The following is a 72,089-nucleotide window of genomic DNA, read 5'->3' as shown; positions in this document are numbered from 1 at the left end:
CATCACCTCCTACTACTGCACGCATCAACACTGCACCAAGTTCGTCTGCACTGCCAACCAACGACGATAACCCTGCTGCTTCACCTACTCATAAGGACGAGTAGATGCTCTATGTCTTCAAACCTTTTTGGTCCTTACTGACGAAAGGGGGAGAAGCGTATGAGTTGATAGTCTTCAAGCAGGTTCATATGGGTGGTTGCATTATATTTTGCCTCGTGCTTACAACTCTTGCTTTTTAAAAACTTTTGGTTCTTTGAGTTGTAACACCTAAACTTGATGGTCGTCTGCTACTTATTTGCTTTACTGTGATGCGATGATAAATTCCGCATGTGCGATGATAACTTCCGCACTTAGATCATCCTGCAGACGTCCATTTTTCATTATGCATGTCATCCTATTTGCTATATCATTTCATGCATGATGAATTATCTTCATAAGTTGAAGTGGATCTCCACAAGTACAACCTGCCATGTGCATTTGCATTCCAAAAGCAAAATTACTTATATGCACATCTTCAGGGGGAGCCCTTGCTACTTATGAAGACAATTTCCTACCCTTTAAAATTTCACATACTTTATCCCCGTTGAAAACTTCAACCAGTTTGTCATCAATCACCAAAAAGGGGGAGATTGTAAGTGCATCTAGTGCCACCCCTAGTTGGTTTTGGAGTATTGACGACAAAGTTGGTTGAGGGACTAATGCGTTTGTGAGAATTGCAGGATAACGCAGGTAGTGTCCCTCATTGATTCGGTTTACCTACCGGAGATGACCCCTAAAAATGTATGAAGACATTGAAGACAATGGTGGTATGAGAAGATATTCATATTGAAGACTATGACATGAGAAGACATTGCGTGAAGACTATGGAGCGCGAAGACCGTGTGGTTTGTTGTTTCCTTTTCTTCTTTTTTGAGTCATAGGAACCACCGTACTGTTAAGTGGGGTCCAAGTGAACTAAGTCAGAGTGACTGAAGTGATGCTCAACCCAAATCCTATGTCTTCGAGCGAAGACAATAAGAGAAAATCTTATCCAGAGCTGGATGAGTCAGCTTTGCTTGTAGCTCAAGTAAAGTTGCCGCGTGTGTTTGAAATCTGACCGTTGGAACACGTGTCAGTTCCTTAGTGACCCAGGGTCATTTCGGACAAATCAGGTCGGGTTGCCTTGTGGCTATAAATAGCCCACCCCCTACACCATAAATTGGTGGCTGCTCAGAGTTAGTGCACGGCTTTTGTCGTCTGAGAGCAACCCACCTCGAAGCATTTGAGAGAGAGAAATCCTTGCAAGGACAAAGCCCAAACACCCAGAGCCAAAGAGTGTTAGGCATCACTGAAGTCTTTCTGTCTGTGTGACCTGAAGACTTATTACACTTGAGGACTGTGAATCCTCCAGCCGGTTAGGCGTCGTGTTCTGAGCATCCAAGAGTCATTGTGGATTGCCGGTGAACGAAGTCTGTGAAGGTTTGGAAGTCTACCTTGAAGACTTACCAGAGTGATTGGGCGAGGACTGGGTGTCCTTAGCTCAAGGGGAATAAGGTGAAGACACGGTCTTCTGAGTTAAATCTCAGCCTCCCTAACCAGATGTACAGTTGTCACAGCAACTGGAACTGGTCCAACAAATCATGTGTCTTCAACAAGCGACTGGTTCTATCCCTTTCCATCCTTTACTTAAGTTTGTCTTCGTGAAGTCACTGCCTATCTGTGTATCAGTTTGACTTCATTGCTTGACTACTACTGTTGATTGGCTTCACACTATCTTCCATCCTGATCCTTACTACTTAGCTGCTATTAGTCCTGTACTTTCACATCATTGCATACTTGACTATGGCTTGCTTATGGTAGTTTATCTTCCGCTGCATATCAACTAGTCTTTTCTGTTGTTTGTCTTTGAAACTTCCAAGTTTCGAAGACTTTCATAAAAATCGCCTATTCACCCCCCCCCCCTCTAGTCGATACTAGCACTTTCAGAGAGCACCGAGACCAACCTCACCAGCCCAGACATTCGGCCTGCAAGCCCGGACATCCGGCTCCCCGCGAACGGCCGGACATCCGGCACCCAGCCGGACATCCGACGCCTGCCTGCGTGCATGGTTAGGGATCGAGGCCCATGTATCTTCCTTTCCCACCTACCCCTTCGTGGCTTGGACTATATATAGACCACCCCCTCCTCCTAGTTAGGGTTAGCAAAGTGATAGCTCATTTGTATGTGAGCTTTGCTCCTACCACTCCTCCTCTTGAGAGAGAGAGAGACCACTACTCCATTGGAGGCCAAGACCTCCATCTTGGAGAAGATCCTGCGGGATATCATCAAGACCCCCTCATGGGTGGACCCCCCCATCAAGACCTCCTCATGGAGATGAACTCTACCTTGTATCTTTCCTTTTGTTGTTCATGTACCCTTGTGGATCTTGTGTGTTTGATTGTCTAGTGGATGTGTGATTGGACTTGTTCTTGAGTGTTTCCCCTTCTGATTTCTCCCCATTCTTCCCCGTGTTCTTCGTGTTCTTCGAGGGATCCCACTCCAAATGTGAAAGATCGGCCTACACCGGGTTAGCCCCGTATCAAATACCCTCTTCGTCAAGAAAGGTGTCCACATTTGCATTCCTAAACTCTGTTCCATCGTCTCTCTGAACTTTCTTGATCTTCACCTCGAATTGATTTTGGGCGTTTCTAGCAAAGGCCTTGAAGATCTTTTGTACCTGAAAATTGTCATGGAGAAAGAACACCCACGTAAATCTGGAAAAATCATCAACTATGACCAAACCGAAAGAGTTACCACCAAGACTCTTGTATGCATTGAGACCAAAAAGATTGATGTGAAGTAACTCAGCTAGTCTTCTCGTGGTCATGATGTTCATCACAGGATGACTTCCTCCAAATTGTTTTCCTACTTGACAAACACTACAAAGTCTATCTTTTGTCAATGATAACATCTCTAACACCAAGAATATGATCTCCTTTGACAAACTTATCAAGATGTCGCATATCCACATGTCATAGCCTTCTATGCAGTAGCCAACCTTTGGAAGGTTTAGCAATATAACATGTACGAGGTCAAGCTCTTTTAATGAAGTCAACAATATATATCACCTCTACGAATGCCGGTAAAGACCATATTATGATGAGATTTCTATTTTCGTGCCTCTGGTTCCTTAGTTGTGCTCAGTATTGTCGAAGCCAACTGATGAGGACATGACTACCTTGGATAAAACCAAAAATATTGCATACATGCATATTTGTCAGGTGATTTCTAGTACAAACTATTCAATAATCTATTTATGTTATCTAGAACAAAAATACTTCACACACTTTTGTGTTTTGTCTAATTGCAGGTGTATGAGACATTTCTACAATCCACATATGAAGATAAGGCAAAAGGAGAAGTTTGAGTTCTGTTCAAAAAGTCCTCTCGAGTCACTTTTGGGCCAAGAAAAGATAGAGTCCAAGTCTCTCACGTTCTGGATTCAGATTCGAACTGCACAGACATACCTGACTCAAAACGCCAACAACTTTTTCATACAGACTCCGAATTGGGTGATTCTTTTTTTGTTGGAAACTATATTTCGTGCTCTTTCCAACCCGTTTGGATTCACCTTCAAATACGTCCGGATCATTGAGATATCGATGAAACAATCTAACGCTACAGCAGAATCCGAGTCAAACAACAAGTCCAAAGGTGTTGCATCACCTTCACTTGGGCCCATGAGCCTTGTACGACCTAGGGTTGGTTTTAGGCTGCCTTGGAACATTCTCCCACCTCCTTGGCCGCCACCCCTTGCTCCTATATAAGTAGATCCATATAGTAGCTTTTTCCTTGGGATTTGTTTAGTTAAAAGTTAGCAATTGCAACTTCGTGTACTTCGTTAGTGTCCAACGACCAGACCAAGACCGCTTACGGATCCCCACATTTATCAATACTTCATCTATATTCACAATATTCAGATTGATTTATCATATTCTTGCTTGTTCTTTGATTGCTTGCAGGAATAGACCTTCGTGGTCAGGTTGATTGTGCTTCGGCGTGGTCAATAACCTCTGGGAGTTGGTTTAGCGATTGCTAAGGCGCAACGTCGTGCATGTTTGTAGTCGGACCGTCAAAGTCGTCTCCACCAAATCGATAGTTATCATCTCATCGAAAGATTGGGACACCTACGACTCTATCAAGTGGTATCAGTTTTCAGGTTGCTCGGTGAGAATTTCCAGTTTTCCCTAGATTAGATTTATTTTCTTACCTATTGTACAAGAAAAAACCACAAAAAAAAGTTAGATCTATTCATCCTTTGTCCAAGCCAGTCCGAGCCTATGCAATTTTCTTTTCATTGTTTGCATTATTGAATTATCGGTTGCATCGTCGTGTCGAGTTGCTGGTCTTAGTGTCTAGTTCGTTTAGAGTTTCGAGTTCTGTTCACATTAGTCACGCCGCCGCTGCATCGTTATCCCTTCCACTGTCCACCACCCATCCATCAAATTCCACCATGTGCTACCCACCGTTCATTGTCATAATCATAGTTGAGATCGTTCACATCTTTGCTTGATCCAATCTGCATCTTATCTAGTTTGTTTTGGAAAGAGAGAGAGACAAAAAAAAGACGGAAAAAAAAGAGAGAAAAAAAAGTAAAAAAAAGTTAGAAAAAAAGAGAAAGAAAAGGAAAAAAAGTGTGAGAAAAAAAACAAAATTCGGATCTATCTAGACTCAATCTCGTTGTTGAATTCGGACTAGAATCTGTTTTGTGCACTGTTCAGTAAAAAAGGCATAACTTCCTCATACGAACTCCGTTTTGGCTCCACAAGTACTCAAATTAAGGCTAGCGACTAGACGCATCTGAATAGTTGCAAAATCTTGTTCAATATTTGGCGTCTCAAAATCAGCTTCTAATAAGTCTTTTTGCCCTCCGAAGTTCGCGCATACAGTTTGTTCCAGTTTTTCATGCCAGTTTTAGAATTCTTTGACTCCTCATATCAATTCGGAATTGAGTGATTCTTTTTTGCATTGGAAAGCTTGAGTTAGTAGCAAACTTTTCAAGAGGAAAGTTGGAGAGAGAGTTGTTATATATCCTGCTTGGCAGTTGTTATTCATCATTATCTTTACTGCCGTTGTGATCTTCACTTATATTTTGCTGTCCAGAGCTACTTATCCTTCATTGATGCTAGTTGTGCTATGCCGTGACCTCATTAGTGTTCTAGGCTCGCGTCTCTAGTCCGGTCTAGCCTAGGACCAGCACAGTACCGTCGTTGAGCGTTTATTCAACATTGCATCTTTGAATTGATTATTGCTAATCTTTTGCTACCATATATAGCCAACCCAGCTCCACATATTTCTACACCGTGTATACGTATATTCCCCTGGCAATCACTTTACACAATCTTTGGAGTTATTTGACACCGCTGGTTGCCTGTCACCACCTGTCGCATGGTAAGAACTTGTAAGATATTGATATTTGCTTTACTGTGAGCACGTTACAACCACATACTAGTAATTCATAGGAACATCATTCTTGAATTTTGTTTCTTGTTTCTACTAATCATGACGGGTTCTGGAGAAAGAAGTTCTTGGACAACGAACACATCTTCACCATCACGAGAGTTGGGACAACACACACAAGCACATGGCCAGGTTATCTCTTTTCCATCATTTGAGGTTAGATTTAATCCTGCTATTTATCTAGCTTGGGAGCTTCAAGTAGAACAAGTTTTTAGTTACCATGACTTTTCTGAACTTGAGCGAGTACGAGCTACCACTAGAGCATTTACTGGTTTTGCTTCTGTTTGATGGAGTGTGCATTGTAAGAAAAACATTGATAACCAACCCACAACTTGGAAAGATTTGAAACATGTAATGAGATAACAATTTTTCCCTCGTTACTATCGTCGTGAATTGCTTCACAAATTTGAACAATTTAAACAAGGCAATAACATTGTTCATGCTTACTACCAAGAGTTCAAATCTTATATGCATCATTGTGACATAGAAGAATCTGAGGATGATAGAATGAATAGATTTTTTGGTGGTTTGAACCATGATATTCAGGCAAGATTTAGGTATCTTCCTCGTTGCATTACTGGTATGTATGTTCGTGCTTGTACCTTTAAGAGACAGTTACAGGAGGATGCATTGGGTGACTACAACAACTACTATTCCAATTCATGCTCACTACCATCGGTTGATTCCTCCACCGTTGCACCTACTAGACTAGCCACACCTAAGATTGTCAGTGCGACATCATCTCAAGTGTATGGTACATTGTCATTGTCCATACCGACATCAGCTACGTCTTTGCGACAAGGTAATAGTAAAGGTATTGATGATATAACTTCACATGAGAATGATGCATCCCTAATTAACTTAAATACATCATGTATTGAGTTACCTGTTGATTTGAGCACGCCACCTATTTTAGAGAATCATGTTCTATCATGAATGCATTATGTGATCAAACAACTGAAATACCAACAATTTTGAGTGCACCCATTGAATTAACTGTTGATGTCAAAGAAACCATGTGAATCAGGAAATAAATTAGATTTGGATCAAATAGATTTTAAAATAATTGTGCCAATGTTTAATCATTTTGATATTACCTCTAATCTTGGTGATCATTCTGTGTCAAATGACTTGTTGCATGTTTTACTATTTAAGCATGTTGTAGCATGTAAATTTGATGCACGTAAGGTTTATTCACCAATGTTGGGATGGTTTAATGATGAATATTGTCAATCTTTTGATATGAATAAGAGCTTCACTTATATCTGCAAACTGAGTTGCAATATTTTCATGCCTTCTACTGATGATAATATTTTGTCTTTATATTTTATAATCTATGAAGATTCCTCCTGTATACATGTGTCATATGTGCAAAAATCAAGCGAAGTAAAAATGGATGACATATACATATACAACATGTACACCTTGTCTCTTTTCTTAGCCACATTTCAGATTAAGCAACGCCGAGGACGGCTTTGTTTTCAAGAAGAGGAGGATGATGAGGACAAGTCTACCTTGGATAAAACCAAAATATTGCATACATGCATATTTGTCAGGTGATTTCTAGTACAAATTATTCAATAATCTATTTATGTTATCCAGAACAAAAATACTTCACACACTTTTGTGTTTTGTCTAATTGCAGGTGTATGAGACATTTCTACAATCCACATATGAAGATAAGGCAAAAGGAGAAGTTTGGGTTCTGTTCAAAAAGTCCTTTCACGTCACTTTTGGGCCAAGAAAAGATAGAGTCCAAGTCTCTCACGTTCTGGATTCAGATTCGGAATGCGCAGACATACCTGACTCAAAACGCCAACAACTTTTTCATACGGACTCTGAATTGGGTGATTCTTTTTTTGTTGGAAACTAGATTTCGTGCTCTTTCCAACCCATTTGGATTCACCTTCAAATACGTCCGGAGCATTGAGATATCAACGAAACAATCTGACGCTGTAGCAGAATCCGAGTCAAACAACAAGTCCAAAGGTGTTGCATCACCTCCACTTGGGCCCATGAGCCTTGTACGACCTAGGGTTGGTTTTAGGCTGCCTTGGAACGTTCTCCCACCTCCTTGGCCGCCACCCCTTGCTCCTATATAAGTAGATCCATCTAGTAGCTTTTTCCTTGGGATTTGTTTAGTTAAAAGTTAGCCATTGCAACTTCGTGTACTTCGTTTGTGTCCAACGACCAGACCAAGACCGCTTACGGATCCCCACCTTTATCAATACTTCATCTATATTTGCAATATTCGGATTGCTTTATCATATTCTTGCTTGTTCTTCGATTGCTTGCAGGAATAGACCTTCGTGGTCAGGTTGATTGTGCTTCGGCGTGGTCAATAACCTCTCGGAGTTGGTTTAGCGATTGCTAAGGCGCAACGTCGTGCACGTTTATAGTCGGATTGTCAAAGTCGTCTCCACCAAATCGATAGTTATCATCTCATCGAAAGATCAGGACACCTCCGACTCTATCACCAACTAACTTTGCTCACTAAAAATGTCCATTGATCGTTAGATGGACGAGTTCATGACGAATGGGACCACTAAAAATGTTGACGTTATGGGCCGCTTAAAATGTTGACATGTCAACGGGCCCTTGCTAAAAAACAAACCCACTCTTCTCTCCGAATATCCCTTTTTTAGCCCAGGCTCATCTGCACTCGGTGAGGAGAAAATTCAAAACAAATACTAAAAAAATATTTTTTGCATGGAAGATAATTTAGTGCATGAGGCGCGCTCCAAATTTCAGATCATTTGGACACATGAGTTGATCTAAGAAAAAAAGACAAATTCGGTCAAAAAAATTCATGAACAGTGAACTTTTTTGCACACTCCAAATTTGTCTTTTTTTGTTGAGAGCTACTTGCATGTCCAAATGATTTGAAATTTGGTGCGCTCCTCACGCACCAAATAGTCTTCCATGTAAAAAATGGAATTTTTTGAATTTTTATACTATTTTCAATGAATTTTTTGCTCATCGCAGGTGCAATTGAGCTTGGGCACCGAATCACCTTGTCAGACTCCAAATTTGTCTTTTTTGCCGAGAGCTACTGACATGTCCAAATGATCTGAAATTTTGAGCGCACCTCACGCAGCAAATTATCTTCCATGCAAAAAATCAGAATTTAGAATTATTCTACTATCTTTTATGATTTTTCCGCTCATCATGGGTGCAACTGAGCTTGGGCACTAAATTACCTCGTCCTCCTCTCTCTCTCTCTCTCTCTCGCTCTCCCTGTATTACATGTGGGACCAATAGAGCAAATGGAAATAGGAAGAAATAAAGCTCCCTAGCTCTCTGGCCATGCCGGCGGCCATTAGACACGGCGGAGGTGGCTTCGTGGCTGGAGGCAGCCTGCAGACTCCCACAGCAAGGATGCCATCCTCGCTCTTCTCTCTCTCACCCTCGCTCGCACACTCCCTCTCCCTCTCTGCTATCTCCTCCCGGTGGAAACCTAGCACCTGCTTGGTCGGAGTCGCGGGCTCGTCTCAGACCACCCCAACAAATTGAGAGCACCTCCGAGACCACCTCACCATCCTCTTCCACCCCCGTGAGTCGTATGTGCTTTGATGTAGTGTAACAACCGAATCGACTGCTTTGTCCCCGACTTCGGTTGCCACAATCTAAAATAAGATTGAAAATTGAAATTTTGCAAATTTCACATGAAATGGACCATATCCATGTCATATTTCCGTATAAGGTGATGATATCTGGCACAAACATGGGGCTTGCCATGCCAAACATGATTGCCAAAGGGAGATTCCAAAATTTTGTTATAAAAGTAAATAAATCATTTTTCAAGTGCCAAAAATGTTTTTTTGTGAAGCAAGTACCACAGAAAGATTGAAAATTGGACTTTTGCAATTTTCACATGAAATGGACCATATTGGAGGCTTACTACTGAAATATTTTGAGCTTTTGAGCTTTTTTCCTATATTACATTGATTAAATAAATTTATGAACATTTACCGAAAGTAATTCAAAATTGAACTACAAGTGTGTCATAGTTTGGTTACAAAAGGTGGAAAAGTCATTTTAAGGTAGATAGGATTATATGAAGTATTCACAAAAAAAATTGAGAGGTTCAACCCCTTTCTATGAATACCATGCTGACAATGTTGACCCCAGTTTTGCAAAAAGTGAAAGAAAATGAAAAAAGATTAAAAAATGCAATCCTTTTACATAGAGTCCTTTTATGTGTACTACTTTTCAGGAAAAAATATAAACTAGGAATACAATGATTATTTAAAAAATGTTCACAAAATGGAGTACCATCTAAGAAGGTTCATGGCTTTTAAGCCAAATGACCAAGTTCATGGCTATATCCATGTCAATATAAAAGAAAGAAAAAAAATCATTTTTCAAGTGCCAAAAATGGTTGTTTTTTTCTGAAGCAAGTACCACAAATAAGATTGAAAATAGAAATTTTGCAATTTTCACATGAAATGGACCAGATTGGAGGCCTACTACCAAAATATATTGAGTTTTTGAGCTTTTTTGCTATATTCTATTGATTATAATTCTGGACATTTACCAAAAGTAATTCAAAACTGAACTACAAGTGTGTCATATTTTGGTTACAAAAAGTGGGGAAAATCATTTTAAGGTACTTAGGTAGGATTATATGCAGTATTCACAAAAAAGTTGAAAGGTTCAACACCTTTCTATGAATAGACATGCTGACAATGTTGACCCCATTTTGCAAAAAGTGAATGAAAATGAAAACAAATTCAAAAAATGCAATCCTTTTGCATGGATTTCTTTTATGTGTACTACTTTCCAGGAAAAATGATAAACTAGGGCATTTTTTTTTAATTTTATTTTTGTTTTTCAAGTGCCAAAAGAGATTTTTCTTATGTGTGACGCAAGTAGCACAAATAAGATGCAAAAATTCACTTATCCAATTTTCACACAAAGTGGACCATATTGCCAGAAGATTTTGAATTTTTGAGCTTTTTTGCTATATTCCATTGTTTATATGAATTTGATGACATTTGAAGAAAATAATTCAAGATTGTACTACAAGTGTGTATCATTTGGCCCAAACAATTGGCAAAAAGCATTTTAGATACTCAAGTACGATTGTATGTAGTATCCACAACATATTTGAAAGATTCAGAGAGCGGCAATTCGGTGCTCAGGCTCATCTACACTCACGCTGAAGAAAAATTCAAATAAAATTCTAGAAAAATTGAAAAAAATTCAATTTTTGGCATGGTAGATAATTTGGTGTGTGAGGGTTCGCTCCAAATTTCATATCATTTGGACATCTGAGTGGCTCTCAAAAAAGACAAATTTGGGTTCTGTAAAAAAGTTTAGTGTTCGTGTAGTGCTTTGACTTAATTTGTCCTTTTTGCTGAGAGCTACTCATATGTTCAAATGATTTGAAATTTGGAGCGCACTTCACGCATCAATTTTTCTACCATGCAAAAAACTTTGTATTTTTTTGTATTTTTTGTGAATTTTTTCTTGACCGGGTGCAGATGAGCCTAGGTCAGAAATGGATATTCAAAACATTCAACTTAGGAACTTGAATAAATTGAAATAGATTTAAAATTAATATTTTATGAATTTCTTAAGTTGATTGGAAATTCAAAAAAGGTGTTGACATTGTTTGCACTTAAAACCCCCACAGAGCACGCCGACCCAATTACTTAAAACCCACACTGAGCAGCGCCAAGGTGTCCAGGTGGGCCCACTCGTTGAGCTGTCATCCAAGGCAACTCCTCTGGAACCCACCCAGGTAACGGTCAAAACTAGTTTGACCCAACGAAAAGGCTTCGTTTGGTCATTTGTGAGGCTGGGGTGAATACGGGAGGGGAAAAGTGAGGCATGTTTAGGAAGCGTGACAAAACCGAGTAGTACTAAGGAAACAAGGGCACGAAAATAGAATTCCATATTATGATTATCTTGACGAAACACTTGGCAATCTACTTTGGTAAATCTTACATTGAAACCAAAGTCGGCAAGTCTAGATACAGAAAGAAGATTGCAACCAAGAGATTCAACGAGCATGACATTTTTAATGGAGCTATCATTGGATGTGGCCACCTTACCAAGGCCAAGTATCTTACCCTTGGAGTTATCTCCAAAATTCACATACTTGCATGGACCATCATTGTTTTTAAGCTCAGGAAACATGTCTCTATCTCCGGTCATGTGATCGGTGTATCCGCTATCAAGAATCCACTCTTTTCCTCCGGATATGTAATCACAAAATTTTGCCATGAGACTAAGATTCTTCATAGTCTTCTCATATTCGAAGTCGAACTCTTCGTCTTCATCATAATAGCCATGTTCAACATTGTCATCATCACCTAGGGCAATAAGTTCATTAGTTTCATGACCATGTGTTGGGATTATGAATTCGAATAGCTTCTATGATGATATTACTAATAATTCCAACATCGCCTTTAGCACGCATGAGGTCACAAAGCTCAAATAAGCAATTATCAAAGTTAGGATCACTAGGTTTCATCTTGTGAAAAACAATAGTCTTATGAAGAATCTCATCAAGATTCTTTAAAGAGTAGTCGGGATATCGCTTTTCCAAGTCATTCCACAAGGTAATCCTCTAATGATAAGATTGTTGGTTTTAAGATTATGAAGCATGTCAATTTCTTCCTCATGAACACAAGCGTAGGTGGTTCTCATGGTTGGATTGAAATGCCTTGATTTCAACACAAGCGTAGGTGGTTCTCTCTCAGAACATGAATATGGGAAGTGTAGTTTCGTCCTGGTTGCTCTCTCTGAGAGTAGGTGGTGGTGGAGGGGTATATATGGCCTTCACCAAAAATCCAACTGCTACAAACTTTTAGGCACAACTTTGTGACACCAAAATGAAATCTAGTGAGATCGACCAGTGTAAAAGATTTGAACGTTAGGCTTTTTGGTGGGACCAGATAAATCCACTAGGTGAGACCGATTCATGATGACCTAAGCAGATTCTTTGTTTCGGTAATTCGATCAGTTCATCTCTGTAATTTTGAAATGAGTTCGATCGGGTACAGAAACTTGGTCACTGCACTTTGGTGGGGCCAAATGCCATCTCGGTTGTATTGGGATTCTAGGGTTTGGCTTGTGGCTCTGTCTTGGTTGGCTTGGTGGGTCCGGATGTATGTGTTTCGGTGGGACCAAGTTTGACTTAGGGTTTTGGACAGATGGAATGTGGGAAAGTGGTTGAGGGTTGCTACCTCTTGAGCATGCATTGGTTTTCCCTTGAAGAGGAAAGGGTGATGCAGCAAAGTAGCGTAAGTATTTCCCTCAGTTTTTGAGAACCAAGGTATCAATCCAGTAGGAGGCTACACGCAAATCCCTCGTACCTACACAAACAAATAAGAACCTTGCAACCAACGCGATAAAGGGGTTGTCAATCCCTTCACGGCCACTTGCAAAAGTGAGATCTAATAGAGATAATAAGATAAATATTTTTGGTATTTTTATGATATAGATTGAAAAGTAAAGATTGCAAAATAAAATAGACCGGAAACTTATATGATGGAAAATAGACCCGGGGGCCATAGGTTTCAATAGTGGCTTCTCTCAAGATAGCATAAGTATTACGGTGGGTGAACAAATTACTGTAGAGCAATTGATAGAAAAGTGCATAGTTATTAGGATATCTAGGCATGATCATGTATATAGGCATCACGTCCGCGACAAGTAGATCGAAACGATTCTGCATCCACTACTATTACTCCACACATCGACCGCTATCCATCATGCATCTAGAGTATTAAGTTCATAAGAACAGAGTAACACATTAGGCAAGATGACATGATGTACAGGGATAAACTCAAGCAATATGATATAAACCCCATCTTTTTATCCTCGATGGCAACAATACAATGCGTGCCTTGTAGCCCCTACTGTCACTGGGAAAGGACACCGCAAGATTGAACCCAAATCTAAGCACTTCTTCCATTGCAAGAAAGATCAATCTAGTAGGCCAAACCAAACTGATAATTCGAAGAGACTTGCAAAGATAACCAATCATACATAAAAGAATTCAGAGGAGATTCAAATATTCTTCATAATAATCTTGATCATAAACCCACAATTTGTCGGATCTCGACAAACACACCGCAAAAAGAATTACATCGAATAGATCTCCAAGAAGATCGAGGAGAACTCTGTATTGAGATCCAAAGAGAGAGAAGAAGCCATCTAGCTAATAACTATGGACCCGAAGGTCTGTGGTAAACTACTCACACTTCATCAGAGAGGCTATGGTGTTGATGTAGAAGCCCTCCATGATCGATTCCCCCTTCGACAGAGCGCCGGAAAAGGCCCCAAGATGGGATCTCACGGGTACAGAAGGTTGCGGCGGTGGAAATAAGGTTTCGTGGTGCTCCTGGATATTTTCAGGGTATATGAGTATATATATAGGCGAAGGAAGTCGGTCAGGGGAGCCACGAGGGGCCCACGAGGGTGGGGGGCATGCCTACCCCCTGGGCACGCCCTCCTGCCTCGTGGCCACCTCGTTTCTTTCTTGACGTCCACTCCAAGTCTCCTGGATTGCGTTTGTTCCAAAAATATCTCTCCTTAAGGTTTCATTCCGTTTGGACTCTGTTTGATATTCCTTTTCTGCGAAACACTGAAATAGGCAAAAAAATAGCAATTTGGGTTGGGCCTCCGGTTAATAGGTTAGTCCCAATAATAATAAAAAGTGTATAGTAAAGCCCATTAAACATCCAAAATGGGTAATATAATAGCATGGAGCAATCAAAAATTATAGATACGTTGGAGACGCATCAAGCATCCTCAAGCTTAATTCCTGCCCGTCCTCAAGTAGGTAAATGATAAAAACAGAATTTTTTATGTGGAATGCTACCTAGCATATTTCTTAATGTAATTTTCTTTATTGTGGCATGAATGTTCAGATCCAAAAGATTCAAGATAAAAGTTTAATATTGACATGAAAATAGTAATACTTCAAGCATACTAACAAAGTAATCATGTCTTATCAAAATAACATAGCCAAAGAAAGCTTATCCCTACAAAATCATATAGTTAGGCCATGCTTCATTTTCGTCACACAAAATACTCCCATGATGCACAACCCCGGTTTCAGCCAAGCAATTGGTTCATACTTTTTAACGCGCTTCAGCCTTTTCAACTGTCACGCAATACATGAGCGTAAGCCATGGATATTGCACTATGGGTGGAGTAGAGTATGATGATAGGGATTGTGTGAGAGAAGAAAAAAGGAGAAAGTCTCATATTGACGCGGAAAACCAACGGGCTATGGAGATGCCCATCAATTGATGTCAATACGAGGAGTAGGGATTGCCATGCAATGGATGCACTAGAGCTATAAATGTATGAAAGCTCATTGAAAGAAACTAAGTGGGTGTGCATCCAACTTGCTTGCTCACGAAGACCTAGGGCATTTTGAGGAAGCCCATCATTGGAATATACAAGCCAAGTTCTATAATGAAAAATTCCCACTAGTATATGAAATTGACAACATAGGATACTCTCTATCATGTAGATCATGGTGCTACTTTGAAGCACAAGTGTGGAAAAAGGATAGTAACATTGTCCCTTCTCTCTTTTTCTCTTATTTTTTTTCTTTTTTTATTTGGGCTTCTTTGGCCTCTTTTATTTTTCATAAAGTCCGGAGACTCATCCCGACTTGTGGGGGAATCATTGCTTCCATCATACTTTCCTCACATGGGATAATGCTCTAATAATGAAGATCATCACACTTTTATTTATCTACAACTCAATACTTAGAACAAAATATGACTCTATGTGAATGCCTCCGGCGGTGTACCGGGATATGCAATGAATCAAGAGCGACATGTATGAAAGAATTATAAAGGTGGCCTTGCCACAAATACGATGTCAACTACATGATCATGCAAAAGCAATATGACAATGATGGAGCGTGTCATAATAAACGGAACGGTGGAAAGTTGCATGGAATTATATCTCAGAATGGCTATGGAAATGCCATAGTAGGTAGGTATGGTGGTTGTTTTGAAGAAGATATAAGGAGGTTTATGTGTGATAGAGCGTATCGTATCACGGGGTTTGGATGCACCAGCGAAGTTTGCACCAACTCTCAAGGTGAGAAAGGGCAATGCACGGTACCATAGAGGCTAGCAATGATGGAAGGGTAAGAGTGCGTACAATCCATGAACTCACATTAGTCATAAAGAACTCATATATTTATTGCAAAATTTTATTAGCCCTTGAAGCAAAGTACTACTACGCATGCTCCTAGGGGAAGGGTTGGTAGGAGTTAACAATCGCGCGATCCCGACCTCCACTCATAAGGAAGGCAATCAAATAACACCCCATGCTTCAAATTTGTCACACAACATTCACCATACGTGCATGCTACGGGACTTGCCAACTTTAACACAAGTATTTCTCAATTTCATAATTACCCAACTAGCATGACTCTAATATTACCACCTTTATATCTCAAAACAATTATCAAGTATCAAATTTCTCATAGTATTCAATGAACTTTATATGATAGTTTTTATTATACCTATCTTGGATGCTCATCATTTTAAGACTAAAATTTTCACCAAAGCAAATTACCATGCTGTTCTAAAATACTCTCAAAATAATATAAGTGAACCATGAGAGATCAATAATTTCTATAAAATAAAACCACTGTCGTGCTCTAAAAAGATATAAGTGAAGTACCAGAGCAAAATTATCTAGCTCAAAAGATATAAGTGAAGCACATAGAGTATTCTAATAAATTCCAATTCATGTGTGTCTCTCCAAAAGGTGCGTACAGCAAGGATGATTGTGGCAAACTAAAAAGCAAAGACTCAAATCATGCAAGACGCTCCAAGCAAAACACATATCATGCGGTGAATAAAAATATAGCATCAAGTAAAGTTACCGATGGACGAAGACGAAAGAGGGGATGATTGTCCTTGAATTTTACCTTGGGGTGCCTTGGGCATCCCCAAGCTTAGGCTTTTGCCACTCCTTATTCCATAATCCATCAAATCTTTGCCCAAAACTTGAAAGCTTCACAACACAAAACTCAACAGAAAACTCGTAAGCTCCGTTAGTACAAGAAAACAAACTACCAACTTAAGTACTGTAATGAACTCATTCTTTATTTATATTGGTGTTAAACCTATTGTATTCCAACTTCTCTATGGTTCATACCCCCCGATACTATCCATAGATTCATCAAAATAAGCAAACAACACACGAAAAACAGAATCTGTCAAAAATAGAACAGTCTGTAGTAATCTGTAACTTTCGAATACTTCTGGAACCCCAAAATTCTACCAAAACGGGAAGTCCTATGAAATTTGTCTATTAATCTTCTACAAAAAGAATCAACTGAAAATCAGGTTTCTGTGATTTATTAAAATTATTCTCGTGCGCGCAAAAGTTTCTGTTTTGAGCAAGATCAAATTAATTTTCACCCAAGATGATCCTATAGGTTCTACTTGGCACAAACACTAATTAAAACATAAAACCACACCTAACCAGAGGCTAGATGAATTATTTAATACTAACAAGGAACAAAAAGTAAATAACAAAAATAAAATTGGGTTGCCTCCCAGCAAGCGCTATCGTTTAACGCCCCTAGCTAGGCATAAAAGCGAGAATAGATCTAAGTATTGCCATCTTTGGTATTCAATTCATAGGTGGCTCTCATAATAGATTCATAAGGTAATTTTATTTTCTTCCTAGGAAAGTGTTCCATGCCTTTACTTAATGGAAATTGGAATATAATATTTGCTTCGTTCATATCGATAATTGCACCAATCGTTCTAAGGAAAGGTCTACCAAGAATAATCGGACATGAAAGATTGCAATCTATATCAAGAACAATAAAATCTACGGGCACATAATTCCTATTTTCAACAAAAAGAAACCCATAGGTTTCTTAATGGTGGAATCCGCAAGGTGCAAGTTCAAAGAGCAATCATCAAATTCACGGAAACCTAACACATCACACAAACTTTTTGGAATCGTGGAAACACCAGCACCCAAATCACACAAAGTATAACATTCATGATCTTTAATTTTAATTTTAATACTAGGTTCCCACTCATCACAAAGTTTTCTAGGGATAGAAACTTCTAATTCAAGTTTTTATTCATAAGATTGCATTAGAGCATCAACGATATGTTTAGTAAAAGCTTTATTTTGACTATAAGCATGAGGAGAATTTAACATGGATTGCAACAAAGAAATACAATCTATTAAAGAACAATTATCATAATTAAATTCCTTGATATCCAAAATAGTGGGTTCATTGCTATGTAAAGTATTGACCTCTTCAATCCCACTTTTACCAATTTTTGCATCAAGATCTAAAAACTCTGAATCATTGGGACGCCTTTTAACTAAAGTTGACTCATCTCCAATCCCATTATTACCAAGATTCATATTGAAAAATGAAGATTTAATAGGGGACACATCAATCACTTTTAGTCTTCATCCATATTGTCATGAAAACTAGAAGAACACACTTTTATAAAGCAATCTTTCTTGCCACGCATCCTAGAGGTTCTTTCCTTGCACTCATCAATGGAAATTCTCATAGATTTGAGAGACTCATTTATATCATGCTTAGGTGGAATAGATCTAAGTTTCAAAGAATCAACATCAAGTGAAATTCTATCCACGTTCCTAGCCAACTCATCAATCTTAGGCAATTTTTCTTCAAGCAAAGCATTGAAATTCTTTTGGGAAATCATAAATTCTTTAACACTAATCTCAAAATCAGAGGGAATCTTATTAAAATTTCCATAAGAGTTGTTGTAGGAATTACCATAATTATTAGAGGAATCACTAGGAAACGGCCTAGGATTAAAGTTTCCTCTATAAGCGTTGTTATCAAAATTATTCCTACCAACAAAATTCACATCCATAGATTCATTATTATTCTCAATCAAAGTAGACAAAGGCACGTCATTAGGATCAATAGGAGCACTCTTATTAGCAAACAATTTCATAAGTTCATCCATCTTTCCACTCAAAACATTAATCTCTTCTATCGCATGAACCTTTTTACTAGTAGATCTTTTGGTGTGCCATTGAGAATAATTAACCATAATATTATCTAGGAGTTTGGTAGCTTCTCCTAAAGTGATTTCCATAAAAGTGCCTCCCGCGGTCGAATCTAGAAAATTTCTAGAACAGCTTCTCCTAAAGTGATTTCCATAAAAGTGCCAACCGCGGCCGAATCTAGAAGATTTCTAGAAGCAAAATTCAATCTGGCATAAATTTTTTGTATGATCATCCATAAATGTAATCCATGTATAGGGCAATTGAGAATCATTAATTTCATCCTCTCCCAATATTGTGCAACATGCTCATGATCAAGTTGCTTGAAATTCATAATATCGTTTCTAAGAGAGATGATCTTAGCGGGAGGAAAATACTTAGAGATAAAAGCATCTTTGCACTCATTCCATGAATCAATACTATTTTTAGGCAAAGACCAAAACCAAGTTTTAGCACGATCTCTAAGTGAAAACGCAAATAGCTTCAATTTAGCAATATCATTATCCACATCTTTCTTCTTTTGCATATCACACAAATCAACAAAGTTGTTTAGATGAGTAGTGGCATCTTCACTAGGAAGGCCAGAGAATTGATCTTTCATGACAAGATTCAACAAAGCATCATTAATTTCACAAGATTCAGCATCGGTAAGAGGAGCAATTGGAGTGCTAAGAAAATCATTATTATTGGTATTAGAAAAGTCACACAATTTAGTATTATCTTGAGGCATCGTGACAAACAATCCAACACACAAGCACACAAGAGGCAAGCGAAAAAGAGATGAACGGGAAAAAGAGGGCAAGTAAAACGACAAGGGTGAAGTGGGGGAGAGGAAAACGAGAGGCAAATGGCAAATAATATAATGCAAGGGATATGAGTTTGTGATGGGTACTTGGTATGTCTTGACTTGTGCGTAGATCTCCCCGGCAACGGCGCCAGAAATCCTTCTTGCTACCTCTTGAGCATGCGTTGGTTTTCCCTTGAAGAGGAAAGGGTGATGCAACAAAGTAGCGTAAGTATTTCCCTCGGTTTTTGAGAACCAAGGTATCAATCTAGTAGGAGGCTACACGCAAATCCCTCGTACCTACACAAACAAATAAGAACCTTGCAACCAACACGATAAAGGGGTTGTCAATCCCTTCACGGCCACTTGCAAAAGTGAGATCTAATAGAGATAATAAGATAAATATTTTTGGTATTTTTATGATATAGATTGAAAAGTAAAGATTGCAAAATAAAATAGATTGGAAACTTATATGATGGAAAATAGACCCGGGGGCCATAGATTTCAATAGTGGCTTCTCTCAAGATAGCATAAGTATTACGGTGGGTGAACAAATTACTGTCAAGCAATTGATAGAAAAGTGCATAGTTATGATAATATCTAGGCATGATCATGTATATAGGTATCACGTCCGCGACAAGTAGATCGAACGATTCTGCATCTACTACTATTAATCCACACATCGACTGCTATCCAGCATGCATCTAGAGTATTAAGTTCATAAGAACAGAGTAACGCATTAGGCAAGATGACATGATGTAGAGGGACAAACTCAAGCAATATGATATAAACCCCATCTTTTTATCCTCGATGGCAACAACACAATACGTGCCTGTTGCCCCTGCTGTCACTGGGAAAGGACACCGCAAGATTGAACCCAAAGCTAAGCACTTCTTCCATTGTAAGAAAGATCAATATAGTAGGCCAAACCAAACTGATAATTTGAAGAGACTTGCAAAGATAACCAATCATAGATAAAAGAATTCAGAGGAGATTCAAATATTCTTCATAGATAATCTTGATCATAAACCCACAATTCATCGGATCTCGACAAACACACCGCAAAAAGAATTACATCGAATAGATCTCCAAGAAGATCAAGGAGAACTTTGTATTGAGATCCAAAGAAAGAGAAGAAGCCATCTAGCTAATAACTATGGACCCGAAGGTCTGTGGTAAACTACTCACACTTCATTGGAGAGGCTATGGTGTTGATGTAGAAGCCCTCCGTGGTCAATTCCCCCTCTGGCGGAGCACCGGAAAAGGCCCCAAGATGGGATCTCACACGTACAGAAGGTTGCGGCGGTGAAAATAGGGTTTCGTGGTGCTCCTAGATCTTTTCAGGGTATATGAGTATATATATAGGCGAAGGAAGTTGGCCAGGGGAGCCACGAGGGGCCCACGAGGGTGGGGGCGCGCCTACCCCCCTGGGTGCGCCCTCCTGCCTCGTGGCCGCCTCGTTTATTTCTTGACGTCCACTTCAAGTCTCCTGGATTGCGTTTGTTACAAAAATAACTCTCCCGAAGGTTTCATTCCGTTTGGACTCCGTTTGATATTCCTTTTCGGCGAAACACTGAAATAGGCAAAAAAAAAACAGCAATTTGGGCTGGGCCTCCGGTTAATAGGTTAGTCCCAAAAATAATAAAAAGTGTATAGTAAAGCCCATTAAACATCCAAAACGGGTAATATAATAGCATGGAACAATCAAAAATTATAGATACGTTGGAGACGTATGAAGGGTTTTTGGAGCAATATCTTTAAGCACTTTGAGCGAATGATGCGTTATCAAAACCTCACCTTTTAATAGTATTGGCTTTCCTATGGACTCAATGTGATCACTGATCACTTAACTTGTAGAGTCTTGAATGATGAGGACATGGCTACCGCAGTTACACCCATATCCCATGTTGGAACAATTGCTAGAGCTCGCATACGCCAATTAAATTATCAGGTACTTTCGTTTCCTGGTAATGTTTCTAGTGTTTATGAGAATATGATGCTGCCTAACTTAGATACATTTGTGTTGCTTGCGATTGAAGGGCCTAGCACGGACAAGAAGGATGAACATTGGAGCATGGTCAAGCACAGAGATGAAGGTGCGTGCGAAGAGAACAAGAATGGAGGTTCAAATGGAGATTTTCGAACTTTGAAGCCACCATGATGACATACAAGAAGATGGACGAAATATACAAGATGGCCTTTCATAAATTTCGGCCATAGCTTATTATTGGTGTTGCGCCACCTTATTTTGGGCCAGGCCCATGTAATCTATTTTTAGAGTCCACATTGTAGGGGAAACGACTTAGGAGGTGTTTTAGTCCCACCTTGCCAAGGGTGGATGAAATCCCCTCTCTTTTCCCTATAAATACAACCCTTAAGGCATCGTTTAGACTTGGGTTTTATTTAGTTAAAAGTTAGCCATCGCTGCAACTTCGTGTACTTCGTTTGTGTCCAACGACCAGACCAAGACCACTTATGAAACCCCACTCTTATCAATACTTCATACATATTCACAATATTCAGATTGCTTAATCATATTCTTGCTTGTTCTTCGATCGCTTGCAGGAATAGACCTTCGTGGTCAGGTTGATCGTGCTTCGGCGTGGTCAATAACCTCTCGGAGTTGGTTTAGCGATTGCTAAGGCGCAACGTCGTGCACGTTTGTAGTCGGATCGTCAAAGTCGTCTCCACCAAATCGATAGTTATCATCTCATCAAAAGATCAGGACACCCCCGCCTCTACCAAGTGGTATCAGTTTTCAGGTTGCTCGATGAGATTTTCCAGTTTTCCATAGTCTAGATCGCATTTATCCTTCATACTAAGAGTCCAAGAAAAAGCCACAAAAAAAGTTAGATTAGTTCATCCATGTCCGAGACAGTCTGAGCCTTTCGCTATTATCACTTAGTTTTTGCATTGTTGAATTCTCAGTTGCATCGTGTGTTGAGTTGCTGGTTTTAGTGTCTAAACTTTTAGAGTTTCGAGTTCTAGTCATGTTTTGTTCACGCCGCATCCGCATCCATATACACCATCATCCACTTCATTGACATCTTTCGCCGCCGCATATATTATTGACGGCCATCACCATCATCCATCCGCCATTGTCATATGCCGCCATAAGCATTCGTTCGCTGGAGCTTGATTCTTCTTGAAGTGAGAAAAAAATAATTGAAAGAAGAGAGAAGAAATTCATTGTGTTGCTTTGGCTGTTGGTTGCCACGTTGGACTTTGAGTAGAAAATAAAGGAGCAGATGTTTGGATAGTGCTGATATTTTTGGTCCGGTTGGAGAGTGAACTTTGAGAAAAAAACAAACACATGACTAGTAGTACTACTACTTGAAAGTTGTGAGGCAAAAAAAAGGGGAGACAAAGAAAAAGGTTACGTGATTTTCTAGCACTACTTGTTTGACTATCCTCTTTTGATCTAGCGGTTAGTATTTTCACTTTGGTTCCGCCCATGAATTCGTCTTTGTCTTAGGCTCGCGTCTCTAGCACGGTCTAGTCCTAGGACCAGCACTCGACCACTTTAAATGTATTTTCAGCTTGCATTAATTAACGTGGTTGTAGCATTTTTTTCCACATATATAAAGCCAACCCAGGTCCACATATTTCTACATCGTGCATACATACGTTCACCTGGCAATCGCTTTACCAAACTTTTAGAGTTATTTGACACCGCTGGTTGCCGGTCACCACCTGCTGCATGGTAAGAACTTGTAAGACTTTGATTTTTGCTCTATTGTAAGCCTTTTACCACCACATCCCAGTAGTTCATAGGAACATTATTTTTGGATTTTGTTTCTTGTTTCTACTAATCATGGCAGGTTCCAGAGTCAGCTGGGCTTCATCGATCGTGGGAGACGTGTCATCACCTCAAAAAATACAACCGCCATCACAAGAGGTACAAAGACATCAGAATGCACACGATCAGGTTCTTGTTTCCATGTCACCTTTTAATTGTCGTTTTAAGCCTGATTTATACGTTGAATGGGAGTTTGAAATAAATGCTATATTTGCTTCGCATAATTTTTTTGAGCATAAAAAAGTTAAGCTCGCGGTTGGTACATTCACTCGTTTTGCTATTGTTTAGTGGAGTGAACATTGTCGGTTATACCCTGAATATGTACCTAATACTTGGGATGATTTAAAACTTGTCATGAGAGATATATTTGTAGATGTATATTATACTCGTGGCATGATTAAAAAACTACAACATTTAAAACAAGGTAGTGACACCGTAACAAAATATTATGATGATTTACAAACTACCTTGTTGCACTCCTTTTTAGAGGAAACTGAAGATGATTTTATGGATAGATTTTGGGGAGGGTTATACCATGATATTCAGGAGATACTAATGCATGAAGAGTGTTATCCTATGGACCGTTTGTTCCATCTTGCTTGCAAAGCTGAACAGGAAATAAAACAACGTGTTGGCCACAAGGAAAACAATCGCAAGGTGCACATTCCAAGAGTTGATACAGTTGTCCCTTCAACTACTAGGCATACTACGACAACCACATCCGTTGTTGTGAGGACTACATCCCCTCCACCATGTGACACATCACCATCGAGAGTGCCTACATCATCTGAGTTGATCATAAGAGGTAATGACAAAGATACTGATCTTCCACCTCCACATCAGTATGATGAATGTCTTGCCAATTTAGATGCACCATGCGATGAGCTACCTACTACTTTGATCACACCAGCTATTTTAGAGGAATATGTTGATGATTTGACTTTGCCATGTGATCAAACAATTTTGAGTGACCCCATTGAATTAACTGTTGATGCAAAAGAATCATGTGAATCAGGGAATAAATCAGATTTGGGTCAAATGAATTTGAAAATAATTATGCCAATGTTTAATCATTTTGATATGACCTCTAATCTTGGTGATGGTTCATCAATGTTGGTATGGTTTAATGATATGAATTGTCAAACTTTTGATATTAATAAGAGCTTCACTTATATGTGCAAACTGAGTTGCAATATTTTCATGCCTTTGACTTCTCGTGATAATATATTGGCTTTATATTTCACGACTTTTGAAGGGTGTTCTTGCATAACCAATACCTATCCTTTGTAGCTTGAGGGGTCCACTTATGAATCCATTCATAAGCCAATGTTGAACTATTCCTGAAATATACTAGATGAAGATATTAGTCCACAAAATGTATGTTGACATAATTACCAAAACCACCAAGGGAGCAAATGTGCTTTCAGGACCGTACACGCTGACCCCCAAAACCTCACAAGATGTCGTCAAGGCTCAGCTCCTAGCAGCGGATGGGTGCTACAGATGATTTTAAGGGGTTTGTGCATAGACCAGAGACATGACCAAAATCTGTCAGAATCTGTAGAGGATGGCAATTTTATCCATGGGTACGGTACCCACGGGTACCATACCCGCATGGGCAGGGTATGGGCACAATTTTATACCCACGGGTACAACCCATACCCTACCCGCTAAGTCATGGGTAGGGCATGGGTATAGCCTTTTACCCATGGATATACCCATACCCTACCCATTTATAATGAATTGTGAAACGTATTCATGATTCACAAGTGTACATATGTTAAAACTGTGAGCTATTGAATCTATGATAAAGTTGTCACCAATTGTAAATTTGAATTGAGATAATTGCCATGTACTCGTGTATCTATTATTGAGTTGAGATCGGTGTTCTTTTGTAAAATGTGTTATAGATGAATGTACCGTGAATAACTTGTGTACTATTTGATCTACCATTGGGTACCCAATGGGCACGGGTACCCATCGGTATGGGTATGGGTAAAGTTTCATACCCATGGGTACGAGTATGGGTAAAATTTGTTACCCATTAACTACATGGGAATGGGTATGGTATTGCTCTACCCGCCCCATACCCTACCCATTGCCATCCTTAGCAGCAATGTGTCGATCTTTGTCTTCACTCGGTTGGAGAAGACAATTGCCTCATCAGCATAGAGGTTGACCCACGGATTAGGCCCCCTCCCAGGCAGACGAGAGAGCTTGCCACGCTCAACGGCGAGAGGATTTGTTATAGGGGGCTGATCACCAGGATAAAAAGGAACTGTGATAGTGGGCCCCTCGCCTAAGGCCCCTCCGGTGCGCAATCAAGGTGCCATCAAGACCATTAAGGCTGATAGCGGAAGATACGGTGCATAACATGGTAACAACCCAGTTTCCCAACGCTGACTGGAACTTATGGCCCGAAGCAGCTTGAGCAAGTACTCCCAAGACACCGCGTCAAAAGCACGGGCAATATCCATTTGGATAGCAGTAGTGGCTTCCTCTTGCAATGCATGGCTCAGACGACATTTCAGACATGAAGGTAATTGTCATGGATGCTCCTGGATAGAAAGCACTCATAGCGCAAGAGATTAACTCGTTCATCTTGTCAGAAAGGCGCATCGATAGAATTTTAGAGATGAGTTGCAACAGAGTGCACCAAGCTTATTGGTTTGAAGTGCCCGATTTCATCCGGGTTTTCTTTCTTTGGAAGCAGAAACAACCTTGCCATGTTGAGCTCCACGAAACCAACATCATTCATGTGGAAGAACTTGTCCATGGCGCGCATAATGTCGCCTTGATCGTGCCCCAACAACATCTGAAAAACTCCCCTGTGAAGGGCTTGACCAGCCGACAAACTTCATCTTCAGTGAAGGGCAGGTCCAGAGATTCACCGTCCACTTGCGGCAGGTCCAGCTCATTCGAGTTGACGGCACAAAAACGAGTCGATCATCGTCTCAGGACCTCCAAGAAGTGGCCATGAACAACATCCTCTTCATCATGACAAGAAGTTGCAACTACACTATTCTTTGTAATGATGTACATTATCCGAGAAGTGTATCTTTTTTAAAAGCGAAGAGTATATATTTGTACCATATGCAACGTATGTGGATTCAGTTGGATGCATATTGCTCCCAAAACACTATTCTCCATTTCGCACTAATTGGAGCAATTAAATAGCCCTTCTTTATTACTTGCAAACTAACGAAAAAAAAAAATTTGAACACAAGGAAGGCGCCATCAAGCGCCACAATTTCATTCAACTCATAGACAATGTACAACATGAATTACATAGCCCTGAACTTGAAAATTGAGAAGGGACTGCAGAAAAGGGCAAGGTACATTGGCATGAGAGGAACGTGAACAACTAAAGACAGGTTCTACTCTCGAGTTGAGAACCTGATGAGCACAATTGTGAGCAATTCCATTGGTATTCCTAGAGATGTGATAAACAGCATTAAGAGAAAGGGAGATTTGAAAGAACTCGCTAATTGGTTGTCTGCACCTCCAGCTGATGTTGGTGTTATTGATATCTCTTGAAGCAGCCATCTTTGCTAATGAAAGATTGTCAGTGAGAAAAGAACCTTGCTGAAGTTGAAGCCTGCAAGAGATTTTAGCAGCAAATAGAAGTGCATAAACTTCAGCAATAAGAGGTGAACAAACATCATGAGTAGAGGCTTGAATCATTATTCTTGAATCAGAACCCTCTTCAGGGAAAAGGATGTGAACACCAATACCAGTAGCCGGATTACCACCATACCCAGGCACATTCTTCTTATGCCAAGAAGCGTCTGAATATATTTTGGTACCTGAAATAGCCAAGTCAGATTTGAGGGTGGAGCCTTGCTGTACTTGTTCTTGCCCTTGAGAGAGTATGGTTGTAGATTGCTTCTCCTTCGATGAAGGCAGCTCCCTATTTAGGTGTTCTTGGGGATCTTGTATATCTTGGACAGAGGCGATGGCTAGAGCAGCTTGGTGAACCTGATGGGGATGTGATTCTTTCCTACAAAAAAGAACATCGTTTCTTGCTTTCCACAAACACCACAAGAAGGTAAATATATTAGGAATAGATGATTGCGGATGGTTCATGTTAATTAGAACCTGAATAATATCAAGAACAGAATTATGATTGAGAGCAAGAATATCAGATCTAATATACCAGGGGTGTCCGAACCAAGAGGCTCTAGCAAAGTTGCAAAGAAAGAAAAGATGCATTTCATCTTCATCTGAATCACATCTAGAGCATGTAGAAGAAATATGAGAGGAAAACCTGCCAGCTCTAAGACCAGTTGGGAGAGCATGCCTAAGTAAGCGCCACGCAAAAGTTTTAACCCTTGGAGCCATGAATTTGTGCTTCCAGACTTGCTGCAAAATATCTTTGGTTGATTGGTTCACCTGTCTTGGTTGATTTACCTGCAAATTATGAATTTGTTGTAAACACAACTTATATGTACTCTTAGAATTGCACTTACCAGAAGGAGTGGGCTTCCAACAAAGGATATCCCTACTATCATCAAGAACTATAGGAGTTGCAATAATAGCCGAAGCAGTCGGTTCCTGAAAAAGGTTAGTAATGAACTCAGAATTCCAAAGTTTTTGGCCTGGAAGCCAAAGATCAGAGACCTTAGCCGGGTAAATAAAAGCACTATGTTGGACAATAAGGTGATCGTATATGTTCTCCCAAGTGGTACACCAAGGTGAGCTCCAAATAGAAATGTTGCCTTGGGTGATCTGATAAAAAGAATGCTCCTTGAGCATCGGCAAGACCTTGAGAATAGAAGTCCAGAAAGCAGATTTCGGAGTATTCGGAGTAGCTCTCCAAATGGAAGAATCAGGAAAATACTTAGCACGGAGAACTTGATAGACTTGGCTTTCTGGATTTTCAGCAAGTCTCCAGGCAGCCGCAAGAAGGAGACCTTGATTCATAGCCAACATGTTTTTGATTCCCAATCCACCTTCTTTTTTAGGAGTACAAATATCTTTCCAAGCCCTAAGACATAAAGCTCTTGCACTAGCTTCCTCTCTAACACCAACCCACCAAAAATTACGAATGATTGCCGTGAGCTTCGCAAGGAATTTTTTTGGAAAGAGGATATTGGACATATAGTAAACAGGTATGGAAGCGAACACCGAATTGATAAGCTCAAGTCTAGCAGCATGGGATAATTTATCAGCTTTGTAAGTGGGAAGCTTATTCTTGAATTTATCATAAACAAAGTTGTAAGCCGAAGCACGGTCCTTTGCAGGAAGGATGAGAGGGTGGCCAAGGTGAGTTGATGTACTATCAATAAGGGTAACTGGGAAAATATTATTAATATGTTGGGCTAGAGACTGGGAGACAGTAGCACTAAAAAGAATAGAAGATTTGTGCCAATTTGGAGTCTGACCTGATTGGGAACAGAAGTGGTTGATGAGATGAGCCATTTGGGCAGCTTCCTGAACTGTGGCATTACCACAAACTAACAAGTCATCAGCAAAAAGCATTGAATGAATAGGTGGACAGTTTGGACCAAGAGAAATGCCAGACAGTTGATTTTGTATCATAGCATCATGCAGGCTTAAAGAAAGCTCATTAATAGCAAGAACAAACAGATAAGGCGATAAGGGACAACCTTGTCTTAAACCTCTATTGCTACGAAAATTTGCAAAAGGCTGGCCATTAATAATGACTGAGAACCTTGGGGAAGAGATGCAAGCATACACCAAATTTATGAAATGACCGTGCAACCCCTTTCGCGAAAGAGCCGAAACGATGAAATTCCATTCAAGTCGATCGAAAGCCTTAGCCAAATCAATTTTAAGCAAGAAAGCTTGTTGTTTCCAAGATTTAAGAGCAAACGAATGAGTTATCTCCTGAGCCAAGATGATATTGTTAGATATGCGTCTACCCTCAATGAAAGCTTGTTGAGAATGATCAATATAATCAGGGAGATGAGGTTTGAGTCTATTGGCCGAGGTTTTGGAAATGATTTTGTAAATGACATTACAAAGACTTATAGGCCGATAATCTGAAGGAATTCGAGGAACTAACTTCTTAGGAATAAGAGCAATGTGAGTATCACTAATGTGCGAAGGCATTATACCTGTTTGGTAAAAGTTCCTTACCATAGTCGTAACATCATCACCAATCCAGCTCCAAGTGGCAATATAGAATTCTACATTGAATCCATCGAGTCCAGGAGAGGCGTTTATCTTCATATCCTTGAGAGTATTAAGGATCTCCTCCTTATCTGGTATGCTATACGTGTAGTCATGGCTGTTAGAAATGATCCTGGATGCTAGAAAAGGTCTGCCCACATTCACATTAGGAGAAGCAAAAATATATCTGAAGTAGCTAACAAAAGTATTTGCAATGGCCTGAGGATTGAAGTGAATGTTATCATTCTCATCTTTTATTGAAACTATAGTGTTCTTCTTTCTTCTTTTAAGCACCGCATGATGAAAAATTTTTGTGTTCCTGTCCCCTTTTGTTGCAAAATTCTTCTTAGCCCTTTGTCTATAGAAATCAGTAAGCTTCGACATATTTTGTTCATACCTGACAATGAGTGCTGATTCCAGTTGATGGTCCTGCATGGATAGAGGCTGCATTTGAATACGGTTGATTTGTTCTTCTAGGCTGGAGAGTTCCTGCTGTAAAGGTTTCTTCTTTTTGCACCACACTTTCAGAGCACCTGCAAGATTGTTAGTACGAGCAGAAAAATTTCTGTTTGTACTAGAGGCCCAAGCATTCTTTGCAAAAGATTGAAAATCATTTTCTTTCAGCCACCAATTATCAAATTTGAAAGTTTGCTTAGGTTTTTTGTATTGACCTTCAGTGGTAATAAAGATAGGAGCATGATCGCTAAGAATAATAGGAAGATTCAGAACTTTAGTATGGGGAAACTCATCACACCAATCAGGATTAACTAATCCTCTATCAAGCCTTTCATAAGTAGGATTGGAAGAAAATCTTCTATTTGTCCAAGTATAAGCAGGCCCCGAAAATCCCAAATCAAAAAAACCACAGTTCTTAATCAAAGCACGAAAGGCATGCAAGCGACGATGATTCACATTAACATTACTTTTATCCATATCATACAAAAGCTCGTTAAGGTCTCCCATACATAATACAGGCTTGCCAGGATTATCATACACAAAATTAGAAATTTGATCCCAAATCACATCAGTTTGTCTATGATATGGATCACCATAGATACAAACAAGCCCAAAATCCCTACCCGTAGCAATATGTACAACGTTTGCTAATATAACATAGAAGGAAGCCGTATGCACATGAACTTGAAGCTCATCATTCCACATCAGCCAAAGACCACCAGAGGATCCTCTTGAAGGAACTACAATGCTATCACGCATGTCAAAACGATTATTAAGATCTCGAGCTTTAACTTTGGAAGATTTAATTTCAGAAACAAATGTTACCTGAGCTTTTGTGGAGTGAATGAGCTTAGCGAGGTACGTCATTCTTTCATTGCCGAGGCCTCGCCCCATCCCTCGGCAATTCCATGCAATTAGTCTCATGTTGACCGAGGCGCGTTAGGGCCATGCGCCGCTGCCCAGTCATAGTCCATAGACTCTCCCAATTGAACTTCCTCAATATCCATTCTGTTACTACCTCGAACAGTAGTAGGATCATCTTGATCTTGAACTGGAGTTGAGACTCCGGAAAGATTGCCAGGACGATCATCACCCATACCCACCTGGATATGGTGATCAAACACATCTGCACTAAGAGATGGCGAAGGCGATCGAAGCCTGGAATGGTCATATGAAGCCCGAGGAGAAGTAGAGTGCTGTCCACGGATCCAAACGCGGCGACTCCCCTGTATATTGGCTTGGAAACTTGACGATCCACCTCCAGGAGGGATATCCCAGCGGCTGCCTCTTAATTTTGGCCTGCAACCAAGAACAGATGGAGGCCTCTCTGCAGCATGCACTTCCTGGTCCATTGGGAGGACATCAGAGGAGAGGGAGCTTCTATCTTGAGCATTCTGTCGGGGAAAGCGTTTCTTTGGTGGTGGCGGAGGCGGGCCTAGAATGGAGGAGCATGGACGCTTAGAACTAGGATACAACTGAGGAGAACCATATAATTCAGAAGGATTTGGATTGGATTGGTGGCTATGGTTCTGGACAGAAATAGTAGGTGAATGTTGAGCGTTGGAAATCGGCAAGGCAGTAGTCGCAAAGGCCTGAGTGATTTGAGTTGCAGTTATGCCTTGCACACTGGGATTTTCAGGCAACAAAGCTGGAATAGAATGATCATGCTGAGAGGCAGCTGCGGATCCTGTATCCTGTTTGTACCTATCATGTTGCTGGCCTAAGTGTGACCCAAACTTTTGGAGAATATTTGATTCTTCTCTAGGAGTGTAAGGTACCATATCCAAGGTCTGAGAGGGCTGGTATGATTGTCGTTCATGTACTGAAGCGTTCTCTGCATGTTGAGTGTTGATAGTTTGTCCTGAATCTATTTGCTGTTCAAACTGACTGGCCGCCATATTGATGTTTTGAGCCCCTTCAACATCCACTAGTTGAATCGTGTCAGGATGGTTTCCATTAGATCCCCCCACAACCAGACCACATTGAGTCTGATCTCTGTCGTAAACATCAATTGGTATCTGGCTGCCACCATGGTAAATGTTATGTGACTCCTTTATAGTTGAAGTTTTAGTGTGTGAAGTTGAACCTTTCTGATGGTAGTTTCTGGCTAACTTCTCATTATCTTTTTCGTTGCTGAATTCTGTTGGGCAAGCAACCGAAGTCGAGTTTTTTCTTTTTGACTCCTCGGCAAATAAACGTTGGAATCTAGTAAGTTGAGGATTCTGATGTGAACTGAAAACTGGATTGAAAGAACTTCTATTTGCTGTATCAAACTGAGAAATGAGCTCTAGAGTATTGATCCATTCTCCAAATCTCTTTGATGGAACATCTGTAGTAGAAATTCCTCTTTTTTGCCTGTTTAAGATAATCTGATTCCTGAGAGGACATCCCTGAACATTGTGGAACATAATTCCACAGAAAGTGCAGATTCTCCCAATTTTCTCATAGAACAGATAAGCTAAGCCAGATGATTCATTTGGAAAGTTGACCATAATCCTATCCTTAATTGGACTATTAATCTGCAACCTAGCAGTACCCCACATATACTCTGCTTTAGCATATAACATACCCTGATGAAGTGGATGAAATTCAGATGGCTCTCCCACCTGTTCCAGAATACTTCTAAGCAATTGAATTGATCTGAAACTTCTTGGAACCCCGTAAATCCTGATGGTGACGTATATAGTGTCAAACCGATAGTCCTCCTTTTCTTTTGCCTCATCAGAAGGATCGAGCCACTCCAACAACAGATTATCAGAACCCATAATACAAGGCTGTCTTGTGATAACAAACATCATAGCTTCTAATGTTCTAAAATGAGCCATGAACATCGACCTTGATACCTGAGATATCCCATGATAATTACTTCTCCAAGCTTTGGCCATTGCCTGTTGCAGAGTTTGCAAATTTAGTACTCTAGCTGGACTCATTCCAGTGGCTGCGAGAATGATGAGCATGTTGAACTTCGCATCTGCTCCAAGCTCCATTGTTTCTTGGGCTGCTTGAACAGAGGCAATTTCTGGATCTTGCAGATTGAGTGCCTGCAAATCCAAAGAAAGCATGGCCTCTATGGGGGCTTGAACCGAAGAGGATCCAGGCGGAGGTAAACTAGGATCTCCATGACCTCGCAGCAGTAGTGGATTGGATTCCGGCCTCGGATTCGTCCGGTCCATGATCAAAGAAGGGGGAATGGCTTCCTCCGACGGATCTAGAGGAATTTGGGGCTCCGGCTGGGAAGTAAACGAAGCATAATGGAGATGGGAAATCAGAGACGGAGGATTGAGGATTGGATGCATGGAAAGAAAGATTGAGGGAGAAGGATTTGGATAAATCTAGAAAGAGGAGGAGGAGTCCAGAACGGCATAGAGCCAGGCGCCTAAGCGGCAAGTCGGTCCTCCCCACATCGTGGCTTGAGGAGGGGCCCAAACTAACCAAATTAGGATAGTAGTAACACGCTGGGTCAGAGAAAATGATTTCTTTCTTTCTTTTGCTATAATCAATCTATATCTATATCTATATCTGTATCTGTACCAATATAAAAAGAACCAAAGAGGCAGATTCAATTAATCTCGGCCATCAAATCATGTCAATCCAATGACTTAGACTGCTTCAATATCGAGCGCTCAACACATTTATTGTGCCGTTAATTTCATGCCAAATATAGTGCTAATAATATCCTACTACTTAATATCAGCATGCATTTAATATACTTCTAAATTAACGTGCATTGCACGTACACGTTAACTATTCACATAATCACAGAAATTATAACACAGATAATATCATACTTAATATCCGCGTGCAAATAATATATTGTCTAAATATTAATGTGCGTTGCTTACTAGGTAGTCAAATAGAAGCACGGAAAATGCGAACAGCGGCCGTGCACCAGGCAGGCCTGTATCTAGGCCGTGCAAACGCCATGTGGATTCCCCCTCGCCGCGTATCCCTCGCGTATTTCATTTATTTTTGGCCTGTATTGGATGAGCCAGGTCCCACACATGCAAAAGTCTATAGGCTTCTGTCTCGCAGCTGACATGTACGACCAGAACTCTGGGCAGCTGTACTTGTTCGACCGGGGGACGGCGGAGACATGTGCGAAGTGCATTTCCCCTGTGGAGCAACGTTGCTGATTCACAGCCACAATTTTCTTCAATCGGGACGACGTGGCATTCTGACGACCAGCTAACACGCAAGTTGGTTTCCTTTAGGTACAATTCGCCGTACTGAACCAAACAAGTTGTTTTGTTTCACTAATTTTCAGGTACTGCCCATGATATTGACAAGTGTGTGGGTTAGTAAGATGTGCCCCGTGCGTGCAGTACATTTGCCATGATGCATGTCATGTGATGATTGTTAACTAACACAAGTTAAACACTTGGTTGGAACATTGCAAGTAGACGACGCGTTCAGGTTTTAGGTGTGACGGCCGCTAATAACCATAGAGATATCATTAGCCAGTTCAGTTATTATGCGTGATGCCCGCTGCGCAGCATCAACTTTTCGCCGCGCATCCTGGTTCTCTTTTTAGGGTCATGTATCTCATTGGAATTTACTACGCCGTCACCTCACCCAAAGTTGTCTCCATCTACCCCTGCCCTCGGCATTCATCTCTCCATCCCCCGCTGTTCTTCCCCTGCTTTTCTTCTGAAGGAGCCAGCCGGAGCACCGACTCCCTCGCCCCCCAGGCGTCCAGGCGACGACGAGGTTGATTCTTGGCCAGCGGTGTGCGGCGTACGGCAGCAGAGTTCTCCCGAAAGGTACCCACCCTCGCCCCCTCCTATTTTGTTGGCGTTGTGGTGTCGTATCCTTCTCTGTTCGTGGTGTCTTGCTCATCCCTAGCTCGCTTCTGTTCGCGTAGGCAGAAGTTTTTTGCTCTGAGGCAATTAGAGAAGTGAGGATGACAGATTTATTTAGTGGGATACAAGCTGCTATGGTGATTAATCGTGTAGAAAACAGTGACCAATCCCCGGAAGATTGGGTTAGCGACGAGGATGGTTCAGGTGGTTCCACTGGATTGCCAGGGACACCATGTTTTACTTCCAGGCTTTCATTGCTCAAAGTTGGTTCGGTTGTTGCCAAGTTCAGTGATTTCAAGCGGCAACTAGTTATGGAGACTGGTTTTGGGGGGGTTCTAGATGTGAAGGCATGGCAGAAGATTAATCTGAAGTATAGCACTTTTCTAATGGACCGAGTGCATGTAGAATCCAGCACAATCAACCTTGATGAACAGGGCGTGCTTGAACTGTTCGAACAGAAGCTTAATTATGTTTTTGGCATCCCCTCCGGTGAATTCGATATAAACGGCGAAGGTGTCGAGCCATCAGAAGCCTGGATCGAGTACACCCGAATGGCAGTAACATTCAGCGACAAAGGCACACATAGCCTAAAAGCAGCTGAAAATGTTTTGCTTGGAGCTATATCAGAAGCGTCCTCCCAAGTACAGTAGGACTGTTTCAAGATTGCATTTGTTATTTTTATAATCGGTCATGTGCTGGCTCCAACCTCCAAACATGATTATATATCCATAGATTTCTGGGCTGCACTTAATGACATTAGCAAGATCAAGAGTTGGAACTGGGGAGGGTATGTACTGAAAAACTTGTTTCAAGCCGTCAGAAAGTACGGGCAACGTATGGAGTTTTTTTACCAGTGATGTTCTTTTCTCCTGGAAGCTTTCTTCAGATTGCCGGTCAAATTGAAGCTTCTCAAATTGCTTGAGGAACAGATGCATTGGACACCCTGGAGGCACGTACCCCTTCAGAAGGTGATTTGCGCTCTCACTCCTTTGGGTGCTGGTCATTTTAGCACAGAAGACACCCATAAAATATGGTTTAGCCCATTTATGCCGGACTTCGTATATCTGTGTCAGAAACGGATGTTTCTTGAGTGAGTACTTGTCCAACATCTGCTGCCACCCTTGCTCAAATTCCTCTTCCGTGGTCATGTGATGAACAAGCTTGTGAAACTCCATTTTGAATTCACTGTTCTTGCTCCAAAGCACACCCATTGACTCTTTCGCTTTTTTCAGGACATGCCACTTGCACCAATGATGTACTGTGTTTGGCATTTCTGCCTCGATTGCAATTTCCATAGAGCGCACTTGATCTGTAAGTATAGTTTGTGGATGCTTCCCACCAACCATACGTATGAACTCTCGGAACACCCACTTGAAAGATTCTTCTTTCTCATCTCTCATCATGACCCCTCCAAAGATTATACTCTGAAAGTGATTGTTGACACCAACGAAGAGACCAAACAGCATGTCATATAGGTTGGTCCTGTATGTTGTGTCAAATGTAATTGCATCACCGAAATACCGATAATGATCGCACCCCCTACTCGTAACCCACATGAGTGTTTTTATCCTGCTGTCTTCATCTACTTGCACGGTGTAATTGAAGTCAGGATCATTTGCTTTCATATCAGCCAGAATTTCCATTGTTTTCATAGCGTCAGAGTCTGACTGGTCCTTGTTCAGCTTCCTGCACAGTGTCTTCAATGAACGTTTTGTAAATGGCACATTTTCAACTGAGCCAAAAAAACTCCCAACAATGCTGAAAACCTTCCCAAGACCAACATTGTTATCGCGGAGTTGTTTCACCAGATCCTTCGTGTACCTATCGATGTGCCTGTGTGACTTTCAATGCATTTTTCTCCACATGTCACAGACAACGGGTGGTTATGGCCAGATTTGAACTCTGATATGTACCAACCGTTGTCATTTGAACGGAGCAATCTAATCATGGCTTCACACCCGCACCTTGATGATCGACTGTTTTCCCTCATTGGTTTGCCCTGCAGACACGGTAGCAAGTACAAAACAAATGTTAGCTAGAGATTACCCTAGGTTATCTAGCGCAATACTGTAACAAAATAACAGATCGAATCATAGAAGAAAAAATAACTAATGCAATACTGAATTATTGACATATGAGTGCACATACCGCACAAGCACACATTATTTCTTGCATACATCTCTTCCGATTAACATTCAGTCTGCTTTTCGCAAGCCTCACGCCGAAACCATATTCCCATGAATAGAGGTTGTAGAACTCATATGCTTCATCCAATGAGTCAAAAGATGTGCCAATTGTTGGATTGATGACTGGCCCAGATTTTGTCTCTGCATAAGCGCGAACTGACAATTCAAGTGCTGTTTTCCTATCAGGGTTCATCTCCCTCTCCTCAGGTGCCTTCCCAATCCTAACCCTGCAGACAGTGTTTTTGTGGAAAAACACATGGATGAAAATGCTCAATTACACCCGAAACAAAAATATATCAACACCAAAAACGTCAGGCACAATCGCTACATCCATCCACCTAACAAACCTAAAAACTTAGCTCAAACAAACCATATAAATTGAAACTACTGAATACAGATTCCAGTATTCTAAAAATCTAATTCACCTGCAAAATCATAAAAACAACACATACATATGCCATGGATTCATTTTTATCCCACACGAACAGCGAAACAAAAATCCAAAACAGAACACACAGCTCGCGCAGCGACCCAACTCCTATAAACTAAAACTCTTTTATCTATAGTGCTATCACCACTGCGTGAAACAAACGAATCCAGCTCGCTAAAAATGACACAAATAAATCAGTAATTGGCTAATGGATGTAGGCCCGAAACCACTTCCTTCAGTATGAAAATTAAAAGACTTGAGATAACAGTTTCAACTTGGCAAACGAACAAAACGCATTATGATGCCACAGTAAATCGGTAATTGACTAGAGACTAACGCATCTGCAAACCAACGAACTTGTTATGCTGTCGAAGTCAATCCCCCAAGCAAAACAGAATTAACCTAGGCTTGCACATTTTTTCCATCTCATGACCCTATTTAGATACCAAATGCATGTTACTTTCTAATATCTACATCTCACAAGATAAAACAACTGCCATCTATACTGCACAGCAATCCAAGGAAGGTGTGCTAACCGCCGGATCGAACAATATAGTCATAGTCTGGCAAAACAAATCAAGGTTCGTGCTAAACAATCGCCAAAATAGACGAGGAAAAAAAATTCTTATGCACATGGTGCCCCCCTGACTAACCTTCGCGTCCAGCCGCTGGTCGCCTCGGAGCAAACGTCATATGTGGCTCCCTTTCCGATGGCCTGTGGCTCGCCGGCGGCGACCGCCTCCATACCTACAGCGCTCATGGAATCCTGAGACTCCAGCGGCAGTACCGGAGAGCTTCACACCGCATCTCCGTCAATGGCCCTGCAAAAAATCAAATCTAGCTACATGAGTCCAGATCTTACCATGGCAAGCGGCGCTCCGCCATCGGTGCGAAGATGCTCGCCGGGGAAAAATTGGTGGAGGAGAAGACGTGTACCTATTTAACTCTAAGCCATTGGTAGACATGGCGACAGAACAGCTTCGAGGCGCCGCTGGAACAACTTTGAGGAGGCGCCATCGTTGGCGCAGGCGGGTGCGTAGAGGAAGGGGATGGAATGGGGATTCTGTCCCGTGGCGCCGCTCTGATCCACTAGATTTCCTGTAGCGGCGACAGGGGGTCATCAATTAGGACGAGCTGTGCTGTTTCGAACCAGCCCATGGGCCAAATTTCCCTGGTGCAGGTCATGTGATCATTGGCAGAACCAGGAAACAGAATCCAGGAATGGGCCGAACAGGATACACCTACGTGAGAGCTAGTCATATGCCGGACCGTATTTCATCCTATAGGCCTGGCACAAACCTGGCCCGAACTGACGGATTGCACATCCCAAGGCCCAAATGAACGCGCAAGATAAATGCCTGCCTGGTGCTCGGCCGCCATAAGCCCGCACTCAATAGAAACATCCCTATTCTGATCCTCGGCCTTTGAATAGCAGGGGATTTCTCTGAAATCCAAATCGCTGCAACAACGAAAAAGAACCACCAAAACGGTCCGCAACGCACCAACCGGCAGCACCCACCTGACGACCTCCCTTCCCCTCAGCCAGTCTTTTTCCTCAGCCAGTCGACCTCCGCCACCTCCCCCGCAGCTTCCAGAAGCTTCCAGAACTCGAAGAAACCTTTTGGCGCTGGTCACTGAGAAGGAGGGTTGGGAAGGGCACCGCAGGGATCTCCACGGCAGAGGCCATGGCGAGCCGGCAGTGCTGAGATCACGGTGGAGCGGAGCGGAGTGTCCAGTCCCACGCGTGCCGCGCGGGATCCGAGGGAAAGGAGGGGACCGAGGTCCTGATGCAGATCCGGGATGGCCTGCGGCGGCAAGCGCCATCGGCCACTGGGGCGATGCGGTCGCCGATGTCGGCGATGATGCTCGCCATGTTCGCCACCATGGCATCCTTCTACGTTGCTGGCCGGTGAGTCCGCTTGCTCGCTCGACGCATTGAGCGGCTCCTTGAAATGCTCACGCCTGATCCCTCTGCAAGGTTTTTTTTTCTGCGGGTTTACCGTTATGGGGAATTCTGAATCCATGAATTGCTCTGGCGGAAGAAATGTGTAGTTTGTGTGTCTGGGAAGCTTAAGTGGGTCTTCTAGTGCCACTGCTTAAACTGGGATTATTCTGTTTTGTTTTATATATCATTTATCCTCTAGATAGAGGGAGGGAGATATCTTTTGTTCGTTTCTATGAAGCAACCCATAAGTGATTGGTTTTTGACCTTTTGCTGATCTTCGAGAGGGGAACTTTGTTGACATTGCAAATGTTAGACTGTCTCAGGATGCACAGAATCACGTTTACCTGATAAAAGAGCAGATATCTTTTGTTCGTTTTTATCTAGTATAATCCATAAATTATTGGTTTTTGACCTTTTGCTGACCTTCGAGAGGGAAACTTTGTTGACATTTGCAAATGTTAGATTGTGGCAGGATGCACAGAATCGGGTTTACCTGATAAAAGAGCTCGACAGGCGAACTGGCCAGGTATGTTGCTTCAGATCCGATTATCCCTTCCAGAACTAGAACAATAGCTGCCTTTTGGTGTGACCTAAGCATACGAGTTCTGTCAAATTCAGGGGCGATCTGCAATATCAGTGGACGATACTTTGAAGGTTGTTTCATGCAGGTAACTGTGACCTAGCAGGACCCATTACTATGCAGATGTTGCCTTCTTAATGTACACGCTGACAAATAGTCGAATGCCATGCTACATTGTTCATTATTCTGTTTTTGCAAGTAAATTGGAGCTGGTTCTTCATAGTTGCAGATTTTCTATTGTGATAGTTGGAACTTTGAGCTATAGTAGTAACTCAGTAAGGGCATTAATGTTTAGGCAGCAAGGCAAGAGGTTGGCATCACTTGAGATGGAGTTGGCTGCAGCGAAGCATGAAGGATTTGTTGGCAAATATACCTCTGAGACAAATGCGACTCATTCTAGGAAGAAGCCTCTGGTTGTTATTGGGATAATGACAAGCTTTGGCAGAAAAAATTACCGTGAAGCTGTCAGGAAATCATGGCTTCCGACAGGTACGACTTCATAGTGCATGTCTTATAAGCCATGATCATTAATTCATGTAATTGGGGGTGCAACCTCCATTTTAATTTTTTTTCTTCATATAATCACTGTGGTAATCTATTTTGTACTTTAGAGGTTATCGCCAAGTTATAAAGTGCTTATAGTGATACTGGCAATGTTCAGAAAATCGTTTACTGGTAACAGCTTGGTCGGTTGGCGAGTAAAGGATTAATAGGCGAATGGGCCGATAAATCAGTTAATCGGCTACTCAGTGACACACCTAGGAAGGATTTATCGGTCTGTTCTGTCCGATATCCTATATACCTAAGAGAGTTATCCCCACTAACTTATTTATCTCAACATGCAAGCATGCCACCTCAACATACAACTATGAATGGGATAAGGGTCACCTCAACATGCAATCATGCATGGGAAAAGATCCACCACAACATTCAATCATGCACGGGGAATGACCCACCACAACATTTAACCATGGATGTTTTTTCCCATTCAGTTTATTCTACTTATATTCAATAAATACTGTTACAACTATACATAATCAAATATAATAAGTCATATGTATTTTTTAATTTTGGTTCTCATGTTATCAACCCAAATTTTATCAACCAATTCCCGCAGCAACACGCGGGGTATCCTCTCGTTTTGAACACTGGTCAATGGGTAGTGCGTATTAGACAAATTAGGGCTTACCAGTTCCTGGGTTAGTTATCAGATATTTTTGTATCATGTCAAATCATCAGAATGTTGGCAATCTGTTTGCTTGTTGATATGACTGCTACTTAAATAAACTTGATGCAAGGTAATGCCATACATAAAAGCATGGTACCTATTTTGATGATCCTATAAACACCGCTTGCTGTAAGATTTTAAGTACAACATATGGAATTCTTAAGTTGTATCTAGAATATAAATCAATAAATTATTAAGTTTCAAGAACCAACCAGTAGAAGCAAAAGTCCGAACTGATGGAGAAGGTTGGGCAATCCCCATATACTTCAACCCCCCCGCTCTCTTAACTCGTGGCTCGATAAGGCCTAAACACGGACAGAAAGAGGCCAAAGTTTTTTTAAATTTTAATTGTGAAAGCCGAGATTTAAACCCAAGATCCCTTAGTTCTGATACCATGTCAAGTTTCATGCACCAACCAATAGAACCAAAAATCCGAACTGATGAAGGTTAGGCAATCCACATATACTTCGATGACCTGGTCAGAGCCGGTCTTGTGTAAAATTACTAAACTTTTATGAACAAAACTTATGCATTTGGCATTGGTAGGTATTGGACAAAATCTAGAAGCAAATGTTGCAGTTCTACTTATTTTCAAAATGACACTCTGGCAATGCTGATCTTCAGTTAATAAAGATAGTAAAATGTGTTCCATTTGTTTCCTTAGTTTTAAAACTTACTGTTGGTAAGAAATGCTCTCTGTTGTCTTTGTGGTTTAAATTTACTTATGCGTGCAGGTTCACTGCTGAAGAAACTAGAAGATGAGAAAGGCATTGTAGTACGTTTCATAGTTGGAAGAAGGTACTGTATACTTACAATCCTACTGGAATGATAATATGAAGTCTAGATATCTGATAGTTGCTCCTCCATGCAGTGCAAATCGAGGAGATCGTTTTGACAGGGAAATCGATGACGAGAATAGAAGTACAAATGATTTTGTGACCATGGTATGCCTAATTTATGAATTTAACATATGATACCGACACTGTTTAGGATTTCATTTGATCAACTTTTGATCTTGGTCCTCTTTCGTAGTGTTGAATTCACATTTCAAAAGGCAAAAAAGAAAAGGAAATATATTTATAGTTGTTTGCCTTGTTACTATGGACTGCTGAGTAAATAGGCAATTTTTCGACTAATTTAATCCATAAGTATATGACTAGCATGGCATTGACATGATGAACGACATACTGATACTGATCTAAACAAGCACGTACTACGCAAACAGTAGACAAATCTACACATGATGTTAGTACTGCTAATACGGTAATAATCAGGAGAGGGATAAACGCGTTATACCCTCCAGTAGGCCATGCAGAAGCCGTGACGGCGGTGACAGCAACAGCGGCACCCTCGGCGGCCTTCTTGTTGGCTTCAACTTTCTCCTTCTCGGCGGCGGCACGTTCGGCGTCGGTGGACATGGTGATGATGAGGGCGACGCAGACATAGAGGAAGTAGACGAACAACGAGCAGTCGCGTAGTCGCTTCCCAAAAACCTATTCGCCTCTCTCCCATACAGGAATCGGAGAGACGGGGTTTCGGAGACCTGCTCTCCCGTCGACAGTGTACGCGGCGGACGGGATGGAGTCACCGGCGGCAGCAGCAGCAAAGGAATGATGGTGGGCGGTTCGCATGGAGCAGATGTGATCTGATCGTGGCGGCTAGGGTTAGGAGACACCGCACACTTATATAGGCGCAGCTGCATGGGCTCGACCCACGTCCGAATCCGTGACAACCCACGATCCGACGTCTCAGATCATGGCCCAGCTGTCAGAAACTCTCTGTAAGTGACTGGCAAAAATAAGCGCGTAGGTGTGAGCTCGGCTCGGCTCATTCCCGCAACCCGCGACGCGGTGCCGCGCGTCGTGACGAGGCGTGGCGTGGCGAGGCGGGCGGTAGAGGAGGAGCGCGCGAGGGCTTCTTCTCTTCTCAAGCTCCAATAGCATGTAGAAGAGCCACCCTTATAAGGAGGTCCAACTCTTCTTCCACTTCCGGGGTGGGACTAAACTTCCCACCTCCACCTAGTGCCAATAAACCCACATGGGTCCTTAGAGGTTTTTCAGAAATTGCTATATGGGCTTAAGGCCCATCTCAAATTTCAGCAATCCCCCACCAGATCTCGAGGGCCCATTGTGTCCTCTGTTCCAATTGCTGTTTCGATATACTAGTGTTTCAGTGAAGACCCGTTAAGGTTGAGCTTCACCTAGAGCAAGTAGCCACACTCCTTCACAACTGAACAATGGACCATGCCTTGAATTGTCAGTTTGGCGTAAAGAAGCTTCACCACATGTCTTACCAGTACTAGGTTGCCGAAGGCTGACCCCTCGGGTGGAGCATATAAGTCACACTCCTGGCCTATTCATGAGCTTACTAGAGATCACCCCAATCTCATAGACTGTGACCAGCAGTTAGGCTCATATAGGTGTGTTCCTCCAAAGATCGCTATGTAGGATAGCATCTTGCTTACATAAGCCTCGGAACACATTAAGACAATAGTCACCCTTCCATACAGTATTGAGAGTATTGCATCTCCAACGGAGTGGGTTAGTATAGGTACTCTCCTCAGTTCTCCACTGGCTTGTTTTCCCAGGTCCTACTTCACGGGATCTCCGATCACATAGGTTGGGTTACCACCATGGCAACTCATGTGGGTCTCATACCCATCTCCCTAGATGCACTATTTATCACAACACGTGATAGCCCTTTTGTAAAGGGATCTGCCAGATTCTTAGCTGTATGGACATACTCCAACGCTATCACTCCGGAGTTTCTTAATTTTCTGACAGCTTTTAATCTCATTCTTATGTGTTTGTTGGACTTCATGTTGTCCTTTGAACTCTTCACCTTGGTGATGACAGTCTGATTGTCACAGTTCATAAGGATAGCCGGAACTGGTTTATCCACCAATGGCAAGTCCATTAAAAGATCTTGAAGTCATCCTGCTTCGATACCAGATGTGTCTAATGCTGTTAATTCTGCTTCCATTGTCGATCTCGTTAAGATCATTTGCTTGCAAGACTTCCAGGAAACAACGCCACCTCCAAGAGTAAATATATACCCAGTTGTGGCCTTTATCTCATCAGCATCAGAGATCCAACTTGCATCACTATACCCTTCAAGTACCGACGGGTATCCGGTATAGTGAAGTCCTTAGTTCATAGTACCTTTCAGATAGCGCATAACTCTCTCAATAGCATGCCAATGTACATCACCCGGATTGGAAACAAACCGGCTTAGTTTGCTCACAACAAACGCGATGTCAGGCCTCGTTGCGCTTGCTAGGTACATGAGTGAACCAATGATTTGAGAGTATCTCAGTTGATCCTTAGCTGTGCCTTCGAACTTTCGGACCAACACACTAGGATCATATGGTGTTTGAGATGGTTTGCAATCCGAATATCCAAAACGGCTCAACACCTTCTCAACATAATGGGATTGCAAAAGTGTGATCCCACCCTCATTATCTCTCAGTAGCTTGATGTTCAAGATAACATCAGCCACACCAAGGTCCTTCATCTCAAAGTTCTTAGACAGAAACGACTTGACCTCCTCAATGACTTTGAGGTTGGTTCCGAATATCAGTATGTCATCAACATACAAGCACAATATGACTCCTTCGCCTCCACCATGGCGATAATATACACATTTGTCAGCTTCATTAACAACGAAGCCAACAAATGTCAGAGTTGTATTAAACTTATCATGCCATTGCTTAGGTGCTTGCTTCAGGCCATATAAAGATTTCAGCAACCTATACACCTTTCTTTCCTGACCATCTATCACAAAGCCATCTGGCTGTTGCATGTAGATTTCCTCGTTTAGCTCTCCATTCAGAAAAGCCGTCTTAACATCCATCTGGTGGACGAGAAGACCGTGCGAGGCCGCCAACGAGAGTAATACTCGAATGGTGGTTAGTCTAGCCACAGGTGAATAAGTATCAAAGAAATCTTCCTCTTCTTTCTGGTCATAGCCCTTGGCCACAAGCCTAGCCTTGTACTTTTCAATCATACCATCGGGCCTAAGCTTCTTCTTGAACACCCACTTACATCCCAATGGTTTGCAACCATAGGGACGCTCAGTGATCTCCCATGTCCCGTTAGCCATGATGGAATCCATCTCGCTACGGACCGCATCCTTGCAGTAGTCAGCTTCTGGAGAGGCATACGTTTCTGAAATAGAAGTGGGAGTATCATCCACGAGGTACACGAAGAAATCATCACGAAAGGTCTTTGCAGTCCTTTATCTCTTGCCCCTACCAAGGGTTTCCTCGTCATCCTCCTCAGGATTTTCATCATGTGTCGTTCATAATATTCCATAGGAATGGCAGGCTCAGGAGTCTCCTCAGATTCCTGTCTAGAAGTGCTTTGCATATCTCTCATAGGAAAAATATCCTCGAAGAATGTAGCATCCTTAGACTCCATAATTGTACCGACGTTCTGGTCAGGTACCTCAGATTTCACTACTAGAAATCTATAGCCAACGCTGTTCTTAGTGTAGCCCAAATTAACGCAGTCCACAGTCTTGGGTCCAAGCTTACGCTTTTTGTGGATCGGCACATTGACTTCCGCCAAACAACCCCAAGTACGCAAGTACGAGAGTGTTGTCCTTCTCTTTGCCCATTTCTCATAGGGAGTGATCTCATTATCCTTTGTCAGAACTTTATTCAGGACATGACATGCCGTTAATATAGCCTCCCCCCACCATGCCTTGGATAAACCCGATGTATCTAACATGGCGTTAACCAGATCAGTTAGAGTACGGTTTTTCCGCTCGGCAACCCCGTTTGACTGGGGAGAATAGGGAGGCGTCCTCTCATGAATAATGCCGTGTTCCGCACAAAAAGAATCAAACTCACTGGAGAAGTACTCTCCACCACGATCTGACCGGACTCGTTTAATTTTCTTTTCAAGCTGATTCTGATACGGCTCAAGTGGCGTTGAGACGATTTTTGGGTTGCCCTGATCTTTCACCACGCGCCAATAGTTGTACTAGCAGAAGCAATCTTGCAGGAAAAGGAAAACGCAATGGATCTTGTTGGAATCGGAAGAGATTGTGGATGTGTACGTGGAGGAGACTAGTAGCAGGAGACTAGTAGCAGACTAGATGGATGGATGGATTGTAGAGATGAACAGCGGCTGGAAGATGTACGTGGTAGTAGTAGCACTAGTATAGATGCAGGGGATTAAGCTAATGACGATTAGCGGCGGCGACGGTGACGGAGTAATTAGCAGATGGATAATAAGCACTAGTAGAAGTATATGGAGAAGAACAGGAAGCTAGATCGACCCTTGTAGATCAAGAATCAAACCGAGACTTGCGCCTTGACGATCGACGTCGCCCAAACACATGCAATGATCAAACCCTGATTAGGGAACGCATGAGCACAGATACGCGGGCATCGCTAGATGCATCTGAGTATTTTTACCTAAACTAAAACCTGCACCTAGACAAAGCCGCACCCCTTGTTTATATAGGTGGTGCGTAACATCTGGGCTAAGCCCGACCTATACTAGGACACGATGAGGACTCCTCATCAATTACAAGTTGTAAACTAGGAAATCTAAACAAACTAGGAAAAATAAATAAAAAGACACACGTATGTATACTTGCATGTATGGTTGCTAGGTCAAAACTAAAATGAACTTGATGGTGCAGCCTTCAAACTTTCATTCTGCTGGCTACATTGAAGTATTGACAAGGTGTTCTGAATGTGGGCTTCACTTCTTCCTGAGGCACGAGCGTATCATATGGAACAGGCTTCACACCTAAGATCCCCCTCTGTTCTGTAGCACACATGATCTTCTTATGACGTAGAGCGGGAACCACATACTTTTGCATCTTGCTTTCATAGCGAGCCTCTCGATTGTCTGATATTTTACTTGACAGTAACGGTGGAACGACAAGAGCACTTGTGCTGTCCATATCAGATTCTCAAGTTCTGCCTTATAGATTTTAAAGTAGTGTAGAGCCTCATCTTTAGTATTTAACAGATATACATAGCAATATCTAGTGGAATCATCTATCAATGTCATGAAGTATTTCTTTCCACCTTTAGTCAACACGCCATTCATCTCACAAAGATCAGAATGTATGAGTTCTAATGGTGCCAAGTGTCTCTCCTTCGCAGCCTTGTGAGGCTGGCGAGGTTGCTTAGCTTGCACACATGAAAGGCACTTAGAACCTTTGGCTAAAAGTGAAACTTGGGATTAAATCCAACTTAGCTAGTCCCGTCATAACACCGAAACTTATGTGACAAAGACGTGAATGCCAAATTTCAGATTCATTAACACTCGAATGAATATGGTTCATGACTTTATTACAGAAATCTGCAAGGGAAAGGCGGAACATCCCTCCGCTCTCATAATCTTTTCCAACAAATAGTCCATACTTAGTAACAACTAATTTATTAGACTTGAATACCAACTTAAACCCTTCTCTACATAGAAGGGAGCCACTAACGAGGTTCTTCTTGATGGCGGGGACATGCTGCACGTTCTTGAGCTTCTCTACATAGAAGGGAGCCACTAACGAGGTTCTTCTTGATGGCGGGGACATGCTGCACGTTCTTCAGCTGCACGATCCTTCCCGAAGTAAACTTCAGATCGACCGTGCCAGCACCATGAACAGAAGCACTCGCGCCATTCCCATCAATACGGACCCGTGGCCTGTGACCTGGTAAGAAGAGAACAATGAAATGTCATCACACACATGAATAACTGCACCTGTGTCCACCCACCAATCGGTAGGCTGAAACACTGAAAAAACATTAAATAAATTACCGTACCCAGATGCACCATTCTCATTGTTGCCCACAATCATGTTGACGGACTTGGAGTCTTGTCCTGACTTCTTAAACTTGTTTGGGCACTTGTTGGCCCAATGTTCAACCGAACCACAAGTAAAGCAGCCCTCATCCTTCTTGTTCTTCTTGAAGGTCTTCTTACCCTTCTTGAAGTCGGTATTCTGTTGGACACCATTCTTTCCCTTGGGCTTGTGGGAGTTGAAGTTCCTCTGGTTCACCATGTTGGCAACAGAAGTCCCTTCGGCCCCTTTTCCGTGCGAGTCCTTTGCCCTCGAATTCTGCTCAACACTCAGATGGCCAATGACATCCTCCATAGAGAGTTCACGCCTCTGATGTTTCAGAGTGGTGGCAAAGTTCCTCCAGGAATTAGGGAGCTTAGCGATTAGGCAGCCCGCGACAAACTTGCCCGGTAACTCGCACTTCAGAAGCTCAAGCTCCTTAACAACGCATATTATCTCATGAGCCTGCTCCAGTACAGGACGGTTCTCAACCATCTTGTAATCATGGAACTGCTCTACAATATACATCTCGCTCCCTGCATCGGCGGCCCCGAACTTAGATTCGAGCGCCTCCCACAAGTCCTTGGCGACATGCACATGCAAATATGCGTCGACCAATTTATCTCCGATCACGCTAACAACTGGTCTGAGAAACACAGTGGTTGCCTCCCTGAACACCTTCTCCTGTTCAGGAGCAATCATTCCCGTGGACACACCGGTGACCCAGAACACGTTCATAGCCGTGAGCCATAAAGTGGTCTTTGTCTGCCAACGCTTAAAATACGTACCGTAAACTTATCCGGTTTCACTGCTGCGGCAAAGCCACTTGCCGAAAAATTCCTACACATAATAGGTTTTTGGATTGCTGAGTAAATAGGCAATTTTTTGACTAATTTAATCCATAAGTATATGACTAGCATGGCATTGACATGATGAACGACATACTGATACTGATCTAAACAAGCACGTACTACGCAAACAGTAGACAAATCTACAGATGATGCTAGTACTGCTAATAAGGTAATAATCAGGAGAGGGATAAACGCGTTATACCCTCCAGTAGGCCATGCAAAAGCTGCGGCGGCGGTGACAGCAGCAGCGGCATCCTCGGCGGCCTTCTTGTCGGCTTCAACTTTCTCCTTCTCGGTGGCGGCACGTTCGGCGTCGGTGGACATGGTGATGATGAGGGCGACGCGGACGTAGAGGAAGTAGACGAACAACGAGCAATCGCGTAGTCGCTTCCCAAAAACCTATTCGCCTTCTCCCGTACAGGAACCGGAGAGACGGGGTTTCGGAGACCTACTCTCCCGTCGACCGTGTACGCGGCGGACGGGATGGAGTCACCGGCGGCAGCAGCAGCAAAGGAACGATGGTGGGCGGTTTGTGTGGAGCAGATGTGATCTGATCATGGCGGCTAGGGTAGGAGACACCACACACTTATATAGGCGCAGCCGGGTGGGCACGACCCACGTCCGAGTCGAATTACAAGCCACCTAGCTTTGCTACTGTATGTTGCTTTTTGTATGGCGCCCAAATTGTTATGAAAAAGAACGCCCGCCTTCACCCACCTTCCTCATTTCAAGATAACTTGCTCGAGCCGTGTTTTCACTGTATGTTACTTGTTACTTTTTGTATGGCGTTCAAATTGTTATGAAAAAGAACCCCCACCCTGACCCACCTTTCTCATTTCAAGATAACTTGCTAGAGCCGTGTTTTCACTTTTTTTTACACTGGATGTTTTGTTTCTCACTTTGTAGTTCTTGAGGCATTGCAGGATGATCATATAGAGTCTGATGAAGAGCTCCCTATGAAGACAAAACGTTACTTTGCTAATGCCGCAGAGACATTTGATGCTGAATTTTATGCTAAGGTCAATGATGATATATACATAAATGTTGGTAAGTTTCATCTCTTAACTTTTATCACGTCTGAACAATTTTGTGGGATAAATGGTACTCCTTCCAGTTCAAAATAGTTTATGCATTTTGACTGTACATAATCTCCAGGATCTGACTATGGCTTGTATTATTTACCAAAATATGCTTTTAAAAATTCATGAACTTTAATATTAAGGTATTCTTACGACAAATGTACTTGTATAATTTTTGTTTGGAGTGTATGAGCAACCAGAAGGGGAGCCTTGGCGCAGTGGTAAAGCTGCTGCCTTGTGACCATGAGGTCACGGGTTCAAGTCCTGGAAACAGCCTCTTACAGAAATGTAGGGAAAGGCTGCGTACTATAGACCCAAAGTGGTCGGACCCTTCCCCGACCCTGCGCAAGTGGGAGCTACATGCACCGGGCTGCCCAGTGTATGAGCAACCAAAATATTATTATTGGACCAATAGTTACAGACAAAGGGGATTATTATGTTTGAATGAGGAGCTGTATCAATCTGCTGATCTGCATGATATGTCTCAAGTATCAATTTGTTATTGCCAATTTAACTGCTCCAATTTTTTTGTTGATATGTTATGATGGTAATGAACTTGGGAGTTGGAAAAGTGAAGCAGCACAAAGGTTGTGGAGGAGCAACTCCACCTTGCTGCTACAATGTGTACAGCACAAGTGTTGAAGGAACATCTTCAACGTGCTGCGCTAGATATCGCTCTAGAGGTGAATGTAGGCTGATAGGGCAGCAAGAGTTCAATCCAGAACTCCTAGGGCACAAGATCTACTCCAAGATCTTAGATAAGAACAAGTTCTATTATAGGTAGGGGTACATAGTCTGGGTCCAAAGTAGAGGTGAGGACCTCTATTTATAGGGCTTTGGGAAGCCTTCACATACTTCTACTTATAGCTGGAATACTCTAGAAAACATTATGTAAGTTTCACCATTCTACTTATAGCTACTCACAACTAGAAGACTTTAGAAAACAGTAGGTAGGATAGAAAAGAAAAGGAAAGAAATACTACACTAGTGGAAGCATCTAGAAGTAGCCAAACAGATCTGGCATGTGTTTTCTTTCTTCTCATCTAGTGTTCCTCATCATTCTCCCCTGGTTGTTTGGAACTCGCCCTCGAGTTATCTTCATAGAGCGCTTCTTCTGGATGGTAGAGAGTCAAGTCCGCAACTTGAAAGTGTTGGAGATACCCATGTCACTTGGAAGATCTATCACATAAGCATTATCATTTATCTTCCTCACGATAGAGAAGGGCCCATACCTTCGCTGCCTAAGTTTCCCTTTAACACCTAAAGGCAGCCTCTCTTTTCGGAGGTAGACCATCACCTTATCACCGACTTGGAATGATTTTGGCCTCCTTTTGCAATCAGCAAGTTGTTTATATTTCTGATTTTGTGCTTCCAAAGCGCCGCGAATCTCTTCAAATAACTCGGTGTAATTATCAGCAAAGGAGAATGCTGATTTTGAGTTTCCCCTTGATGGCAGCTTCACCAGGTCCACCACATGTGTTGGAACTTTAGTGTAGACAATGGAAAAAGGGCTCCTTCCTGTGGATCTATGCTTGGAGTTATTGTAGGAGAACTCTGCAAGAGATAAAGCCAAATCCCATTGCCCCTTTCTTTCTCCACAAATGCAACGGATCAGATTACCCAAAAACTTGTTCACCACTTCCGTTTGTCCATCTGTTTGTGGATGAGCAGTGCTAGAAAATTTCAATTCAGTGTTGAATTGCTTCCACAAAGTGAGCCAAAATGCAGCAAGAAACTTGCTATCACGGTCTGAGACAATGGACCTTGGAACTCCATGAAGTCTGACCACTTCTCGAAAGAATAGGTTTGCCACATGATGAGCATCCGTTGTCTTGCGGCATGGGATGAAATGAGCCATCTTAAAGAATCTATCCACAACCACAAATACAACATCACTTCCTTGTCTTGTTCTTGGCAAGCCCAAGACGAAGTCCATAGAAATGTCCTCCCATGGAGCAACAGGAACAGGCAAAGGCATGTATAACCCTGTGTTCTGGACTTGGCCTTTGCAGGTCTGACATACGGGGCACCGTTGAACGAACTTTCCAGCATTTCTCTTTAGTTGTGGCCAAAAGTAGCAAGCTTCCAGGCTAGCGATAGTCTTGTCCCGTCCAACATGGCCATTAAGATCACTTGAATGGAGCTCTCTAACCAGCTTGTCACGTAGAGAACTTCTTGGAATGCACAAACGATCATTTTTGAAGAGATATCCATCTTGCATCAAATAGTCATCACCTAATGGTTGGCCCCTTGCGTGCTTTACCCAAACATGGCCAAAGTCTTCGTCACCCTCATACAACTCCTTTATTTGATCCATGCCCGAAAGCCCAGCTTCAAAAGAAGTCAAGAGGCATGCACGGCGACTCAAAGTATCGGCCACTCTGTTAGTTATTCCAGATTTATGCACGATGAGATAGTTAAACCTCTCCAGATATGCTGCCCATCTTGCTAGCATGCGGTCAACATGCTTTTGATTTCTAAAATGCTTCAAGGATTGATGGTCGCTATAAACAATGAACTCTTTAGGTAGCAAATAGACTTCCCAAGTTTTCAACGCTCTGAAAACGAGTATAATTCTTGCTGATAGGTACTCCATTTCTGTCTAGCTTCACTTAACTTCTCACTAAAGAAAGCAATGGGCTTCCTTTCTTGAGATAGGACAACTCCAATGCCTACTCCACTTGCATCACACTCCAACTCAAAAGTCTTGTTGAAATTAGGTAGTACCAAGACATGAGCTTGTGATAGCTTTTGTTTAATCTCATTGAAGCTAGCTTGAGCTGCTTCTGCCCATTGGAACTTTCCTTTCTTCAAACAGTCGGTAATTGGTGCCATGATAGTGCTGAAATTCTTAACAAATCGCCTATAGAAAGTTGCAAGGCCATGAAAGCTTCTTACCTCAGAAATGGTCTTAGGAGTTGGCCATTCTCGAATTGCTTCAACCTTAGAATCATCAACACGAATGCCGCCACATGTTATGACGAATCCTAGGAAAAGAAGTTGTGTTTGCAGGAAAACACATTTCTTCAAGTTGACGTGGAGCTCATTTTCCCTTGGTACTTCTAGCACCTTCCGAATGTGATCAAAGTGTTCATCCTCATCCTTGCTATAGATCAAGATGTCATCGAAATAGACCACAACAAAGTGGGATAAGAAGGGTCTAAGGACTTGTGATTCATTAAGTGCATAAAGGTACTTGGTGCATTTGAGAGTCCAAGTGGCATGACTAGCCATTCAAACAACCCTTCCTTTGTCTTGAAGGCGGTCTTCCATTCATCCCTGGGTCTTATACGGATTTGATGATATCCACTTCTTAAATCTAGCTTTGTGAACACTCTTGCTCCACTAAGCTGATCCAACATATTATTCAGACGGGGAATAGGGAATCTATACCTTACGGTGATCTTGTTAATGGCTCTACTGTCTGTACACATGCGCCAAGATCCATCTTTCTTTGGCGCGAGTAGGGCTGGTACAACACATGGGCTAATACTTTCTCGAATGTGCCCCTTTTGCAACAATTCCTCCACTTTCTCCTTCAATATATCATGCTCCTTTGGGCTTATTCGATAGTGTGGAAGATTAGAAAGACTTGCTCCCGGAATTAAGTCAATTCTCTGTTGAATTCCTCTCATCGGTGGCAAGCCATGTGGCTCCCCAAGTATGTTCTGAAATCCTGCCAATAAACCACGTACCTTTGCTGGAATTTCAACAGTCAGGTGCTCTTCTCCCTTTACAACAAGTGCAGCACACAAATCTGCCTCCTTCAAGTCTTCCATAAACTCATGAGAGGTATGGGAGATAGTTAACATAGTTTTCCCCTCCTCCTTAGAGGTATTACCTTCGGTTTTGTTTGGTAAGATAATGATCTTTCTCTTGTTCCAAATGAAAGAGTAAGAATTTTCCTTGCCCTTGTGTGTAGTATCCACATTAAATTGCCAAGACCTCCCAAGAAGAACATGGCTGGCATCCATGTCAACCACATCACACAACACATTTGAGCGATAATGCTTACCCAAAGAAAGTGGCAGGTTGCATTGTTTGGTCATCCTCATATTCACTCCTTTCTTGATCCATCCAATAGTGTAGGGATTTGGATGATCATGGGTTTCAAGCTTTAAATGGTCCACCAACTTCTGGGAGATAAGATTCTCGCAGCTACAACTATCAATCACTAGTTTGCATACCTTGCCATTCACCGTGCATTTGCTCTCAAATATTTTCTTCCGTTGTGTGTCATCGAGTTGTGGTGTGGAACATAGGACACGCTGGATCACACATACCACCTCTTCACATTCTTCTTGACAAACCTTTTGTCCGTCTACATCTTCAGATTCGTATTCTCCCTCATCGCTTTCACCATCATGGATAGTTGATGTAGGGCGGAACCCTATGTGGACGATCTTTCACGTTTGGAGTGGATCCTACGGGGAATCACGAAGAACACACGGAATCATAAAGGGGAAACACGGGGAAAACGAGAGAGGAATCACTAAACCGACAAGGAATCAATCACACGAGTGCTAGATCACCGACAACATAGAGTAACATATGATCCACAATCAACAAAGGTAAGGATACAAAGGGAACCGATCTTCTCCGTGAGGAGGTCTTGAATCCGCTAGGGGATCTTCCCGTAGAGGGGTCTTGAATCCAGATGGATCTTCTCCGAGGAGGCCGCGGTCTCTCACGAAGAGGAGATCCGATGGATGAGCGAGGCTCTATCTCACAAATGAGCTAAATCAACGCTAACCCTAAAACGTACGGGAGGAGGGAGTATATATAGTCAAAGGGGCGAAGGGATACATGGGTCACGGCCCAAAGTAGCTGCGCGCAGGTAGGGGGCGCCGGATGTTCGGGCGTCGTCCCGGATGTCCGGTGGCTCGTGAGGTGCTGGATGTCTGGGCTGGAGGTGCCGGGTGTCCGGTGCTTCCGGAGGGGCCGGATGTCCGGTGCGTAGGCCGGATGTCCGGGCTGTCGGGGCCATCTTCTGAGCATTTGGGACGCTGTGTCCGGATATCCGGGCGGGAGGCCGGATTTCCGGTGTGAGGCCGGATGTCCGGGCTGGATGCCGGATGTATGGTCGCTGTAGTCTTCTTCTGCAGGGGCTGGCCGTGTAGATCTCCAGGGGCTGGATGTCCGGGGCCTTGGCCGGATGTCCGGTGCCTGGAGGCTGCTTTTGCCTTCTTTCGTTGGTTCCTTTCTTCCTTGGACTTGGGGTCTTGCTCATCTTCATGTGCATCCTCGGGAGGGTCCTCTTGGTACCTAATCATGCACAACATTCCGAATTGAGGTAGTAGCCATGTCTCGAGAGGATCATATGATATATCACTAAGGAGAGAAGTCACCTCGGTCTCGAGAGCTCGAGCTCGTGCTCTAGTCATGGGTCCTCTTGGTGCTTGGTGAGACGACGGAAGGTCCATGGGGATGACCGAAGGATGCTCCGCATCATCTCCTCCCCCCCCCCCTTGTGAAAGATCCGACCTCGGACCGAAATCCTCATCACCATCGTACGGGGAGAGATCGGAGACGTTGAAGATGTCGCTCACGTTGTACTTGTCGCGTGGGAGATCGATCTTGTAAGCATTGTTGTTGTAGTGTGCTAGCACCTTGAAGGGTCCGTCGGCTCAAGGGAGAAGCTTGGACTTGCGTTCGTTGGGGAAGCGGTCCTTGCGAAGGTGTAGCCACACAAGGTCTCCAATGTTGAATATCATGGGATGCTTGTTGACGTTGAGCTTGGTCGCGAGTCGTTGTACTTGGCGCTCGATGGTGTGCCTTGTATCTTCATGCATCTTCTTGATGTAGCTTGCACGGGCACTTGCGTCGAGGTTGGTGCGCTCTTGTAGAGGAAGAGGTAGAATGTCCAATGGGGACAACGGGTTGAAGCCGTAGACGACCTCGAAGGGGGACTTGCCGGTCGTAGAATGTCTTGCACGGTTGTAGGCGTACTCGGCGATGGGTAGACACGCCTCCCACTCCTTGATGTTCTTCTTGATCAACACGCGAAGTAGAGTGGAGAGTGTACGGTTCGTCACCTCCGTTTGGCCGTCGGTTTGAGGATGGTATGCCGAAGAGAACAATAGCTTGATTCCGAGCTTGGCGCATAGGGTCTTCCAAAAGTAACTCAAGAACTTGACGTCGCGATCCGAGATAATCGTCTTTGGCACTCCATGAAGTCGCAAGATTTCCCTACAAAAGAGATTTGCAATATGTGAAGCATCGTCTATCTTGTTGCAAGGAATGAAATGTGCCATCTTAGAAAATCGGTCCACAACAACAAAGACGGAATCCTTGCCATTTTGAGTTCTAGGCAAACCAAGTACAAAATCCATGCTAATGTCTTCCCAAGGTTGATAAGGAATAGGAAGGGGCATGTAAAGACCATGGGATTGAGCTTTAGACTTAGCTTTGCGACATGTAGAGCAACGGTTGGTGAAGCGTGAGACGTCACGGAACATCTTGGGCCAAAAGTAGTTCTTGGAGAGCGTGGCGAATGTCTTGTCTCGTCCAAAGTGTCCCATGAGTCCGCCTCCATGAGCCTCTTGCAAAAGGAGCAAACGAAGAGAAGACTCGGGAATGCAAAGTTTGTTAGCTCTCATAAGATAATCATCCTTTATGTAGTATCGTTCCCAAGACGTGTGTGTCAAACACTTAGCATAAGGAGTAGCAAAAGAAGGATCATGCTCATACAAGTCTTTTATATGCTCAAAACCAATAACATTCAACTCAAGTTGAGTGACAAGTGTGCATATGCGTGAAAGTGCATCCGCAACTACATTTTCCTTACCCTTAATGTACTTGATCACATAGGGAAAAGATTCAATAAACTCACTCCATTTGGCATGCCGCTTGTTCAACTTAGTTTGACCTTTTAAGTACTTGAGCGTTTCATGATCAGTATGGATGACAAACTGATGAGGTCGAAGGTAATGTTCCCAAACATGTAGCACACGCACTAAAGCATATAATTCTTTGTCATAGATGGGATAGTTAAGTTGAGCACCGGAGAGTTTTTCACTAAAATAAGCAATGGCTCGTTTTTCTTGCATCAAAACTCCGCCAATTCCGGTACCACTAGCATCACAATGAACCTCAAAAGTTTTCTCAAAGTTGGGTAAAGCAAGAATCGGAGCATGAGTAAGCAAAGACTTGAGCTCATCAAAAGCGGTGGATTGCAAAGATCCCCAAACAAAAGGAGCATTCTTCTTACTCAAGGCATGCAAAGGAGCGGCAATTGTGCTAAAGTTTTTCACAAAGCGGCGATAAAATCCTGCGAGACCAAGAAAACTGCGCACTTGTTGCAAATTGGTGGGTTGGGGCCAAGTTTTAATTGCCTCAATCTTAGTTTCATCAACATGGACACCCTTGGAAGAGACAACGAAACCCAAGAAAACCACTTTGTCAACACCAAACGTGCATTTTTTCAAGTTTGCATAAAGGTGTTCTTTGCGAAGGGTTTGCAAAACAGATTTAACATAATTAATATGCTCTTTCATGGTTTTGCTAAACACAAGAATATCATCAAAGTAAACCACAACAAAGACTCCAATGTAAGGTCGAATCACATGATGCATAAGACGCACGAAAGTACCGGGAGCTTCCGATAAACCCATGGGCATGACTAACCACTCATATAAGCCAAATTTGTTTTGAAAGCAGTTTTCCATTCATCACCCTCTTGTATGCGGATTTGATAATAACCACTTTTAAGATCAATTTTTGAGAAAAAGTTGGCTCCGCTAAGCTTATCAAGCATATCGTCTAAGCGAGGAATGGGATGCCTATAGCGAACGGTAATAGCATTTATAGGTCTACAATCGGAACACAAGCGGAAACTTCCATCGGGCTTAGGCACAAGTATAACGGGAACGGCACAAGGGCTTAGGTTTTCACGTACATGACCGTTGTCGATGAGTTGTTGTACTTGCCGTTGAATCTCCTTGGTTTCTTCGGGATTGACTCGGTATGGAGCTTTGTTTGGGAGAGGCGCTCCGGGGATGAGGTCGATTCGATGCTCAATGCCTCGAAGAGGAGGTAGACCCGGAGGTAGCTCATCGGGGAAAACATCTTGGAATTCCTGCAAAAGAGATTGAAACACTAAAGGTAGCTCGTGAGAGGTGTTAGTTTCTGGTTCTCCATCCTTGCACACAAGGACAAAGTGCATAACACTCGATGGGTTCTCACACACTTTTCTCATCTCACTTTTTGTGACAAATAGGATGAGGTTTTTCTCTCTAGGCGAAGAGGCGCTCAAGTTTGGCTTGTGGCTCTCACTCACTTTATGGTGGATCACTTTCTCACTCTTCTCTCCATGATGGGTGGCTTGCTTGTCGGCTATCACTTGACTAGGAGACATAGGTCGTAGCACATATTCCTTCCCTTTCATCTTGAAGCTATAGTGATTGGTACGCCCATTGTGGATGACACCACGGTCGAATTGCCATGGTCGACCAAGAAGGAGGTGGCAAACGGTCATTGGGACCACATCACACTCCAAAGTGTCTTCATATGCACCAATTTTGAAGGAGACTTGGACCATATGTTCAACTCGTATAGTGCCGGAGTCACTTAGCCATTGAACCTTGTAGGGGTGCGGGTGCTTCCTCTTGACCAATTGAAGCTTGGAGCATAGTTCTTCACTTGCCAAGTTGTGGCAACTACCTCCATCGATGATGACCTTGACGGACCTTCCATTGATGCCGGCCTTTGTGTGGAAGATGTGGCATCGTTGGTCTTCTTCTTGTTGATGTTGAAGAGTCAAGACTTTGGAGACAACGAGAGCGGGGCTCGAATCCTCATCACAAAAGACTTGATCATCTTCATCCTCATTCACGCGCCGGTGCATGGCCACTTGCTCAAGAGCTTCCATTTCCTCTTCACTCATGGAGTCGTATGTACCATCATCATTGAGGATCATGGTGCGCTTGTTCATGCATTGGTAGGACTTGTGGCCTCGGCCGCCGCAAGTGAAACACTTGAAGGAGCTTGTTTTGACGGTCTCATCGGTCGGAGTAGATGATGAAGCACGCGGCTTGAAGTTGCTTGTAGTAGGAGGAAGACGACTTGAACTTGCCGAAGTTTTCTTGTAACTTGACTTGTCGTCGTTGCTTGGAGAAGGCTTGGTTGATGTAGATGTTGGAGGAGTCGTTGAAGCTTGGTTGTTGGAGAAACCGTAAGTCTTGGATGAGTACTTGGCGTACTTGAAGTCATCTTGCACTTGACGTTCGGCCTTGGTAGCTTGATGCACGAGCTCAATGAGGTTGGAGTATGGTTGGAAGTCGGCAATCTTCTTGATGGGATGATTGAGTCCATTCAAGAAACGTGCCATAGTTTGCTCATCATCTTCCGTGACATTGGCTCGAATCATGGCTATCTCCATTTCCTTGTAGTATTCTTCAACACTCTTTGTTCCTTGCTTGAGGAGTTGTAGCTTCTTTAAGAGATCGCGGTTGTAGTAGGTTGGCACAAAGCGTGCTCGCATGACATCCTTCATTTGAGCCCAAGTGGTGATTGGTGGTTCACCTCTTGCTTGACGGCGTTCAAGGACTTGTTCCCACCATATGAGCACATAGTCTTGGAACTCAAGTGATGCCATAGCGATCTTCTTCTCTTCCTCATAGTTATGCAAACGAAAGATTTTGTCGACCTTCAATGCCCATGAGAGGTACTCTTCCGGATCATTGCTTCCATTGAACTTGGGCATTGTGAACTTGAGCTTGCCATAGCGTTGCTCTTCATTGTGTTGTTGGCGATGGTGATGATGACGTCCTTGACGTGGAGGATAGTCATCCTCATGTTGCTCTTGGCGCGGAGGAAGTCCATGATCAACTTGCTCTTGTTGAACTTGAGGTTGAAGTGGAGCTTGACGAGCTTGCGGAGGGGCTTGAGGAACTTGACGTTGCACTCGCGGTTGGTAGTTCCTCTTTTGGATTTCTTCTCGAAGGGCTTCCTCTTGATTGCGCCGCTCGCGATTGCGGTTGGCAATGGCTCGGCTCGAATCTTGAAGGGCACGTTGTGCCTCAAGAGCTTGCGCTTCACGTTGTTGTTGTTGAAGACGTTGAGCCTCGGCGTCTTGTTCCTCTTGGTGTAGACGCGCTCGTTCTTCCTCTTGGCGTCGTAGTTGTTGTCGTTCTTGAGCTTGAGCAAAAGCGACTTGGTTTGATTGATGACAAGGGTCTTGCTCATCGACTTGTTCTTGTGAATGCTTGTCATGTAGCGGGTTGCGAGATGCATGACGGTCTTGACGTGCTGCTCGTCGAAGAGTGTTCGATGACGGTGTACTTGAGTCGGAGAAGGTGTCGTCGGAGTGTCGACTTGAGCGGCTCCGTCTTGAGGATGAAGAAGTGGAAGGACGGCGGTTCCTCATGAAGGCGCGGATCTCGTCCATTCTTGCATCGTTCTCTTGCTTGTGAGTGTCGAATTTGTTGTCGAAGTAGTCCCTCATTGCTTGTTACTCTTGGTGCAATGCCTTTTGAGCTCCAAATAGGTGGCTCTTGGTGACAAATGATGACATGTCGTCGTCGTTCTCGATGAGTGGTGGATTGGTAGAAGAACTTGGCCTATCCATCATTCCAAGCAAAATGTAAGTGGTAGAAGGAAAAGAACGTGTACCAAATGTACCTTGACTAAAGTTGAAGATGAATCAAGTTCACTCAAATGTGGACAATGAAATAGCACTGTTGGTACCAATTCTTGTCGGTTCTCACACCTACACACGTAAAAGCTTATGGTGGAGCTTGGTTAGGATGATGGCACAAAATTTGATGCAATAGTAAGTGAGCTTCAATAATGTTGGAAAAGATTCACAAATTTGCAAATGCAACAAGTAGACCAAGCAAGTATGTGTACACGGAAACACACACGCAAATAGATAAGTGGGATTGTGCAAACCAAAAGTGAGCCAAAATGTGGAAACCACGAAAATGCTCTTGTTGCACAATACTAGAGAGACGCTAGCACGATTGCACAATAGGCGGATACGTAAACTTGTGCACAACCTACTAGGCAAAAATGCAACGATCTCTATCCCAAGTATGCTATAAGTATGATGTTTCGGTGCTATGATCCAAGATGATCCAATATGACAATCTTAATGTTGTATGATGCTATGGTTCTTGCTTATAAGCTCTTTGCTTATCTTTCCTCTTTGCTTAAAAGCTTGGGTGGCTCTTTCACTTTTGAGCTCTTTTCTCATGTAAAACTTCACGAACCAAGATAGCAATTGTGTATGCTATGACAACTTTGTGACCACAAGTGGATCCCAAGATATGCACCACTATGGTATGGTATGTATGCTATGGAGTATGATCACTACTGTGCACAAGTCACGTTGCCGGCAATACTCAATGGCTAGTCCGATGGGGTAAGCTACGCAAAAGTAGGGACATGTGGGGTATCAATGCAATTACAAGGTATGACAAAGATGTCGTCGATGTTACCGTCCTTGGCGATGATGAATAGTCGATGGAGATGGGCGGTGGTGATGTTGAAGTCGAACCGTACCTAGATAGCCGAAACACAATAGGACACGGGAACCACAACCCAAACTCTCAAAGACCAAAACGTTTCAAAATCGACATAGGAGGTAGCGGTGGTCGGTGGTGGTGTTTGTGGAAGGTGGTGTGGGTATGCGGAAGTAGGCGTGGGCTCCGGGCAAAATTTTGCGAAAATATGGTGGATGGTGGTGCGGGGGTGGAGCTGCTGCTGCCAGGGGCTGGATGTCCGGGCCAACTGCCGGATGTCCGGTGCGCCGGATGTCCGGGCTCCTGGATCGGGGACGAACACGATGAACTCCACGGGAAAAATTGCAACTCCGGGGCAAAATTCGGACGAATTGGTGGATGGAAAAGGGTGGGGAGGGTTGGGAAAGCTAGATCCACACGCAACAACACAAATCCATAGACCAAATCCAACAAAATCTCAACTCACCAACAAATCACAAAAATTTTTGGGGCTATTTTTGGTGGGGAATTTTCGGATTTAGGACGAAAACAACAAAATCAAGCTAGAAAACACAGGGTAGGGGCTCCAAAAACGTGATCAACGTGGCTCATGATACCAAGATGATGTAGGGCGGAACCCTATGTGGACGATCTTTCACGTTTGGAGTGGATCCTACGGGGAATCACGAAGAACACACGGAAGCACAAAGGGGAAACACGGGGAAAGCGAGAGAGGAATCACTAAACCGACAAGGAATCAATCACACGGGTACTAGATCACCGACAACATAGAGTAACATATGATCCACAATCAACAAAGGTAAGGATACAAAGGGAACCGATCTTCTCCGTGGGGAGGTCTTGAATCCGCTAGGGGATCTTCCCGTAGAGGGGTCTTGAATCCAGATGGATCTTCTCCGAGGAGGCCGCGGTCTCTCACGAAGAGGAGATCCGATGGATGAGCGAGGCTCTATCTCACAAATGAGCTAAATCAACGCTAACCCTAAAACGTACGGGAGGAGGGAGTATATATAGTCAAAGGGGCGAAGGGATACATGGGTCACGGCCCAAAGTAGCTGCGCGCAGGCAGGGGGCGCCGGATGTCCGGGCGTCGGGCCGGATGTCCGGTGGCTCGTGAGGTGCCGGATGTTCGGGCTGGAGGTGCCGGATGTCCGGTGCTTCCGGAGGGGCCGGATGTCCGGGCTGTCGGGGCCATCTTCTGAGCATTTGGGACGCTGTGTCCGGATATCCGGGCGGGACGCCGGATTTCTGGTGGGAGGCCGGATGTCCGGGCTGGATGCCGGATGTCCGGTCGCTGTAGTCTTCTTCTGCAGGGGCTGGCCGTGTAGATCTCCAGGGGCCGGATGTCCGGGGCCTGGAGGCTGCTTTTGCCTTCTTTCGTTGGTTCCTTTCTTCCTTGGACTTGGGGTCTTGTTCATCTTCATGTGCATCCTCGGGAGGGTCCTCTTGGTACCTAATCATGCACAACATTCCGGATTGAGGTAGTAGCCATGTCTCGAGAGGATCATATGATATATCATTAAGGAGAGAAGTCACCTCGGTCTCGAGAGCTCGAGCTCGTGCTCTAGTCACGGGTCCTCTTGGTGCTTGGTGAGACGACGGAAGGTCCATGGGGATGACCGAAGGATGCTCCGCATCAATAGTCGTGTTAACAAATTTCCTTAGTGGGCAACCGCTGGATATGTGTCCCTCTTTACCACATTTATAGCACTTTAGGCTTTCATTTGCCTTACCCTTGCCTCTAGTTTGCTTCGGGATGGGCTGTTTTGTCTTTGGTGGAGTGGTATTTTCTTCCACTCTATTAGGTTGGCTCCTAGATGAGCCTTCGGTATGAGGATATGGAGAATATGGAGCCTTAGTTGTCTTTCTCATCCTCACAAACCTCTCTGCCGGCTAGAGCTTGTGCTTGATCAACGGACCAGATTTGTTGCATCATCAATCGATCTTGAATAGCATCATTGAGACCATTTATGTACCTTGCAACTTGTTGCTCTTCAGTTTCAGCAAGGTTGCACCTCACTTGTAGCCTTAGAAACTCCTCCATGTAATCTGAAACAGTCCTATTTCCTTGAGCACAGTTTTGAAATTGGATAAATAGGATCTGGTTATAATCAGCGGGCAAAAATCTCCCTTTCAAGAGACATTTCATTTGCCGCCAAGTTCTCACACTAGGCTCTCCTCTCAGCCTGCGCTCTTCTTGAACGCGATGCCACCATGCATCGGCTCCTCCTTTCAGCTTGTATGCGACCAAAGGAACTCTACGATCTTCCGGAACCTCCATGACCTCAAAGAAAGTCTCCATTTCATATAACCAATCTAGGCACCCTTCAATATCAACATTTCCATTAAAAGTTGGGATCTCAGCTTTCACCTTGTATGTATCCTTTGCATATGTAGGGTTGGGTACTCTCCGATATGCATAGAGATCAGCTTCTTCAAGGGCTTCATCATATTCTTCACCTTCAGAAGTTTCAACATAAATTGGCCTTCTTGAAGCACGTTGAACAGCACGTTGTTGTGGCGGTCTTGCTCCAAGATTACCTCTCCTTCTTTGATGAACATCTTCTTCTTTAGATGAATCTCCTTCATTGGTAGCAGGGGGAGCACCCTTTCTTATCATCTCAACCAGCTGATCAAATCTCTGATTAAGATCTTCACGCAGCTCTTTAATTTGTTGTTCTGCAGCATCCATCCTCTTCTCCAATTGCTCCATTGCTTGCTGCAGCTTGTCTCGCAGAGGACAGCAAGAACTAGTATGGGTCAGCGAGGCTCTGATACCACCTGAAGCTGCACAAAGGTTGTGGAGGAGCAACTCCACCTTGCTGCTATAATGTGTACAACACAAGTGTTGAAGGAACAACTTCAACGTGCTGCTCTAGATATCGCTCTAGAGGCGAATGTAGGCTGATAGGGCAGCAAGAGTTCAATCCAGAACTCCTAGGGCACAAGATCTACTCCAAGATCTTAGATAAGAACAACAAGTTCTATTATAGGTAGGGGTACATAGTCTGGGTCCAAAGTAGAGGTGAGGACATCTATTTATAGGGCTTTGGGAAGCCTTCACATACTTCTACTTATAGCTGGAATACTCTAGAAAGCATTATGTAAGTTTCACCATTCTACTCATAGCTACTCACAACTAGAAGACTCTAGAAAACAGTAAGTAGGATAGAAAAGAAAAGGAAAGAAAGACTACACTAGAGTGGAAGCATCTAGAAGTAGCCAAGCAGATATGGCATGTGTTTTCTTTCTTCTCATCTAGTGTTCCTCATCAAAAAGGGACTTGAGTTAGCTATTGCATTTCTAAAGAATAAAGTGAAACTTTTTTTCTTCGAGAAAATGCAGAAGCTTTGCGTTTCTTTGCATTGAAAAGATAGAAGTTCAGTTACAAACGTCCGAGAACGCGCATGTTACAGCATGGTTAGTGCACGTCCCAGGTTTGTGGCAGCACAAGCCGGAGGCCAGGTGCCCCAGCAGCCGCCCAAGAGCAGGCCTTGTCCTTGATCCTGTCGAGTAGCGTATTCATAGATGATGATGCGTTGTCGAAGATGCAGCTGTTCCTATGCTTCCAAACCATCCAAGGCACGAGCAACGCAACGGGTTTCAGGGCTTTGTGAAGGCTCGGCGACGTGTTCTCTTTTGGCATGCTTCCACCAATCCATGAGCGAGGGCTTGCGGGTGGGAATCGGGGCTGGAATGCGCAGCCAGGCCAGGACCTCGTGCCATGCCTGGCGAGCGAAGGGGCATTCCAGCAGCAGGTGTCGGAGCATTTCCGGCTCTTGATCGCATAGGAGACAGCGAGGGTGGTGTTGCAGTCCATGGCGAGCCAGCCTCTCAGCAGTCCAGCACCGGTCTTGGTTGGCCAGCCAGTGGAAGAATTTTACTCTTGGCGGCGCCCAACTTTTCCAGATAAGCTTCCAGGAGTAGCAAGTCGTCGATCCATGGAATGTGGCCAAGTAGCTGGATTGGGCGGAGTAGGTGCCGCTCGCCGTCCATTTCCAGATCAGCTGGTCCGGGGCAGCGGAGAGCTCGGTGTGCTGCATTACCTGCCAAAGCTGCAGGTACTGACCAATCTCATGCAGGCCCAGGTTGCCGTGAATGTCGCGTGCCCAGGAGTTGCCATTCAGCCCGTCGGCCATGGTTCTCGCCGTGCGCCGTCGCTTGGGGATGCAGTCGTAGAGGTTGGGAAGGAGCTCGCAGACGGACTGGCCGTTGATCCACCGGTCCTCCCATAGCAGGGCGGTCAACCCATTCCCGATGACCATGGACGTGGATGGCCAGAAGAGCGCATGCTCCATGGACGAGAACTGGAGGGCAAGCCCTTGCCACGCTCGCTCGGGATCTGTTCTGGAGAACCACAGCCAACGCAGCCTCCGTGCAAGGCCGGCTCGTTCGAGGTCGCGCATGCCTAGACCCCCAAGCTCAATGGGGCGGCAGACACGGTTCCAGTTGATGTGGCAGTGCCCTCCATTGGCAGCAGCGCGCCCGGCCCAGAGAAATTCGCGCTGAATCTTCTCGAGCTGCTTGATAGTCTGATCAAGAGCTTGGCCACAAGGTGAATAAGGCTGATCGGCCGGTAGTCGCGAAGTCCATGGGCTGCGGCGTGCTTTGGGAGCAGCGTCAGAAGTGCTTGGTTCAGCTTGCAGAACCCTCTTCCTCGCAGGTCATAGAGCTGCTGAACACGTCGAGAAAGTCCTGCCTGACGATGCTCCAGCACGCACGAAGGAATTCCGCCGTGAACCTGTCTGGTCCTGGCGCCTTGTGCGCGGGGAGGCGCTTGACAGCCTCCCAGATCTCCTCCGTGCTGAACGGTTCGTCAAGGTCGGCAAGGTCTGTCGGTTCAATGAGCTGTGACAGGTCCAGGGAGTGCTCCTGGTCGGCGGCGGTGCCCAGCAGGGCGTCGTGATGGAGGAAGGCTGCCTGCTCCATCTCAGTGTGGTCCGTGAGCACCCTGCCATCCGCAGTGAGGCTAAAGATGCGGTTCTTCTGTCGTCTGAACGAGCACTGCCGGTGGAAGAAGCCTGTGTTAGCATCGCTGTCTTTGAGGTTGGCTATGCCGGGGCGAGAGATTGCGTGATTCCTGGGCCTTGTCGAAGCGAAACTTTTTGATCTGTAAAATAGTCTATCTGCATGATCTTGGTTTCTGGAATGCATTTTTCACACTTGCTCGATATGTTTTAGTCAAATAGCACTTCCAGTTTTTTTGCGGGTAAAAGCAGCACCTAACATGGAACAACATATTGTGTTTATGCAGACACTCTGAGTGCAATGCTTGAAACTCACTGGGACAAGCCTCGTGTCTACATAGGCTGTATGAAATCTGGGGAGGTCTTTTCTGAAGCGTGAGTTGTTTGAGCCAGAAGAAATGGGATTTGTGTACCATGTTTGCCTTTTGCATCCTTTTTGTTGTCAGGGAATCGACAATCGCTAACAGCTTCCTTGAAACAGGACCCATAAGTGGTATGAACCGGATTGGTGGAAATTTGGTGACGGGAAATCGTAAGCAACCTGTACTAGTATTTAATCTTAGTACATTGAATGCTCAAGACCACTACGGTGGTGGCTCACCCATTTCATTGTACCAACTCATAGATACTTTCGACATGCTTCTGGTGAAATGTTTGTCGTATCAAGGGCCGTGGCTCAGTTCATTTCTATAAACAGGTACACAACCTATGCTTTGTGCACTAATATTTATTTTGTATTCTAGCATGGATATAGAAGTAGAAAGAAGAGATGTTTTTATAAGTATACATCTAGTGATGTATCTTTGGTGTCACTTTTCAATGCTAGGTCTGTTCTCCGTACTTATGCACATGATGATGTTAGTGTTGGATCGTGGATGATTGGACTTGCTGTAAAGCATGTAAATGAAGCAAAGCTATGTTGTTCATCATGGCCCTCAGGTTTTACCGTCTCCTTCACTGTACTTATCAGCCTTGTTATTGATTCCTTTTTTTCCTTGGAACTTGGTATGTGGACGTTATCTTAGAAGTTCATTTTTCTTGTCAAGATTGCATTGTGATGAATGTATCTTTGGTATTCAGGCCATTTATTACCTAGGAACTTTGTTGATGTCTTAGATGGCATGATCTATTTATTTACTTCCCTTATTAGAAATATATACACATGCGTCATATAATCTCCTGAAAGTTTCATATATATAGGACAGAGAGATTATGAGCTATTTTGAAGAAAATCTTCTGTACTCACTAGAATTGCAATAGGTAACAGGAATAACCTACCCCTGAGAATACATGCCACTACTAGCAAATACCATATACATGCCACACAATTATATCATGTTACTCATTGCCGACAACTCTTCCAATGATGTAAGGTGTGCTCTGAGCTAGTACTCCCTCCGTTCCTATTTACTCGTCATGGTTTTAGTTGACGAGTAAATCGGAACGGAGGGAGTAGTTGGGAGCAGTTATTGTATTGGCACTTTACCTGCTGTCATTCAGGGACTGGTTCTGCTTAGATTATGAATCTGGGGTCCCATTGTTATGGAAACTTAGAGCCTGTTCGGAATTCCGCCAGCTCCGCAAAATCCCCGGAGCTGCGGAGCCAGGAAACGGCAGCTCCACGATTTTCAATAGTAACTCCGCCCTCTCCGGGAGTGGAGTTGTGGAGTGGAGGTCCTCCGAACAGGGCCTTAGATTATGAATCTGGGGTCTCTTGTTAAATTTGGAATTAGAGTGGATAATTCATAGTTCCTATTTGAATCTGAAACCAAAGGCGGTTGTTGTTTGTTATTTATTCATAGTTCCTATTTGTGGAATTATTTATCTAATAATGATGTGATTTCACCAGTAACTTAGTGCTCCCTCCGTCCCAAAATTCTTGTCTTTGATTTGTCTAAATACGGATGTATCAAGTCACGTTTTAGTATTAGATACATCCGTATCTAACAAATCTAAGACAAAAGTTTTGGGACGGAGGGAGTAGTAGATAATTCAAATATAGGCTAACGACAAAATTTCACGTTGCAGGAGCCATGTGTTCAGCTCTTTGATGGGCAGTGCTTCCCTGAAGAAGGGTTTTGTGAAGAGTGTGTTACACTGAATATATTTTCGTTTTCTCTTGCCATTTCTTTTTTCCTATGCCATCATTGAGCAAGCAGTGTCGGTTCATAGTGAATGTGGTATCTTCAATGCGAAGGAGAAGTATTGTACCTTTTCCTCGTATGCCGACACTACCTGCCGTGGTTTTTTTTGGTCATTCCCTAGATCTCCATCCGTACCATTCTTTGCTGACAAACATCACTGTTCGAGTGACAGAAATTAATAGCACTTGAGGAAATTATGTTTACTTAAGTATCCACATACTCCCTCCGTTCCTAAATATTTGTCTTTTAGAGATTTCAAATGGACCAGCACATACGGATGTATAGACATATTTGAGTGTAGATTCACTCGTTTTACTTCGTATGTAGTCACTTGTTGAAATCTTTAGAAAGACAAATATTTAGGAACGGAGGGAATATATTGTTTCGTGATGATGGTTGTGAAATTCGCTACACCTAGTGTGCCATTTTGAACCAAGAAAAACAAAGTTCAAAGGGTACTCTACTCTCATTATGTACCTTGACTTCGAGTCATTGGCACATGGGTCCCACCAGATGCCGGACCTGCCTGTCAACGATCCAAAGTCAAGCTGGGTTAAGTCAGAGAATGTCATTTGGAATTTTTCAGACTTGTGACGTATTCCTCGATGAATGTTTGGAGGGAAGAATTACAGAAACAAGATATATATTTTTTATTTACTGAAGTGCCTGGTGGCGCTCGATCATCCGTGGCCTAGGAGGTGTCGGACGTCCGGTCTTGGTCGGTCGTCCGGTCGTTGTAGATCTCGTCGGCAGGACTTTTGGAATGGCTGGAGTTCCAGGTGTCGGAGGTTCGGCGTAGTCCGGTCTTCCGGTGGCTGTAGATTGACGGACGTTCGGTGGCACGTCGGTCGTCCGGTTGCTGGGGACTCCGCAGCTCCGTCTTCTTTCGTCTTCGCTTCCACGCTTCCCTCGTGGATGGTGTAGGTGTTCCTTGGCGCTTGCACTCCTCCTCATCGTCCGTGAAGCTCCGACGATACCTATGCATGCAAACGGGTGGAGTGTCAAGTAGTATACCATCCTCGAAGGGGTCAAGTGAACACGTGTAAAGGAGAAGATTCACTTTTGTGTATGAGAAGTAGAGGTCGCACGTGTCACTTGCCAAATGGCCTCTTGACATGGTGATGATCGTAGGATGCTCTGCATCACATATGGTGTTCAGCAGCTTGCTAATCATAGCTCCGCTGTAGTCTACATGCTGCCTGTCGACCATCTTCGGCTTCACATTGAAGACCTTGAGCCATAGGCCGAAGTGTGGGTGGACGCGGAGGAGAGCCTCACACACGATGACGAATGCCGAGATGTGGAGGAATGAGTTTGGGGCTAGATCATGGAAATCTAGCCCGTAGTAGTACATGAGTCTGCGGACGAACGGGTGGAGTGGAAAACCTAACCCTCTAAGGAAGTGGGAAAGGAAGATGACCTGTTCGCCGGGCTCCGGAGTGGGAATGACTTGACCTTCGGGGGGAAGCTCCGGCGGTGAGGTACCCCGCAGTTCGGAGATCTTTTATCTCCTCCGTCACGGAGGAGGCCTCCCATTTGCCTTTGGAGCCAGCTCCGGCGATGGTCAGAGGAGGTGGTGGTGGTGGTGAGAAAGACGGGGACTTTGCAGGCGCAGAGAGCTTGGGAGAACGGAAAGCTGAGGAGATGTGAAGGCGTGCGGAAGAAAGTAAGGATCTATTGCCCTCTTATAGGCAGTAAAAATGCCAATCGCCCCCCGCTCGTGCCTTGAATCTCGCCTATTTCCAATGAAGGCGTGCGCCGCAAACGGTTGGATTACCCAAATATCATTGATGTGCAGTCCCGTATTAAGTGGGAACGATCTCTGTTTCGACGGGACGTCCCAATGAGGCATGGCCTCAAAACACGGAACGCGGGGTAGCAGAACGATTCAAGATGCCGAAGGGTCAAGTCTGACCCTGCGTCAAAAAATTTGTCAGTAAAATACACTGTTCTTAAATACACTGACCTTTGTGGCTAAGGGTTGTGTTTATTGTGAAAAGCCGGATACAATTCTTTTACAGAGGAAAGCCGATGTGTATTCTTCAAGGAACCCGCCTTGCAATGCTGAAGACAATCTGAACGCGGAATATATCATCATTGAAGACTGGTTCAGGGGCTACTATGGGAGTACTGGACTAGGGGGGGTCCTTGGGCGTCCGGTCTATTGATGTGGGTCGGGCTGATGGGCCATCAAGATACAAGACAGAAGATTATCTCTCATGTCCGGTGAGGACTCCCGTATGCGTGGATGGAAAGTATAGGTGTCCGGATATCTTATTCCTTTCTGCAAAACCGACTTTGTACAACCCTAAGCCCCTCCGGTGTCTATATAAACCGGAGGGTAGATCGGAGGCAGGATCACAACATTGCTAGTCTAGCTAATCTAGGGTTAGCCGAATTGATCTCGAGGTAGATCAACTCTTGTAACCCCTATACCCTCAAATATAATCAAGTAGGAGTAGGGTTTTACCTCGATTAAGGGGGCTCGAACCTGGGTAAACACTGTGTCCTTTGTCCATAGTTACCATTGGTCCCCAGACGTACATCTTGGGCCCCTTCTACCCGAGATTTGTCGATTTTGACACCGACAACCACCCAGGTGCCCATGAGGCACCAGGGCGCCCCCACCCCCTGGCGCACCCTGGTGGTTGGTAGGGCCCCTGGCCAGCCTCCGGTGCCCATCTTCTGGTATATAAGATGATGTGGAACATCCTACGATCATCCCCATGTACAGACTACTCCCCAAGCCCCAAGCGGACATACGACGAGACCTCAAACATACGCCATTAGACACAAGGTGAACCCTTTTCTAAATGCTTCCCCTTTCCACTCGTGCGACACATGGTTGCTACCTAATGCAAAGACACTACGTGTGCTCAGGAACCGAGGAGACAACCATGGATATGCTCGGAGCATAGGACAATTCCACACGGAAGCAGATCAAGAAGTGCCTCAAGTGGAGTCGCCGCGGAGCTACAGCGGCCAGACATCCGGCAGGAGCCCGGACATCCGGCGCCACCAACCAAAAGAAGACCACATAGAGAGACGCTAGGCGACTCTACAACGGCCGGACATCCGGTCGACCCCCGGATATCTGGCGCTCGGCGAACAGCCGGACATCCGGCTTGACCCTCGGAAATCTGGCGCCCCATCACATAAGCTGGACCTTGCCAGACCGGACATCCGGCCCCAGCGCCCAGACATTCGACATCTCAGTAAGGCCCGGACATCCGCCCCCCTGCCTGCGTGCAGAGCATCTGGGCCGAGGCCCATGTACCCCTTCGCCCCTGAGACTATATATACTCCCCCTCCACCTACGTTTTAGGGTTAGCAATGTGATAGCTCATATTTGAGATAGAGCTTTGCTCATCCACTTGGTTACTTCTCCTCCGAGCTCACGACTTCTTCGGAGAAGATCCCGCAAGCGGATTCACGACCCCATCACGGGAAGACCCTTCAAGACCTCCTCACGGAGAAGACCTTTTGTATCGTCCTTTGTTGACTCTGAATCGTGTATCACTCTTCGTGTTTCGAGGATCTAGCATATGTGTGACTGGATCTTGTTGGTTGAGTGATTTCTCTTGTGTTTTCCCTCATGTTCCCCTCGTTTTTCCCCTCGTGTCCTTCGTACGATCCCGTCGAATCGTGAAAGATCAGGCATCTAGTGTTCTACCCTACATCATCTTGGATCAGAGCAATGTTGCTCACGAATTTGGAGCCCCATACCCCTTGTTTTTCTAGCCAAATTTTGTTGATTTCGTCCTAAATTCGAAAATTCCCCACAAAAATAGCCCCCAATTTTTTTTTTGTGATTTGTTGGTTTGATGACATTTTGTTAGTTTTGATCCATGGATTTGCTTGGTTTCGAGTGGACTAGCATCTCCCCAAGTTTCCCCACCTTCCATCCACGATATCCATCAAAATTTGCCTCCGAAATCACCAATTTCCGCCCCAAATCG

The 72,089-nt window shown here is 43.5% G+C and overlaps 3 protein-coding genes across 4 annotated transcripts; 1 reads left to right on the top strand and 2 right to left on the bottom strand.

Annotated features, from left to right (window-relative positions):
- Positions 1 to 26,293: 26,293 nt before the first annotated feature.
- Positions 26,294 to 30,366, bottom strand: LOC123156740 (uncharacterized). Its single transcript, XM_044574913.1, has 2 exons — positions 29,173 to 30,366; positions 26,294 to 27,624 (listed from the first exon to the last, which is right to left on the bottom strand). The coding sequence occupies exons 1-2, from the start codon at positions 30,364 to 30,366 to the stop codon at positions 26,332 to 26,334; spliced, it is 2,487 nt and encodes an 828-aa protein (XP_044430848.1). The 3' UTR covers positions 26,294 to 26,331.
- Positions 30,367 to 34,904: 4,538 nt separating this feature from the next.
- Positions 34,905 to 38,180, bottom strand: LOC123156742 (protein FAR1-RELATED SEQUENCE 8). Its single transcript, XM_044574916.1, has 4 exons — positions 38,013 to 38,180; positions 37,730 to 37,897; positions 36,609 to 36,873; positions 34,905 to 36,459 (listed from the first exon to the last, which is right to left on the bottom strand). Exons 2-4 carry the CDS (start codon positions 37,834 to 37,836, stop codon positions 36,262 to 36,264), a joined length of 570 nt encoding a protein of 189 aa, XP_044430851.1. The 5' UTR covers positions 37,837 to 37,897; positions 38,013 to 38,180; the 3' UTR covers positions 34,905 to 36,261.
- Positions 38,181 to 38,488: 308 nt separating this feature from the next.
- Positions 38,489 to 68,333, top strand: LOC123156741 (hydroxyproline O-galactosyltransferase HPGT1). 2 transcript variants are annotated; one of them, XM_044574914.1, is made up of 12 exons: positions 38,489 to 38,985; positions 39,484 to 39,547; positions 39,640 to 39,689; positions 39,897 to 40,090; positions 41,564 to 41,627; positions 41,701 to 41,773; positions 49,393 to 49,525; positions 66,274 to 66,361; positions 66,468 to 66,518; positions 66,612 to 66,683; positions 66,813 to 66,925; positions 68,015 to 68,333. In XM_044574914.1, exons 1-12 carry the CDS (start codon positions 38,864 to 38,866, stop codon positions 68,035 to 68,037), a joined length of 1,047 nt encoding a protein of 348 aa, XP_044430849.1. In that variant the 5' UTR covers positions 38,489 to 38,863; the 3' UTR covers positions 68,038 to 68,333. The 2 variants fall into 2 exon arrangements, with proteins under 2 accessions (XP_044430849.1, XP_044430850.1); XM_044574915.1 differs by having other exon boundaries at positions 38,494 to 38,985; positions 49,402 to 49,525.
- The last annotated feature ends 3,756 nt before the right edge of the window (positions 68,334 to 72,089 follow it).

This window comes from Triticum aestivum, chromosome 7B, assembly GCF_018294505.1.
Source record: "Triticum aestivum cultivar Chinese Spring chromosome 7B, IWGSC CS RefSeq v2.1, whole genome shotgun sequence".
Classification (NCBI taxonomy): domain Eukaryota; kingdom Viridiplantae; phylum Streptophyta; class Magnoliopsida; order Poales; family Poaceae; genus Triticum; species Triticum aestivum.
This window is presented reverse-complemented; position numbering and strand designations above follow the sequence as displayed.

Excerpts from the sequence above, each read along its gene's own strand:
- LOC123156740 (XM_044574913.1), bottom strand. The coding sequence starts at position 30,366 with ATGTGGAATGATGAGCTTCAAGTTCATGTGCATACGGCTTCCTTCTAT. Across the intron at positions 27,625-29,172 it reads GTGATGATGTTACGACTATG|GAACCGACTGCTTCGGCTAT; the intron begins GTAAGGAACTTT and ends AACCTTTTTCAG.
- LOC123156741 (XM_044574914.1), top strand. The coding sequence starts at position 38,864 with ATGCAGATCCGGGATGGCCTGCGGCGGCAAGCGCCATCGGCCACTGGG. Across the intron at positions 40,091-41,563 it reads GAAATCATGGCTTCCGACAG|GTTCACTGCTGAAGAAACTA; the intron begins GTACGACTTCAT and ends TTATGCGTGCAG. Across the intron at positions 41,628-41,700 it reads CGTTTCATAGTTGGAAGAAG|TGCAAATCGAGGAGATCGTT; the intron begins GTACTGTATACT and ends TCCTCCATGCAG.
- LOC123156742 (XM_044574916.1), bottom strand. The coding sequence starts at position 37,836 with ATGAGCGCTGTAGGTATGGAGGCGGTCGCCGCCGGCGAGCCACAGGCC. Across the intron at positions 36,874-37,729 it reads ACCAGCGGCTGGACGCGAAG|GGTTAGGATTGGGAAGGCAC; the intron begins GTTAGTCAGGGG and ends CACTGTCTGCAG. Across the intron at positions 36,460-36,608 it reads AAATAATGTGTGCTTGTGCG|GGCAAACCAATGAGGGAAAA; the intron begins GTATGTGCACTC and ends CCGTGTCTGCAG.